Genomic DNA, 72,089 nt, shown 5'->3' on the forward strand with positions numbered 1-72,089 from the left:
CGATTCGATGGTGCCTTATTCAACACAAAGTAAGTACAAAAAAAGGGTATATACAGGAGGAGGTCCCGAAGTCAAAGACTGCAGGGGGACCTCCTTATGCTGACTCATAAAAGAACACGCGAAATATAAAAAATACTACGAGACGGCGCTCTCACCTGCATCAGAAAGCAGACTGCCTCGGAGTTAGACCCGAATGAAATAAAGAAAACAAAGAAATAAGAAATCGGACCGAGTTTGGGCCTTATCTACTCCACGCGCCCCGAGAAACTTACTGTGGCTGCTCCTTCTATGCATGCCATTATCAATCAAGGTGATGCGCTGTCTCATCGGTCATTTGACATGCAAATCAGTTGCTTTCAATCAGCTTATTTGAGGGTGCTGGTTTATGAACCGGGTGGGAGCGCCGTCACGTGATATTTATCATATTTTAGGGGGGTTCTTTATCCGTTAGAATAAATGATTACGCAATTAGTTCGTCGCCGAAAATACTGCAGTCAGATGCCTCTCGTGGGTACCTACAAGCGCCCCATTTGCACTTCAATGAGTAGAAGAGTACTTGTCGAGCTACATAATTAATTAAAATTATTTACATGTTTCTCATTAGCGAAAAAATACTGGCCGCTACTTCACTGCACTGGAAATGTTTTGCACTAGGTTTTCTTCGAGTAACGCCATTGCTCTTTTTTTTTAAATCTTGGTTCATAACATAAGGGACACCTTGAATGAGAAGATGTTGCTGTGAAATAAAATCAGTTGAGGTAGCACCAGTCCAGTCTGTAGGTCTTCAGGTGTACCGTCCTTTCAGCGCTATCTTATTTCATTTCTAGTGACCTGTCGCGTTAGCTCCAGGCAACGCATGACAATTTCCCCAGCGCTGAACGACAAATTTGAAATGAGAAAAAAAACGATGCCCCTGAACCTCTAAAGGCTGCACCCCCGCAAGCATTCATGTAGCGCAGAAAAGCTTCTGTAGAATTTGCAGGGGCATATACTAGCTTTCCCCTCCTCATCATGCAGCCCAGAAGTCGCAAGACGATCCCGAGCCGAACGTGGTCGTTACCATCGACGGCGTAGACATCAAGCCAAAGCAGCAGCTGCGCATCCTCGGTCTCGCGGCCGTCGCTAAGATCAAGACGGCCTCCGAACAGGTCAGCGGAATGATCCGACGCGTTGCGAATCGGAACATGGGACTTAAAGAAGACGACGTCTTCCGCCTGGTCAGGGCGTTCATCGTGTCTCGCATCACCTACTCGGCCACGTATCTCCAGCTAACGCAGGCGAACAGGAATACAGTCGACATGATCGTAAGGAAAGCCACCAAGACGGCTATGGGCCTGCCCCAGTACTCGTCTACGCAGAAGCTGCGGGACATGGGGGTACACAATACGGTAGACGAGCTCATAGAGGCTCATCGGTCTAACCAGAGAGTGCGACTGAGCCAGACTGAGCACGGCCGAACAGTCCTCCGGAAGATTGGTTGGCCCATCGAACCGCAGACACCCAAGCACCCTCTACCGCCGCCGTGGAGGGAAGCGCTCAACACCAAGACCCTGCCGCGCAACATGCAGGCCGGCAGGAACGACGAGAGGCGTGCCGCACGGGCTCAGGCACTCGCCCGACAGCTGGAAGCAGACCCCCGGGTCCTCTACGCCGACGCCTCACTTCCCCAGCACAGCAGCAAAGTAGTAACCGTGGCCGCCGTCACGACCGGTCGACAAGCTGTTGACCTGCTCGTCGGTACGGACGAGAGACCCCAGCCAAGCAGAAGAGGTGGCCATCGTTCTCGCCCTCACGCACGGGGATGTGCAGACGATCGTCACAGACTCCAAGACGGCTTACGGCAACTACCGCAAGGGGATCGTCTTCCACGCGGCCCTAGCAATTCTCGCAAAGCGCAGCCCACCGGGACGAGACGTAGAGCTCGTTTGGGTTCCGGCACACTCGACAGTGGAAGGCAACGCCTCCGCCGACCACTACGCCCGCGAACTAGCACACCGGGCCGAGGACGAGTCGCAGATACCGCACCCAATTACGAGCTACCGGGAGGTTACCCGGCTCTATAGGACAGCCAGGTGCAGGTTGCCCGGACCGCACCGGCAACTCGAACGCAAACAACTGACGATCGTGGGCCGCGCACAAGCCGGGTCACCGGCGAACCCAGCTTTATTGCACAAGATGTTCCCGTCAGAACACGACTCCGTCTGCCCATTCTGCAAAAATGCTGAAGGGACTCTGCCGCGCATACTGGCGGAGTGCACTCAGCTCAAGAATCCCCTACCTTCCCTCCCCCTCCCCCTTCGCCCCATACCCGAGCCATGGGAGATCTTGATGTCCAACCCCGACCTGTCGACGCAGCAAGAGCTCGCGTCCAGGGGCCAGGAGCTATTGGACTCGTATGAACTCGTGAATAGGGTTCCACCCCGTCTGACGCCTGCGAGCGTCACCTGAAATGGGCTCAACAAAAGTTCTCTCTCTCTCTCTCTCTCTCTCTCTCTCTCTCTCTCTCTCTCTCTCTCTCTCTCTCTCTCTCTCTCTCTCTCTCTCTCTCTCTCCAATCCGCTGTGATGCCGGTTGAAAAATCAGGTAAAACGTGAGAATAAGGATTTGCAGAGGCCTCCTTTTGTTCGGTGGCGCACTCACCGGGATCCCAGCTATAAAACGCGAAAAAAAGTAGTTCAGGTTTAACCCATGTAAACTTGGTTACCACGAGCGAAAGGTGTGTTTGGCTTAGTTTTGCAAATACTATGCACCCAGTGTTTCGTAAAAGTTGTCTACAGCAGGGTCGTAGCCAGAAGTATTTTTCGGAGGAGGTTATGGGTTATCAGAAAAGAGGAGGTTTGCCGAAAGGAGCACTAGGTCTGGCTCACGCTTTGCTTGAAAAAATTTCCGGATTTGGTTCGAACTCTCAAACCCACCCTCTGGCTACGTCCCTGGTCTACATGCTGATTGGATTCAGCTGGATGCTTGCGATGAAGCGCACGCACAGACGACCCAGCCGGCGTACCATCCATGGCGAGACTGAGCGACCAAGCTCCAGCGAAGCAGCCATCAAACCCTCGCCTAGTCACGTGGTACCGCAAGCTATGAGGGAGTGCAGCAGCGGCGCCTCTCCGCAGTGGGTCATGTGGCGTGACGTAACACCTCCCACACTGGCGCTCCAGCGGCTCAAGGTCGCTTGGACGCGAAGAATGACCTTGCGAGACTTGGTGCAATAAAGCTTTCGCTCTGAAATGTCAGCCAACTTTTAAAGGACGCACCTCTGAAAGCATGAGTTTACTGTAATAAAGCATCGGTAGAGTTTGCGTGGACTTCGGCGACGTATGCGCCGTGCTACCATTATAAAAACACATTAACGAGAAGCAGCGAATTGTCAGCGTTCAGCACCCGCCGTCGTTGAAGCATATCCCGTAATGCAGGTTATGAAACGAGATAAAAAGTTTGCCTATTTGCCAACGCTGGCCCTTCACATGCATTGTCTTAGTGTGGGAAAGCGTTCGTGGGATTTGCACGGACCACTCAGAACTTGTATTTGGCATAAGCCGAGATACCCGTGATGAACACACGTCAAGTTACGAGTGACGAAACCACAGCGACGAACATGCAAGCTCTTCAATTACCTTCTATAACACATTATCGACAAGTGTCTCGTAAAAATTGCACAATCGTCGGTCATATACCAATATAAGGCCGCCTCTCGGTCCGGGCATCGGCAAGGGATAAACAAAAGATTCCCGGTTCAAGCTGAGAGTGGGAACTTGTTTGTCAGCTCACTCCGTTTCTCGCTTGTAGGTTTTTGCATCAAAAAGTTCATTGTTGCATTTTATGCAGTCGACGACTTTCCTACGAAGGTCAACTGCCATTGTTTAGCATACTTGCATGCCAGCTCGTTCTACAGCTGCTTCACCGGACCCCGTGGGGCCGAAAAACGGCTGCAGAAGCGCCATCATGGTATCGCTCGCTTAAAACAGTGGTTAGTAATTAAATTTGATCATGAAGGCCATTAAACACACCACGGTTTTAGGGGTGACCATGTGATCAAACTTGGCATATACTTTTATGTTTTTTTTTGTTTAAGTGTCGTATAAGAACTCGGCTTTTAGCCTTTTCTGGAATCGTCGTTATTCAGTTACTGCAGTTACTGCAGTATTCACTGGATTTCACTGGACATGTTTTTTGTTGGCATTTCATTTCATTTGCAAAACATTCCCTCCACCGGGCGGGTGCCTTAACAACAGCACTCATTAAAGATTTTTTTCATTCATTCATTGCCAGTTCATGATATCCACGAAACAGCAAGTGTTGCCGTTAGATAGTACCTTTCACATACAAGTGGGCTTCTCAACTTATCCTTTTCTATTCAGGCTAGCACACGAGTGCTAGTGCACTTTCGCCCATCACTGCATGCACCGCCCTTTACAAGTGCATAAAAAAATGCGGTCTCAAAAGGGCGTTCTGTCTGCGACCTATGGAGAAAAAAAAAGTTTGAGGCGTAATAATGTCTCGCCGAAAGTCGATCGTCTGGCTTGACCGAAAGGCCATTCCGAGCCATTGAGTGGTAAGCAGACCAGGATCGCCAACTATGTGAAACTCGTCGCGTCCACAGGATGGGGAAACGGTCGAATCCAAATCCCTTATCCCGATGCCTGCCAGTTTTTACTTTTCCTTCAATCAAGGAAAAAGACGGCCGCAAACAAACACGGGTCGGCGCCAACTCTGGAGGTGACAAGAAAGAGGAGCAAAAGTGGCAAAAAGCAGAGCGGGAAGGAGAGGAGAACGGGGGCATAAATGAAGCTGCGAATGCCTCTGGATTTCGCTGTGCGGCTTGTTTCAACGTGCGGTTCGGCTGCGCTAGCCTAATCGAGTTAGAGAAAGGCCGGAGTTTGAAAACCAAAGCCAACTCTGCACGTCTCGACACACAAGAACCCGGCCCGGACGAGAGTTGGCGGCGAGAACTCGTAGATCAAGTTGGGGAATCGGGGGAAAAGTTGGGCGCCCGAGGGAAGGACGATGCCTTTGCAATTCTTTTGTTTCAATCGACCCGCTGCTGCAAATGAGCCCAAGCACGCGGGCTGCCTTACTCAACGTGTCGAAAGTTTCCGGTGAAACGAAGCCCCAACCATTTCTCGATGGTAAAGTAAACAGCGAAAGCATTAAAAAAAGAAAACCAAAGCTCTGGAAGCGAGAGGCTGATATTCGTGAAAGCCAGAGTGAAGCCTCAATGTACACCCACAAAAAAAAAAACTTGCTACCTACAGGTATAAATTGCACACGAGCGGTCGTTTATTTTTGACAACGTCAACATCATGGCGCAGCTGTTATGTTCTTTGTTTCCATTAATTTTTCCTCGCATATTCTTTGCGTGTACTTCTTTCTTGCTCGATACAGTGTCGAGCTTTCACAGTGCAGGCTTGCCAATGGGGGCACTTACACAGGCTTTATTTGTTGCCGCTGAATATTATTGGACGGGCACAAAGAAAGATATGCGTTGGTTCCAAAAGCAAAAACCAACCCAACCCTGCTGCGGAGCGCAACTTCTAAGAAGGCTGAACAAAGACATGAAAAGGAAAGGCCCGGGGAGGGGTTGCTCCTCTCCCGGCTGTGGGGAAAGTACACGCACGCGTAGAGAAGCTGACACAGTGTTGACAGACGGACGTTGGCAAATTAAACCAAGCGCAGTGCCAAGCCGAATCGATTGACAACGCTGGCTTGATTTCCCGCTTCTAACGCACTTTTGTAAGGAGGCGACCTCGGCAAACCCAGCGAGCGTGTTCCATTAGCGACTTTCCGCCACGATGGGAAAGGCAGAAAAACAAGCCACGTCCTGCAGGGCGCGGCGGCAAGAGAAAGCAGCCAAAGGGAGCGCGAGAAGAGCAGCAAGCGGGCGCAGCAGCGCGCGAAGGCAGGGGAAGAAGCATACTTCTTCGGCCGCCTGATTCGCAATGAAAGTTGACTCGCGAGGGCGGGAGTTGTAGAACGCACGTGGAATTGGGAAGTCGGGGACGCGGAACAGGAGGGCAAATCAGGAAGAGGGCAACATGCACGGCAGATGGAGGAAGGGTTGACCCTTTCGCCTGAGCGAGAACGGCGCAAATACGAACTTTTCGGCACCGGCACGCGTGCGGCGCCCACCTAGGCGGCGGCACCAAGAAGAGTCAAAGGGCCCGGGAACTGCCTGATGGAGTCAGCAACGTGGAAAGAGCCGAGTGGTCTGGGTGGGAAGAGCCGCCGCTTGTCTTTGGCCGACGACGTCAGCAGTTGGAGTTCTCGGCTGGCGACGACCAACTCCCAGGTCGGCTCTCCAAAGTGACAAACGCGCTGCCGGGCTTTGCTTTCACCTCCTCGCACCTGCACGCGGGCGCCAGCAGGCAACGCAATTAGTGCTACCCTCCGCCCCGACGCTCGCTTCCGAGCCGCTGCGCTCCCGAGTTTTGTATTGGCCGCCGCGGGGTCTAAGACGCTCCCAGGCCGTAACATGCTTGCTTGCTGCTCCTCGAGCCCTCGACGCTACTTTGCCGGATGAACTGCTACTTCTTGACGCAGCAACATTTGCCCACCAACTTGGGATGTGCGCTCATTCTAGGGAAATGCGCGTTGTACTTTTGTTGGCTCTTGGCCCTCCCGACGTCTGCTCCTCGGTGCCTTTTATCACGCTGTCAGCCAAAACTTTATTGTCCGAGGTGGCATTAGTCGCCTGCACACACACTGAAGAATTTTTTTTGCGGCCCACAAAGTAAACGTATAAAATAGCGTGTGCGTTCAAATGTTGGCAAACATGAGTTTCAATGCATAGCACGTGGCAGCTGGCATGATCGAAACAGGTTATTAAACCCATTATGGAGGACAAAAGCTACGTATACCCTTTTCTCCACCTCTTTCTTCATTCGTGTTGCCCTACGGCAGCCTGTCTTGGTCATATCGACAATCGACATCGAAAAGTTTACTGAATTGAATAATTCAGTAAACTTTTTATGTCTGTTGGTTTCTCGCAGCGATCTTGACTGGCCCTTTTGCCGGTAATGGGTATTCTGAGTTCTTTGTGTGGTCCTAGCTATTGTTTCGTATTTACTCTGTAATATTTTTGTATGTCTGTGTTGTATCTTTCAGTGACGGGCCAGGCTAGCGTCACTTGATAAGATACAGAGTACCGTCACTGAGGCACGCAAGTGAGCAACGACGGCCATTTTGGTGTTTATAAGTGTTGCGAGACTGCCGCATTTGCAGCCTCACCGCTAACTTTGGTGAGGTCATTTGTAAACAACACTGCCGAATACGCAGGAATGCGGCATCTTCTGACACACTTCTGCAGCTGAAATTCTGTAAAGCGCGTTATCTTTGATGCGCGTTCGGAACGACGCCAGTCCCGCGCAGGCGCAGAGAAGGGAGGACACGCTGAGACTACCACAGTTGACAGACAGGAAACGCATGAGCAACGAAATGGACGCACCCATGAACCGTCGCAGTGTAGACAAATGTCACGTGATGTGAACTGACCAATGATCACGGCGGCGGCACGTAACAATAGGAGAAAAGAGTGCCGATACTCTCTAACTTTATCTAGTGACACTAGGCCAGGCAGCCCTGAGATGCGCAGTGAGGTGGATAACAAGGTGTGGAAAATATGCGCCGAAGCAGGCCTCGGGAAAAAGGACGCACTGTTGCTGTCCCTTGTGACAATGTGTGAATGTTAACTTCTTATGCCATACTTTGGAAATGACTTCTGCACCGTTTGTGGGGATTTACATTCACTGAAGCATACATACAACACTGAGCCCCCCAAATCACCGCCAGTGTGCACGAGAAGGCAAAATCGATGCGCCCAGTTCTAAAAAGATCCCTTCAGATAGGCAGCGTTCACAGTGAACAAATCGCCCCACCACGCCCCTTCCCCTTTCGCAGTGATAACACCAGCCTGCTTGCTTCTCGTTTCTTGGGGGGCGTACGGCAGCCACGGCGACGCACCGAGTTCGGGAAACCCTTCAGTACGACAGGTTTCAGTGTAATATCATGCCCAGTTTCACCAAGACGTTCTTAGCAGATACTACGAAGAAGCAACAAATAATGCCGCACGGCATAGCTCGGGATCAGCCCTTTAGGCTTGGTAACGCAGTGCTGGAAGGGTAGATGAACCTAACTAGCTTGGCCAATTGCACAGTGGAAATCCATGCCACGAGGCAGAAATCACTGTAAAAACAACCCAAACAGCAGTCTTTGAGGAAAGGCGTATGCAGAAATCAAGGTTAGCCTTCAAGCCCACTTCGTATGACCACTGGCCGCTTCAAAAACGGCCAATTCCACAGCGAGGGCGTACCCTAGTAGCCGTACCGCAGTTACACTATGAGTTATGCTTAAGGTGAAAAAATAAAAATAAAAACCTTGGACGACCGATATGGGGGTACCACTGGAGAGCAGATATTGAACAAAAGAAAGAAATACTTGACCTTTTGACTGCCGAGGACAGAACGAAGTAGAAATGCAACTTTTGAGAAGCACGGTGTCAAACGTTCTAGATAAGACATTCTACCATGACGAGTGCGATAATACACGTGGATGTACGGCTGGTGTGTAAAATGCGACCACTTTGCTGTAATTTTGTGTTCTGGACCCTGAAGTTCGTTTATCCGATAATTTTTACTTGATATTTCGGTAGTTTAGGTGGGCGTTCTCAGTCAGAACTTATTGTTCTGAATAGTGCTTGGAAATACCCGTTAAAACAGTTATCCCGTTGAACCGGCTCAGAGCGACTCCATGAAAGCCGGTTATCCGGATATATAGATTTTCAACAAAGGATAATCAGTATATCCGGTTTTAATAGCCAGTTAACTGGATATTCGAATATTCGAACGCAATAACTGGAGGCGCTAACACGCTCTTCGATTGCTCGGTTCGATAGTGTGTATGATGATATGATGCGAGGAAAGCAATAATTCGTACTACCCGCCGCGGTGGCTCAGTGGCTAAGGCGTTTCGCTGCTGAGCACGAGGTCGCGGGTTCGATTCCCGGCCGTGGCGGCCGTTTTTCTGATGGAGGCGAAAAGCAAAAACGCCCGTGTGTACGAGATTTCGGCGCACGATAAAGATCTCCAGGTGGTCAAAATTAATCCGGAGCCCTCCACTACGGCGCGCCTCATCGCCTGCGTTGCGTCGGCGCGTTAAACCCCCCAATCAATCAATCAATAATTCGTACTCCGCAAATTACGTTATTTAGCATACACTCCGAAAGCCCCTGACAACTTCTTAATGTTAAAACAATTTCACCGCTATGCACTTCTTGCAATCTTTGGAATATAAAACAAAAATCCCGATATTGAATATCCGGATACAAAACCGGTTAAACAAGGTACGCTAACCGATTCCTGCGGTTATCCGATTATCAGGCTTTCAAATTAGAATAATCGGTGAATCGAATAACCGGATAACCCGTTGTGCCGCAAAGCCGGTTTGCTATTGCCCCATTAGTTCTGAATATGTGTCGCTTGATGACATCAAAAAGAAAAAAATTGGCTACCTTCACGATTGAAATACGAAGACTGAGGAAACAACGGATCTGGTGGTCTTGACTGGATTTAAATTGGCGTTTCTTAGGTCTGCCCCTCCTTTAAAGGGACCCTGAAACACTTGCCATCGACTACTAGTAATGTGTTTTGGGATAAAATTTATTGTCCCAGAAATCTCCTCCCGCAAGAATTATGAAAATCCGTTCACAATTAACGAACCTACGCGCGATGAGAAATCGCGCATAATCGTTCCCTCTCAACTCGACCGGGGACAAAACGCCACGAAAGCAGCGCGCTCTCTCCCGGAGAGGGGGGCGGCTCGCGGCGTTCTCTTCGGCGGCCTTCGATATATCACATGCCGGGTAGTTTTCTCCTTTTCTCCGCAACGCGGAGGGGCCTATTTCCGGTCTGGTGCCACAAAAAAGCAGGCATGGGTGCCTGCTCGCAAGTGCGCGCTCGGGCTGGTAGGGCGTTTTTGAAGCAATAAACGTAAGTAGTCGAGTGGTCCCGTTGAAAAGGAAGTATTGAGTTCATCACTCAACCTCCGCGCGCACTCAAAACGCAAAAGAAACGGCAAAACTGTGCCTACAGGTTCAGGCATAGAAGAGGTTCGTACACAGCGATGACGACGACGGAAATGGGAGAATCTAGCCGCGAAGTTGACCTAGAGTGAACTAGAATAGGGGAGTGGCCCGAGCGGGCGGAGACGGCGTTGCTTTCGGCGTGCCGCGCGCCGTCGACCACCGCTAGGGTGGCTAGGGGCGCTGGTGCGCGATCTCGCAGCCGGTCAGCTGCGCCCGCGCTGTCGCCGCAGGGCCGCAGCCCTACGGACGAAACGTAGAACTTGGAAGGCGGTTGGTGCACGTGCGTTCGGTGGAATCGGTGCGGAGGTTCTTACGTGTTTTTCAAAACAGTGAGAGAGTGCATTTCGTCAAGGACCAGCATGTGAGGAAGATGGCGAAAAGCAGGACTGATGCGCACTGTTTTGCCCAGGCTGTCACACCGGCTATCAGGTCTCTCCAAAGGCGTCTTTGTTCGCCGCCCCAAGAGACGAAGAGGTTCGAAAAAAGAGGAAGCGCAATTTGCGCCGGCAGGAGAGAGAGAGACAAAACTTTTTTTATCGAGCTTTTACGTGGGGTGGTTCCTCATTTCGGGTAACCATATGCCGTCCCGGCTCGACTGGCCCTCTCGACCAGCAGAAGTTGATCTTGAGGGAGGGAGCTGGACAGCAGTATCTCCCACTGCTCAGGAGCAGGGGAAGGAAAAGGAGGTGGGAGGTCTGGGTTCTTGACGCACTCCCATATTATGTGTCATAGAGTGCCTGGTTGAGTACAGAATTTCATTGTGCGTCGAATTGTGTGGGAAATAACAGATGCATCGTGACTATGGATGGGGAAACGTATTTGTCGCTATTAGGACAAGCCCCTCACAGAATCGTCGGCTGCAGTGTGCGAGCTTCACTTTGTGTACAGACCGTTCTGCACAGGTTTGTGCTAAGCATGGAGAACGCGTTCACTGAATGCTTCAGTCTTCTTGAGCTTCATTTTGATAGCATCCTTGACATTTTGATTGTGGTGAAGCCTAAGCAGCAGCTGTGAACTTGGGTGCAGTGATCATTGTAAGGCTGTTGCGGCAGAAGTGCGTTTAACCTCACGACCCGCATTCACTTCTACATCAAAAGCATCAACAGAAACAATGCAAAAAGACGGCAATCTGCAAAGTGTGCTAAACTAGGTAAATGCCCGTAGTACTGGACCAAATTGCGAAATAAACTGTGACGGCTGACTGAAAGGTAATCTGTTCTATCTCGTTCACTGTATGTATATTATAAAAATTGAAATCGGGTTTGAAAAAGGTGAAGCTGGGCCATTAGCTGTACACAACTTTGCTTAACATGTAGCATTGCATGTAAGAGTTAACATTAGTTACTGCTCTTTTTTATAGTAATGTAACAAGAAATAACTACAAAATTTCTATTTCGCCATGATAGCACCTCTGATCTCTGAAAAATAGTAAAGACTCCATACCATATTAGCAAGCAAGCAGCAGCTAGTTTCATTTTTGTGCTATGCGGCGGGTCTAAACTTCCTTTTAGGAGATTGGGGGTGAGGGGGGGGGGGGGGGGTCAACGCGCTTATTTGCGCACATGCGCTGAATAATACATCAGAGTTGACTGCAACACCCCGGCTAAAAAAATTGTGGCTTTTAAATGCTGCTATACGAGCAATTACGTGTTTTTAGAACCACAATGCTCTGCCCTGTGCAGGGATGCTGAACACCTGTCAGTTCGCGAAAAGTAAGTAATTATCGTTCGTCAGGCAATATTCGGCGTGTTGCGGAGAACACAAGTGACAGTTCATTGACATTCAGAAGCGCCCGCGCCAGATATAAAGCTCGCGGTGAATCAAAATCACGGATAGCGGAACTAAGGTGCCTGCAACCAGAACGGCCCACCACATCGAGGCCACACTTCTTGTGCTCGACCTGGAGCAGCAGTAAGTAAAGCAAAAATCACGTTTGGCTGTTTAGAATCTTGCTTAGCTTCTGAATGCCTTTGAAAGCCGAAAGAGAACGCGAGAACAGGACAGAGCAAGGCCAGACGCGTAGTCTCACTGCGCCAGTCCAGCTGCGAAAGGGCGCAGTCGCGCCACCTCGCGGTGTCGACGCCAACCGGAGTGGCTCAGCGCCGCCGCTTGGGACACTCCCTTATTCTAGTTCACTCTAGTTGACCAGTGACAGCCGATCGGGCAGCCATGGCCTATGTGACGTCCCTTAGGCCATGCATAATGAGGACAACTGAAGAAAGAGCGGTTGGTTTTTCCGCGTCTTTCACATCGATTTGCGCGCTCACCGCTTCACGTGCACGTGTAATATTTGGCTCAGGTATTACTGGCAGTGTAATCTAAACGTCGCGCAGGTTTACTTGCACTGCTCAAAGAGTGTTGCAGGGTCCCTTTAAGAGAAAGATGGTTAAAAAGCGAAGATTTCTTCATGGAAACAGAGTTAGATCAAAGTCCACAACACACCGTCCTATAGTCCAAAACCCAAATTGTCAAAGTTCTAAGTCAAAGTCTCCTTCAACTCAGCCAAAGTTCAAAGACAATGCCCGCGCTACGAACCCAAAGGAAATCCCATGCGCCCCGAATGCGATGATAGCGCAATCCCCCTCACTAGCCGAAATTGTTGTCAATGTTTTGTTCGCCGAATTTCGGATCACCCGTTTCACCCTGTATATTAAGCGCGAAGACCTGTAAATAGTTCTTGTATATATGTTTCGCTGCATTTGCAATTAAAAAGCATGGAAGAAAAAGGAGAAAAAGAGTTTAGACGCCGGTTTCATAACGCGAGGGACCCAGGTTCGTTTCGGACTACGGGAAGTGTTTTTCCCCGGTTTTTCTATTTTGTTTCATGCGTCAGCTGTCTTTTAATTGTTTTTCGTTGTTCTGAATTTGGGGAAGGGAGGGGGGGGGGGGGGGGGTGGGGCGGCTAGGTTATCGCCTTTTTCCTTTCTTTTATTATTTCTTTCCAACCTCCCAAACCCATGTGTGTGCATTTGCATTCCCGTCTCGTAAGGAGGTGGCCTGGCAAGGCAAAATTGAATAGATATTGCACGCTGTGGGCGCCTAAATTCGTTGTTCGGTTTATTTATTTTTCCCTTCAAAATTAACCCACTTGGCTGTAATATTTGTATATATTTCTATCTGGCATTTTTTTTTTCTTGTAGGTGTTGTGCACTGCGTGCCAACACAACTTTTCTTTCCAATTGGCTGCACATGTTATTGTTCTCCGACGCTGCTAACCCCGCACTTCTCGTGCCTTTGGGGTGGCCCGGTGGTTAGGTTGCCGGTTTCACGTCGTAAAGGCCCCGGGTTCGATTCTCGGGACCTTCCTAACCGCATTTTTTTCTTGAGGCGCGTACTCGTCGGCTCCTTGCTCGTGGTCTCATTGCCTCCTCGCCACTTTCCCTCACACTTCTCGGCCTAGCATTTCCCCCTTTCCACTTTGCCGATGATGATAGTTTTCTGTTAACGATTCGCACGAACAGAGCTCAAGCTTAACCGGTATGCTGTTAAAAATCCACTTTCGACAGTAAGGGCAGAAGTATTTAAAACCAGAGTACGCTATTCTTCCCAACAGCGCTTTCTGGTCTGGTCGGGTGACTGTGTGGTTCAGGTATGATGGGTGCTCTAGTGCCCCTACCGAAGCGGATAAATACAACCATAGCTTGCCCTTATCGACGTGAGTACTTGTCCCGGTTGAGCAATGACTAGCTGGATGTTGCGCCATCGCAATTTTTTGAGCAAACAGATAATAACGGAGCTGTAATATCGAGTCAGTAAAGAAGTGCGGGCGTAATTTTACAATTTCTGATCAAATAGGCCTGCGGAATGTTGCTGCTAAAATAACTTGCACACTCGCTATTTTTTTTCTTTTTTCCTTTCAGCGTTCTTCATAGGCCGGTCATTCCTTGTGGTCACGCGTGACGTCAGTCACCCTGCCCGTCGTTGCCCTGCCACTGCTGTTCACCGGTTTCCTTTTAGCTGGGGCAATAAAAGTGTTCGATGCCCGAATGAAGGAACAGCGCGACACAAGAAGGCAGAGTTTTAAAATGTGTTTGCTGCAGTGAGCGAATCACGGAGCTACGTCCTTCGCTGGGGCTGTGCTTCCAGGCACGAAGAAAATAAGTCATCTAATCCCCCCTGCCCGGCGCTTTTTAACCCCCGACTGCATGCCTCTACCATGGTTTGGTAGCAGATTACGGGAAGCAGAAGAAAACCGTAAAAGCAGCACTAACCCGCCGCGGTGCCTCAGTGGCCAAGGCGCTGCGCTGCTGAGCACGAGGTCGCGGGGCCGATTCCCGGCCGCGGCGGCCGCTTTTCTGATGGAGGCGAAAAGCAAAAACGCTCGTGTGTTCGAGATTTCGGCACACGTTAAAGATCCCCAGGTGGTGAAAATTAATCCGGAGCCCTCCACTACGGCGCACCTCATCGCATGCGTTGCGTCGGCGCGTTAAACCCTACAATCAATCAATAAAAGCAGCACTACTTTTTATGGGTTGATGGAACTTTACCCTCAAACCAGGCTAACTTGCGAGGTAGCCAGCGTGATGTACAATTGTTTATATCCTTTCCTCCTTTCTCCTTCATCGGCCATATTGAAAGTAGCCACACCATGCGTCATGAAAGTAGCACCGTAGGGCATATCGTTCCCGTGGTAGCTCTGAATATAGTGGTGAGTTCGCTTAGGGGGAACACGGGAGTGTGTGGCAGTTTTAGCGCAGCACACTGTGGGTTCCGCCAAGCATCGCGCACGCGCACTACATGTTGGGGAAGGTTTTGCTTTCACCGCGCCTACCACGTCATTATTCCGTCTGCTCGCAGTGTGCTAACTGCATCTCTTGTAGCGGAGGAGCTGTATGCCACGGTACGAATTGCTGAATGCCGGAATTGACAAGACAATGTTGTTCGTGATGGCTACTCATTAGTTAACGAAACTATCATAAACAGGGAGCGTAACGCACCGGTCATAAATGCGACCGCCGTACTCAAAAGCTTGAATTATTCTGTTAACAGCGTTTAAACGCGCGCCTGCCAGAGACCCGATGTCGCGTTGGAACGCCCGCTCTCCGCAAGCGATCTATGTCACGCCGTTGCTCTTCCGGCTCACCTTGCCATTCGCCTGTGCGTTCGAGCTTTCGGCGCAAGTTAAACATCCTCAGGTGGCCAAAATCAATCCAGACCCCTCCATGCGGCGTGCCTCATCGCTTGTGTAGCGTCGGCGCGTTAAGCCTGATAATTAATCATTCATGCGATTACAGCTTGGCGCAGTTCTATACCAAGATGGCTTAACTTGATATGTTATACCTCCGGGCGCATAAAAATCTTGGAACCAATAACGTTTCGATAAAATCAACGATCGCAATACCTGTGTGTGTAGGAGGCACTAAGTTGTAGGACGAGTGAAACTGACTCTGTAATCGCCAGTGAAACCGAAGGAAAACATACGCACAATGAAGGTAGCCACGCACTACGACATCGATTATGCTTACGGTGGGTCCGGGTGGGAAAGGATCCTGCTGTTTTGGTATTGTTATTCTGGAGCGTTCATACAAGGATCCGAGTTTAAAACTTCGAAGCGATAGCGATATTTGATTGGCAGATGACGCGTACTTTCAAGATACATTGAAATACGAATAACTCAGTTCCGGGCTTTCAGTACATTCTGGGCACCCTGGCGACGGGCCGTATGTGCACAGCCGGAATAAGGTTGTAAAAGTACTCTGGTAACTTATTCTTTATGCGCATGCGCAGCCCCTCGCTTAGAATGCGGAGCATATACTAAAAACCACACGCACCGTTGTTCGTATTTCAATGTATCTTGATAGTACATGCTCCGATGACCGGGTGAGCGCGGTGAAAGCAATCTCGCTCAAAATTCACTGCGCATGCGCGATGCTTCGCGGAGCCCAGGGTAGGCTACTCTTAAAATACCTTCTGCTCTCAGCGTAAGTGTGTGCTACACCGCTGTACCTTGCAAGGTGCCCCATAGTAGCTGGGCGGTGTAGGCGGTCAAGCCTGACGACGTCGACGAAGCTAGCCTTCTTGTGGTGAGATTGGAACGCTCTGTTGCGCGTCCGTCCCTTTTGTGTACGTGTTTGACTTGCTGTTTTGGGCACAAGGCTGATGCCTCTGCGGTAATGTGCGTCTCACGGGGGCAGTCGAAACGGCGACGTTGGTGCCAGCAAACTATTCCACGGAGTTTTTAATAGAATAATTCATTTTTTTTAACAGGACTAAATCTCGGAAAGGTCTTTCAGCCCATACATAGGGCCGAAAGCAGTTTTGGGTGTAGTTAGTTTTCGGGCAATCGAGTCCTGAGACAGGCACAGGGTGGATACAGAGAACTACGAACAATGGAGCGCACAAGTTTTGATACATGCGGCCTTGTCTGGCGGCCAGGTTCAAAAGCTGAGCTCATCCGCTGGTCTGTCACATATTTTAGAGTATGGCCTGTCATTAGATCGGACGCCTGCTCATTGAAACGACGCTGTATATTTCTTTAGTTGCGTATTTCAATACCACTGCATATCCGAAGAAGAAGCAAGTTGCAGGACCAACCTTTCGCATGTTCATGTGGCTCGCGGGGCTAGATGGGACTGGCTAGTCATTATCAATAAGAACCGCGCATGCTTGCTGCCATGCTGATGCATGTTTATTCAGAAGCAAGATGTTAAGTTGCCCGTAAGGCTTCGGTTGGGTATTTTTTTCCGTGTCCGGCTTTATAGATACCGACCTGCCCATGCTCGCCGAATTCGCGTGCCGGATTTGTTGTTGCTGGTCTAGCTTTTTTTAGTTCTTTCCAACCACCCTGTACCGGCTTGCACTGCTTTTGATCCCCATTTATGAGGCGTCGTCTGGTGTTTGCCTGGCCTACCATCACTGTTATTTCGGGTGTTTCTCAACCCCGCGCGCTTATTATTTATCGATTCATCCCGTTGGAGGTATACCATCCCAAAGTTTTCATATCATGGGAGCGACGACCTATCGGCGTGTCAGCAGCTTATCACGGCGTCCAGCGGCGAAATAGGCGAGTGTACGCGCACGCGCATAAAGCCCTATCATGTGCGAGCATCGTTTGCTACACTGTTTCATGGAGTGCGATATACCCCCTGCTATGGTATCCTCATGACTTTGTTTACGAGAAACCGGAATAATTTCAAGCACATGCGCATCTTCAATGCGCGTTTGATGTTTCTGTCGTATCACTTGCCCGGCACATTCAGCAGGAACGTTTACGCTGCTTAGCTTCTTTAGGCGGCTAGCAAGTTGCTTTCGCCGATAAGAAAAGCAGGGGATGCGTTGCTTTAAGAACAGCGTAGCAGACGACACTCATGCAGCAGGTAGTTATATGCGCGTGCGGGTACTCTCGCCTATTTCCCTGATGGACACCGCTGACACGTTGATCGGTCGTCGCTCCCGTGATATTATTAAAAAATTTTGGAGGGTGTAGGCACCTTCTGTGGACTCGATGGTGTGCCTTCATGAATAGGTTTTTAAATGCGAAAACGTTACTTGCCTAGGCTGGCGAAAGCACTCACCCGGCCGGCGTCCACAGAATGCGCACCCGGATGTCGCCCGCAAATGCGTCCACAACTGTTCACAATTCCCTAGCACGTTGTAAAGCCACTATTTATCTAAATTTACACTATTATAGCGCATAAATATCTTTAATTCGCCGATTATACATTTCTGTGCAATGGTAGGTGTTAGTGGACGATTGGGCGAGTGAATTGGTAAGGCATTATACTTAGAAACCGTTAAAAACTGGACGCAAGCAGAGGAAAGGGTACAAGCAAGGCGCGGTTTTGGGCCCTATGCTCTTCTTGCTTCCCGTTTTTAGTGCGGTTTCTAGATATATGTGAAGGTTTTTTCGTGTTGCACCCGCCGTGATCACTGAGTGGCTAAGGCGTTGTGCTGATGAGCCCAAAGACGTGGGTTGGACCCCGGCCGCGACGACTGTATGTCTCGCTAAACAACAAAACAAAACAAAACAAAAAAAACCCGGAGACACCATGCGTCGAAATTTCGGCACGCGCTAAAGATCTCCAGGCGATCAAAATTATTGCGTAGCCCTCCCGTACGGCGTGCCTCTGCTTCTGCGTGCAAAACAGCTGAAGTGTTTTCTGGTTACGCACAGCGTTTTCTCGCTGGTACTCGCCGAAGAAACGCCTGAAAATGATAGTCAACTTTCTCCTGAGAATGCGTCCTACAGTACCTAACAAAGGCCAAATGACCGTCCAAGCGAGCAAGCAATTCTGTATAGGTGCGTGGTAAGTGTTGTTGTGGAGCAGGGTTTTTGCTTTTTACACATGCAGGGTTACCTGAACTGTTTTACAGCGGAGCTGTACTATTCTCACTGATGGCATCTCTCAAGCGAAAACGCCGGGTGCAGTGAACGAAAAAACGCTTCCCGTGGCCGGTTGAACCTGGGTCCCTTGCGTTACGAAGCCGGCTTCTATCCGATTGCTCCATTTCGACATAGTCGAAACTCAGCCCAAACTCAAACGACAACCAAAAAATCCGTCACGAGAAAGCTTTGCGGTCAACCATCGGCGTCGTTAGACGGAGGAATGCATGATTTTTTGGGACGCTCCGAAAGTCTGGAAACCATTGGACATGGTCTCTTGGCGAATCCCACGTATGTGCAACATGCATGTACCACTGGGCCTATTTTTTAAGTGCGAATGCACTTTATAAGCGACCCCAAACCTTCCACCGCCGGCGGCGACGGCGGCGTCCGCAGTCCTCCTTCCCCTAGCAACGGCGTGGAGCGGAGAGGAGCGTCGGTAGCAACGGCGCGGTGACGTCACTTCACCACGTGACCGCGCTCGCTCCGCCTCCTCTCCGTGGCTGCGCGGGTGCGCGCCGCTCCCCGCACCGCTCCTCGCGCCGTGACGTCATGGTATGACGTCACAGCGCGCCTCCTCTCCCCAGCAGCTGCCGCGCGCCTCTCTCTCCACCGTGACGTCACACTCTCTCCTCTCCCCCTCGCTCGGCTGCAGCTGCCGTGCGCCGCTGTCCCTCTCCCCTTGCGCTCGCCTCCTCTCTCAGCCACCTGGCTCGGCGCGCTCGGCGCGGCGTACCCCCCTATATATGCAGCGATAAACTGCCAGACCTCCGTGGGTCGGCTCGCGCGCGCTCACGGGCGAATGCCAACGGATTTTAACTTTACTCCCCCTCATAGCATCACCCCGTGCATTCGCACTTAACCATGTTCACCCTCGGGGAAATGCTTGGGAGTTTTTTGTAGTGTGGGCTACACTGGCCGAGGTTGAGCAGTTTCGCGTGGCTCGTGGAGGACCGTGCTGCGCATACGCGAGGAGCAATGACTTCACACGGTGAACAGGGCGTTGCTCGCTGCCGGCGTGTCTCGCACACCCCACGCGCCCAGCGGCTTCGCCGACCTACGTTCCGCACGTGGCTGCCCGGTCCACTTGATGATCATGCGAGGGGTGGCCGGTTGTGCAACCGATGGCTCGTGCGTCGCAGCAACACCGGCGTGCGCCTGTGGAAGCAGCTTAGCTCTGGGGGCGATCGGTGACGCTCCGCCGGAGCCGCTTGATAAGCTTACGTGTGTCACATAATGCGTGTACCGTGTGTGTGTCATTGAAACAGCAGTAAGCATGATAATCAAGCTAATCCTAGACAACAGTACATTGTTGCGCGCTGTAAACTATATATACATATACACACACACAATATTATATAATATATATATATATATAATATTGTGTGTGTGTGTATATGTATATAATATATAGTTTACAGCGCGCAACAATGTACTGTACAAACACCTTCCAAGGAGCTCCTCTAAAACCTTCGCTGAGTAGCAGTACTTCAGCCCCTGCCTCCATCGTCGATAGGCCCAAAGAAATCAGCCCCTGCATTGTAACTTTTTTTTTCTTTAGAACTGGCAACAAAGAAGCTAATGGCATAAATATTCTATCCAGCTCCTGCAGTTGATTCTGAAGTTAGCTGCGTTCAGTAATATCGCATTTTAATTATTCGCGGTCAATTTTTTTTTCTGATGTTTCTCCAGATGAGACTCCGCACAGGCGCCCCACGAAAACGAATTGAGTTGCCTGGCCTCGGTCTCCTCGGCCTCTGACGGGGCAAGAAACGGCACGAGAAATTCAGAGTCGCTAATTACGTACGCCTTAACATTTCATGCGCACGGGCTGCATAATTAAAACGAGCTCTCCAAGTACTCCTGGATTTCCGCCCTTTTCTCCTCGGAGACGGCTTCGCTCATCAAAGCGCTCGGCCGGGGCGCGGAGTGTTTTCCATAGACACGTTTCGACGATCACGTCTAAACACACACAAAACATTCATCGGGGACAAAACGAATTAAAATTAAAATCCGAGCCATCCATTTGCCGACGAACTCAATTAAACTCATTAATTCTCTGCGCTTCCCTCACCGGCGGGCTCTTGCCCCGGCCTCCCTAACGACGCTTCCTCATCGGGCCTGCATCCGCCTTTGCAGCCGAGCGCCCTACCTTCGGCGCACTTTCGGCTTTTCCACATAACGCACATGCACACACGCACTCTGCTTTGAGTTTGCGCGTTGCAGTGTGCTGAGGCGTCTATCGCGCGCCGCTGCTGCAATTTGGCTTTCCTGCATAACGCCGCTATCTCAGCCTCCCCCCCTCTGTTGGTCGGCAAATCGCAGACAAGCGGGGCGGAGTACTGCCGGCGGAGTTGATGATTAGCGAAGGAAAGGAAACGCGCTTTTAACAGTGCCGCGGCCGGTCGCAGCGGCGCAACGAGTTTCCGCTCCCAACGAGTTCCGTCGAATGTTTCAACAGTATTTGGCCGCGTCGATGCTCTCGCGTGGAGTGCGAGCGCATTAGGAGGTCTCGTTCGCTTATAAGCTGGCCCCTAATGAGGGCACTTTGCGAAATTAGCGGGAGTGCACCTCTCCGGAGCCCTCCTCCTTCTCATCTTCGCTTCGACGCGACCATCTACATCGGAAGCGATGCGCCGTTGAAACACTCACAACAAGGGCACAGCCAGAACATAAATTTTATGCCGACCTAATGACACACTTGGCCGCTGCTTTGAAACGAAAGCGAGAGAAAAGGTCTGGATGAATAATTAGTTGTGATCGTGTTATCTTCCCGAGTACACGGCGACCAGAAACGAACAGCAGTGTCGCCTACAATATCGATCGCGGCCGAGACTAATGAAATGAATTTTTTACGGCAGTCGTAGTTTGACCGCGCTAAGTCGGGGATAAATGCGTCATCACCGCTTTTTTTTTTTTTTTTTTTTTTAGAGACGAATTTCAGGCTTGCAGAAATGGCTGCAAAAATTCAACAGTAGCAGAGCTTGAGGTATTGCAATACATCGATGTTCTCTTTTGATACAGTTTGTGCATACGTGTATCGCGGGTCACTTGTCAAAAGAAAACAAAAAATTATACCCTCTTTTTAAAAAGAAAGATGGTTAAAACGCGAAGCTTTCTTTTAGGCATCCGGAGTCCAAAATCCGAACTGCTTCGACCGTGCCGGAGTGTCGCAATCGGATAGACGTCGGCTTCATAGCGCGAGGGACCCAGGCCCGATTCCGACCACGGGAAGCGTTTTTCTTGAGGCGTTCATCGCGTAAGTTGGCTTTTCTGCGGCGAGTTTTGGCGTAACGATGGACTGCACCAGTGTGGCATAGAAAGCTTCGCTTTAAAACCATAAAGGTATCGATGCGGGAAATAAATATTTAGTGTATGGTGTATTTGAAGACAACGGGTATCTCGTGAAGCACAACTTGTCTTGAAGTCGTGAATCAACGTTTAATAGCCGGGGTCTCCTCGAACGCAATATCGCAATAGTGTTCACTTTGCGGTGTAGGAGGCACGGAAGCGAAGTGCCCCACTGACCTTCTTTGTATCTGGATCCTAAAGAAGTTTTGAACGTGGTCAATAAACTCCCCTAATCGTGAGGTTGCGGCCATAAAGGCACCCGAGCCGACTTCCTTTTCCGCACTGCAGGAAGCTTGCAATTACGTTGAAATATTCGTCCCTGCGCTTATTTCCAACCACTCTTATTTCTCGTGCCGCTTGTACACGTTATATGCAGGAATTTCTGCAGGAATTATATGCACGTACCATGTTACGTGCGCATCCGCTAATGTCAAACGTCTTTGTTGCCTTGCCCGATGCCCATAGGCACTTTTCGTTAATTCGCCTTGTCTGCAGCAGGCTTACGCGTTATCCTGCTCGTCTGTGTTTATCATTTTTTCCTTGGTCGGAGGAGGGGCTTCGTCGTATAACATGCACGCACCTTGTGGAATGGAATTTTGCAAGTTTATAGGAGGAGGTGGAGAAGGAATGAAACTTTATTATCCGCCGCTCCTTTGTGAGCTGCAGCAGCACACGCACGACGAAGTCATCCAGCTGTGTGTGCTCGTACCGAAACGTTCGATGAAAACAAGTTTTCATGCTTTAGGCTCGTCTGCGCCTCCTCGCAGTTCATCTGGAATCTTAGTGTCCTCAACCGGCCAAGCGTTGTCATACCGTCTTGAGCGCGGGCTACATCATCTATGTCTGCCCAGCTTCATGCCTTTGAACAAGCGTTCCGATACATTCACCAGCCGCCAGCACAGGGGGCTATCTTTACAGATTTTAAGACATCGCTGAAGTTTTACGACGAGCGCGCTGCATGAGTTCACAAGCATGGATCCCGCGACGTCTCCTACTTGCACCGCCGGGCGCCATGTGGCTAATCGGCGGATCCCTGCGCACTGCGGCATTTAAGGCAACGAGAAAGCGGCTGGCGAAGGAGCTTTTACGAGAGATCGAAACCACCTCTCGCCTCTTCCCCATAACTAGCCCCCTTTCTTGTACCACCTGGCTCCTGGTCTGAGAATAAAGATGCCGGAACAAATTCCACGTCGGCTGGAAACTCTGTACCGTTGGCTGCATCTCAACGCAGCATTCACGAATTCGTACAGCTATCGTCTCGGTCAGACTGCGAACTCCTATGACAACTGTGGATCGCCTGAAACCGATAAGTACAGAGGGAATAAAAAATTAGTGCCCTTCCACTCTGTGAAGAAGGTTGACCTGCGAAGCTGGACGCAGTACACCAAATTCACGAAAGAAAACACGTTTGTTTGTAATTTGCGATCGAGCAATTAGCACTTAGCTTAATGAAACTTTCAAGGACTCGATGTTTATTCTGTGGACAAACATGGAGCTGCCCGTTTCCCTCCCGCGCCGTAGGCATCTTACTGCCTGCGTAACACATAAACCCAATCAGCTAGACCACTGAGGAGACCGGAAACTTCGCGATGGGGTGGTGGACGTACACGTTTAAACCTTCCGCCAGCACAACGAACATGTCATCAGTATAGGCCTTAAACCTACATCTGCGCGTGCATGCCCCCTTCCTTCCATTCCCAACTTGTGCCTGATAAACCGGCCACCAGTTGCGTGCGCGTGCTTAGAAGTGAAAGGCACCGCCAAAATTGTCTCCCTGAAAGCCCTTCAAGCTGAACAGAAAATATTGGCTTACGTCGACGTTTCTGTTGATCCGGGAGAGATTCCCAGCTACTCGGCGTGCTGCAACTTGCGGTGGAAATGGCGGCGGTAGCGGCTTTGTTGTTTTGGCACCCATTCGCGCTTCCTTCGGTTCCCGCTGTTGTTCGCCCTAGCGAACGCCACGCGTCTGTTCATAGGGAGTTAAAACCTGGAAGGACTCGATCTTTATTCTAATGGGCAAACATGTGGCTATGCGTTTCCGTCCCGCGTCCTAGGCATCTCACTGTCTAAGACACCAACCCTAACCCAAACCGCTCCACCATTGAGGACAGCGGACACGTTGCATTGAGCCACGAGACCTCCACGTTTAAATTTTCTGCCAGCACAACGGTCATGTTATCGGTAGCGGCATTAAGACTAACTCTGCATGCACGGCCCCCTGCTTCCACCCCAACTAGTCCACGCATAAACCGGCAACCGGTGATGGGCGCGTGCTCATGCGTGAAATACACCCGCAAAAATGTCAGGCGGAAAGCCTTTCATGCTGAAAAAGAATTGTGGGCTCACGCCGGCGTTCAGAGCGGGCAAGTTGATCTGGTAACGCGTGATAAGGGTGCTATCGCCGTTATCAACCGACTGCGCAGCCTGTGAAAGGGGCATCGGTGGTGGCGAAGGGAATAACAGCTGTGAAAGCGGTGTTGGAAGTGGCGAGGACGAGCGCCGCAGCGGTGACGAGTCAGTCGGCTTCACCGGAATGAAAACCGGGGGTATTCGACATACACTGCTTCGCAGTAAAAATAGGAACAACGGAGCGCACAGCCTCCGACGAATGCTGCACCATCGGCTGCGAAGTCGGTAAACTGCGCGCAAGCGATATTCCTCTTGAGCGTTTGATAATACCGCCCACTTTCATGGGAAATGCTTGAGCAGGAAGCGACGCCGCTCATTTATTTTGAGACGCCTTCTCACGATGCTTGGCCACTGAGCAGGATCATGATTGAAGGGTATCATGCTAGCTGCAACCGATCTGCTGCACGCTTGGTTCATCAAAGGGACACTGCCACGGGGCTCGCTTGGTGACGCACGCGCTTTTAAAATTGAAGCGCTTGGCCGATAACGGTAGAAAAGGAAGGAAAACTTCAATACAGAAGGCGCTCTACTCATTTGTGTGGCTTTAGCTATAAAGCTTTTCTTTCATGTGCTGTGGAGGCTAGGCCGACACGTGCTCTGAGTGTTTACTCAGGCACTGCCTTCACTAAACAGAATGGTGACGAGTTGTCTAATTTGACCTTAAGATTATGTTTCAGCTAATGTGCTTTGGAATATTCGATAAATTTTTTTTGACCGTACCCGATCAGAGGCGTATCGGGACTGTGCTCTTTGTGGTTATATAAGATGCAAAGGGGTATTACCCGACCTCTGGGTTTCTCAGTGTTAGTTTTCGGGCGCGTGGAGGAGCCATTAAGCTTTAAATGGGCAAACAATTATGAGCCATTACACCCTGTATAAGTGAATGAGCATTGAAGATCTGGTGACACAGAATTTTGATCAAATGTACGGTCTCTTAATGGAGGTCGTGCCCCGGCTAGTCGTTTTCGCCAAGGCGAAATTGCCAAGAACTAAGGTGTATCGGATTGGTTGTTTAAACAGCTTTTCATTTGTTCAGACCAGTTGCACTGTTGATACGCGTTGTGGTTCTATACTTTTTGCCCTGTGTTATGAAAAGAATAAATGCAGAACGGTCACCCTATTCTTAGTTTTAACAGCGACTCTGTTTAAGCGGGTGGTTGGGCCGGCGAACGTGCGCAGGAAAAGCTCTCCGAGCGATGATGTCATTTTATTTTTACTAGTCCTGGGCAAGGTTGAGGCGTCACGGGGAGGCGCGGTACAACTGGTACAGGCCCGGCTTCGGAAACGCATCGCAGTGTGGCTCGATATATCGGCTGTTGCAACGAGAGAGAGGAGAGAGCGAGAGAGCGAGAGAGAGAGATAACTTTATTTGCCCAGAAGTAGAGCTTGGACTCTCTTTGCCGCGTAAGTCAGCCAGGAGATCTTGGTCCCTGGCGGCTTCTTCGGCCATCTGGACAAGGCGTAGCTGCGTTAGAGGATCAGAGCTGCGCAGCAGGGTTTCCCCGCGCTCTAGGTGTTTGATACCTATGGGGGGTAGAGGGGTCTTGCTCCGTGGTTTTCTTTGGCATTTCCACATAATGTGCGTGAGGTCTGCGCGGTGGCCGCAGTGTTTGCACTTATCCGAGAAGATCTCTGGATGTAAGTGACTATAGGCCAGCAGGTTCGGGTAGGTATTGGTTTGAAGTTGCCTCCATGCTTAACGATGGGTGCAGTTTTGACGGTGCAAAGAGAATTAATGCCAAGATGAAAGCCAACAATACAAGAAGCGATAACATTAATCCACTTATTAGCGTCTCACACGTCAGACCCCACAAGCCGGACGGTGGCTACCGAACGAGCCAAAAAAACTTGAGCGAGCTTCACCGCGAAGCCGGTGGGCACGCGTAAATTGTACACACTTTAATGACCGAGTATTCATTCCTCTTCGGAGGGCTAAAGACGACACCACGCAGAAAACTTGGCCGAGTCTCGAAGCATAACCACGCATAAACTTAGCCGAACCGTTGAGTAAGCTAGGTGGGGCTGCCAGATTCGGTGTTTGTCCAGTCTTCGCGCTATTAGTGCGGAGCTGCCCAATTTTTTTTACTCGCGAATGCACATGCGTCAGCCCGCCAGCTCCTTCCCAGTGTGAGTGTTATCAGAGTCCTTCAATGCCTACTCTGGTGTTATCTACCATATTCGGGAGCCAAGCGCGCAGCACGCTGCTTGCTGCTTGCAGGATGCCATTCAACCCCCATCCTGCTCTGTAGCGACAGAACGTAAACCTGCGTCTCAAAATAAATGACAGGCGTCGCTTCTTGATCAAGCACTTCCATGAAACTATGCAGCACTCTCAAATGCTCTCAAAGAATGCCCATGCGCGCAGTTTGCTTACTTTGCAGCCAGATGGTGCAGCGTCCGTCGTAGGCTGTGCGCTCCCGTTCGTATTTCTTTTAACCTCCCCTGTACCTCTTCAGTGTCCTATGAGGATGCCAGACACCGCCTCGTACTGAAGATCCAGTGTAGCAACCACTCTTACGTTACATCAAAAGCTATTCGTGAACTATGGCTGCATCCATATGGCTGCATGCATCCTATGGCTGCATCCATCCAGCCGCCGTATTTAAATACCTGGAAAATATCGACGTCGCTCAGACATCAGTATCCTGGAAGGTCATCCGGAATTCACACGTGGCATACACAAAGCACATGTCAGTACACTTTTGATTTCTCTTCGCTCTTTTCGTCCCTCCTCTAAGGCCTATTTCCCATCCCCGCAGAGTAGCATGTAGGGAACACGCCGACACACTTCTGCTATTTTCTCGTAAAGATCTTCCCCCTCCACCCCCCCCTCTCTCCATGGTGCTTTCCCATGCGGGCAAAAGAAATTGAATTACAACTTTAATGGACAAAAACGCGAACTGCTACTGCCAGACGCATTTGTTTTACCTCTGCGAGCCGCCGTCCCCACATTTCGGAAACTTGAAATGTTTGTTCGTCTGATGAATGCAGCGATAGCCCCAGCCATATCATAACACGGCCCTTGAGAACCACAGGACTCCAAAATCAGCCGCTGCGGCCAATTAAAGTTTCAGACGGGTGCTCGCTTCTGACCGCCGCATTTGTCTTTTCTGGTTGGAAATGATGTGGCCTTTCTGTGGACGCTTGATTAGCACGGCTGCTGCCCACGGCTGACGACCACGCCTGAAGACCAGGGCAGCTGCGAGCGCCTAGTGCCCAAAAAACATCGCCCAACGAGCCTACTAACGCGACGGCATTAACTATTCCTCCGCATTAACAAAATATTGTGGGAGGAAGCTTTCTCGAACTGTGCTGTGTGTTTCATAACGTCGGGGACACGCGCTTTGGCCCCTGTTTAAATGTAGCTCTTTGGATTTGCGAAAATTCTGCCCTATCATCCTCTTTCTCGTTATACCTGGCACAGGTGATAAATTCTTTTCTGTGAGGCTGACTATCTTGAATATAGAGGGTAGCTGTGCAGTAATGGGTCACCGGCTAGGCGTCCCGATGGGTGAACGGCGGTTCTGTATTACCAGCGGAGCTGTTATAGGTCGAGCTTTTTCATAAGCGCTGTACGTCGCGCGTTACGCAGGGATAGGAGGAGGTTCCCTCATCCACCTATAGAGAGCGCAGTGGCCCCGCAGCCAGCGGCCTTGCAGAAACCGGTCCCTAGACCCACCGCTAAAGGGCGCAGTGGTCTCGCAGGGGCCTGTTTTTATTCTAGCCAATTCTTTGTTCGACTTGGTGTCCCTCCAGCCAGGGGAGGGTGACGTTTAGCAGCCGATTGATTGATTGGATTGATTGTGGGGTGTAACGCGCCGACGCTTCACAGGCGATGACGTGAGCCGTAGTGGAGGGCTCCGGATTAATTTTGCCCACCTGGGGATTTTTAACGTGCGCCGAAATCTTGAACACACGGGCGTTTTCGCTTTTCCCTTCCATCAGAAAAGCGACCGCCACGTACGGGAACCGAATTAGCAGCCGATTTCTTTGCACGAACCGTAGAATTTGCGTTCGAGACGACACAACAGAACCACAGCTGTGCCGCTTCAGCAGCTTTAACACTGGGTGGAACTGGGTTTAATTTTTTTCCGCACTGTTGTATCGTAGGCTGCTTGTTGATGTCCGAGGTTTCACCGTTCGACTTTTCAGAAGTCACTTTGGCCGGACAATTCAAGGTACGCAATCACATGTTGCACCATCTGGGCATCTCTACGGGCACTCTGATGTAGATACGAGAATATCCATGGCAATGGTGAAAGGTTTCATTGAGGGCATCGGGGCACTCCAATTTAATGTTGCCAGTCGACTGTTCGTTTCGAACTTCGAAATAAGCGGGACAAACGACACCTCCATTCTACTGTGCACACGATACGAAAGCACTATGCGCGCTGTCTTCGCAAAGGCTTCGAAAGTGTGCGTACGGGAGTACATGAGGCCCACAAGCACGGACCATTCACTTGTTTTGTGGCGTGGGAGGAGGAACACCAAATGAAATAGATAAAGTGTACAAAAGGACGACGTTTTACGTCACAGCCCCACCCTGGGCTATAAGGGGCACCATAACGGGTTAATTCAAACGACCTGGACATCCTTAATGGCTGTTGAAATCGCGGCAAACATGCGCTTTTATTTCCTTGCCTACGCCAGATAAACGGCCGCGGCGGCCAAGTTTAAACCCGAATCGCCGGGAGCAGCAGCACTAGCCTCTGAGGCTCCGTGGCAGGTAGGTCATATTTTTCCGAAATTTACAGGCTGGGACTTAATATTCCGAACCACGCGAGCGCGGGCCAAAAGCCACAGATGCGCAATCTGGAGGCTTCGCGCCTGTTCCCGACATAGTTTCTTAGTAAGTATACTACAGAGGAAACTGCGCCTGGTAAGCCATGTCGTCGTGAGGGTTTATGGGAAGACTCCCGCTTTTGGCTTGGGCTTGGCATGACATACTTCAGTAAAATATGCTGTTGGGCTAGTTGGTTCATTGCTTAAGGCAAATCGAGCGCTACAAACGAGGATATAAAAAACGAAGATCGACGAGACAGATGCGCATCTGTCTCGTCGTTCTTCGTTTTTTCTGTCCTCGTTTGTAGCGCTCAATTTTCCTTGGTATGACAATTGGATTTTTAAGCGGTTTTGGGGATTTTCTTTCTTCACTATGCCTTAACACGTCTACTAGCTACGAGGAAGCCGAAATTATCCCTGTTCTGTGGTATGCGTGTTCGGTGCAACGGCAGGCAGTGCGTGATCGTACCTGACGTTGGGCATGCCGCAGTGGAAGGGCGTATGACTGAGCGGGCAATATGCCGCCGCAAAATATGTAGCTGACGACAAAAAAAAAAGAAACAAAACGTTCTTCGACGATGACAAGATCGACAGATACGGGCGCCTGTATTCGTCCTATCTTGTCTTCGTCGACGACTGTTTAACGTCACGTTTTCTGTTTTCTTCAAGTGTAAACCAACTCGCTCAGCAGAAAGTTTTGCTAATTTGTAGCTGACAGTTGGGGCACTGGTTCACCACAAAGGCGACGTCTTCATAAGCACGCTGAAAAAAAAATTTCACAAATCATTCTTTTAATTCAACCATTCATGATGCATCCTCACAGCAGCTCTTTTTTTTAAACGGTCCATCTATTTCCATGCCGTTCCATCTCAAAGTGAGAGCAGAAGCTTCTGAGCTAGCAGCGTCATTTTCACACATCCACAAGACGCCCATCACTGATTTTATTGCACCATTGCAACTCCAGGCTGTTTGTTGTGACTTGTCCTTTCTGCAGTTTGATAAAAACAGGGCACCAAGGGTAGCCATTATGCAGCATTAACTCTTCCTGAAGGAGAAGCATCAGTGCGCAGAGTATTACTGCGATGCATCAAAGACAGCTACGGCTGTGTCTTCTGCTGCCTATGGACCGAACTTCAATGTGTGTAAAAGAATGAACTCTCACAACAGCATTTTTACGGCTGAAGCACATGGAATTTTACTTGTTTTACATCACATCGTACAACATCAAATTTCAAAGTCCGTAGTGTTTAAATTCTCTTAGCGTTGTACATGCACTTGTGTCTAGAAAACGTTAAAAAAAACTAAGTAATCAATCTTACCTTTAAGGCCCTTATGTCGGCATACGCCTCAAGTTTCGAGATAGCAATATGTTGGGTTCCTGGCCACTGTGGAATAGCCGGGAACGAAACCGCAGATCTAATGGCTGCTGCTGCTACACTCTTGAATACTGTAGACATAACAACATTACCCTACACCGACATGAAGCCACACATCAGACAACAGCTTTGCAAAACATGGCAAACGCACTGGAGTGAAAATACAGACAACAATTTACACGTAATAAAGCCATTCTTTGGACCATACATCATTGAAACACGCAGCAGATACACAGAAGTTGCACTTGCTAGGCTACAGATAGGGCACACACGTGTCACCTACTCATATCTGCTTATAGGGCCTTCAAGACCTGTGTGTGGCAGGTGCGGAGAGGCCCTATCCGTAGTTCACATACTCGCTCAATGCAAGGCACTCGACACAACACGACACACACACTTCAGAGAACTCTACAGACAACATATCCCGCTACACCATCGTTTTTTCTGGGTGACGATGCCATGGTTTCTGTGAAACGTGTGTTTATGTATTTGTCAGACGTTAAGTTTTTAAACCTCATTTCCTATCATGCCTAATCAAATCTGGCCATATACACCAGCCATCCCCATTATCTTTAATTGATTTTACTATGTCCGGTTTACACGTTTTTATACCTAACTTTTTGTTGTAATCACTTCTCTTCATTAAATAACTTCTTGTCTGGCGCTCTTTGCCCTCGGTGGCCTTGCGCCATTAAACACCAACCATCATGATCTAAAAAAAACTTTCCAAACTCTTCAAACAACTTATTATTTGAAATAACGGTAAAATTAAGAAAATAAGTCTCTAATAAATTTCTCCTCCAAATTTTAATATTGTTCGTAACTACCACCTTGGCCGCAGGATAGCAGGCACAACCATTACGGCAAAAATACGCTTACGTCCTTTTTCCTTAGCTTTAAAACATCCTGTTTTATTTACCACTTACATAATTGCACACTGTTCGTGTTTTGTGGCATTTTGTTTAAATTTGCGGTCAATAAACCGTTTCAATCCAAGCCAATGATGAAGCTAAGGTGAGCGTATGATGTAATGGCGGTCCATGACGACACAGACGGCTTTGATGTGAGCCGCATAACCGGTAGCGCCAGATTCCTCTCTAGTGTATATTGTGAGAAACTCTATGGTTGTCGAAACCGGCGCGGCGCGAATGCGCCTCCTTTCTTACTCGCACGCAAACTTTCTCGCTTCCTGCAGCGGGGCTGCGATGGTTACTGAAGCCATGCACAGAGACGCCTTTGTAGCATGCCCTTCATCCCGGGGTCACATTTGCGGCCCAATGTGACAATTGCGCCGGCTTTGGCGGAAGTGCTCCTCGCGTCTTGATAAATACTTACGCGGAATGTTTTGTTTGGTATTTTTCCGTTTTGAGCTTTATCGTTTATGCACGATGAGACTAGTGGCTTGCGAACGGCGTGGCCGAATGAAGCGTGTATGAAGCATAATCAGAGGTGCTGCGCTATCGACAACGAAATGCCTGCGAGGTGAATCGCGAACCTTTATTAATCTTGTTTACTTTGTAAACAACTGACGACTGAATTTATCTTTCAAGATCTTTTCGCTGGCGATAGACTAGGCGATTTGAAAGTTTCATAAACGTTTTTTGCTGTCTTCTTCCTTCAACAAAAATGATAGGAACACATACTCATATAAATTGTCTGCTCAGTCTGCACGTCGGCGTTCGTCGAAATGGCACCTCGGGTTCCCATCGACTCCCATGGAGTCCTGAACCACTGCTGCTGTCGTTCAGGTCTCCATGGCCAGCATTCGAGATGGTCGAGAGATGGTTGGTGGCACCACCCACGTGATATAGTGCGAAAGCAGCACACGTAGATCCCTGCTTCTTCGCAGCCTGCCGTCTAGTTATATCTACTGGATGAATGAATTCTCCCTATCAGTCGCGCTAAAGCGCACTCACTAACGATCCAGCCGGCGCGTCATCCATGGCGAGACTGAGCGACCAAGCGTCGGCGAAGCATTCGTTAAAGCCTCTCCTAGTCGCGCCGTACCCCAGCGGTGAGGCTCCGAGCAAACGCAGCTGCGGCGCTTCTCCGCAGCGTATTACGTGGCGGGACGTCACACTTGCCCCACTTCCGCTCCGACGGCTCAAGGTCATGGCGACGCGATGAATGACCTTGCAGGACATGGCGTAGTATAGCTCTAATATTTTCTCAACGCACAACGAGAACTATGGAAGGAGCAAAATGCTCTGGCCATTTGTAAAGGTTGCGCCTGTGCAATTATGGACTTCAGAAAAGCTTCAGTAAGATGTGCTGTTGGACCAGTACTCGGTTTCGGTTGTAAATGCGCCATGATACCGGCGGCGGGCACAAGCCTGCAGCGCTGCGCCTCGAGAAAACACCCACTGTACTCTACTATTGACGTTTCTCGCTAGGAATGTACCCATGATAATGTTAGGCTAAATGACGCTTTCCTATGACCTGGACAGAGCTTGCCACTATGCGTTTATGGCTGCCCCCACAAGAGACTGAGATGAAGAAAGGGAGAGGCACACTGGAAAGATATCACATCTAAAGTCGCTTCAAGGTCCTCCCCCCCCCCCCTCCCCCACGATAAAGAGCTGTGTACCGGAAAGTGTTTCCCAACTCATATCGCACTAGCCCTAATTTCCCTTTTGTACACAAGTTCTTTCTCCTTGGTGTCCCGTTTCTGCTTACTCGCCTTTTTTTAAGCCAGCGATTGTCATCGTTATAGCGGAGGATGTGAAACAACGGGGAACCTTTATTTGGTGGCTTGTGCGTCTCCTTAGTGGCTGTAAAAGAGATTTCGTTACCACTTTTATAGAAGAAACGGATCCTCTTACACGAATTTTAGCGCTAGCTGTTATCTTCGTGGCTTCCTTTCTGCCGTCCTTTTTTTGCCTATTCGTATGCCTCTGCAAGCGCAGCATTCATCCCGATTCAGCCCTTGCTGTTAATCTGTCTTTCAGCATTGCTTTCTAGCGGTTTACTTGTTTCGCTCGTCGCCTTTTAATTCTGCTTAAAGGTAACAATTTTCGTCCGTGCAATACCCCGCCGAGGGAGGGCAGTAACCTTTATCTTTTTCTTGTTGTTCTTTCCTCCTTCTTAATCTCGTTCTCCGTCCCCGCTTTCTTAAATCTCTGGACCTTGCAGGAAACGCGACGAAGTGTGCAATGACGTTTCCCAGTCCGTTCTTCATGTCGTTCCTTCTTGCTATCTTTTTGCGCGTCTCTGTCCTCGTTCTCGGCTCTCCAGCTCTGCTCCCCTCATTTCGCGCGCAGCCAGAAACAGCACAGGCAAAAGCAGTAAAAAAGTCCAGAGAACGAACGAGCCATTCACGGTCCCCCACCTCCGGCCCGGGTGTTTAAGCGGCGGCACTGTGTGCGTACGGGTGTGCGTGCGTGTTAATATGGGCCTGATGTTGTTTCCTCTTTAAAGATCAGAGGGAGACCGGCGGAGGGGACGCGGTGCGCTTACAAATTGTGATTTCATTTTAATGACCGATGAAATTGGAGCGACTGATTAATTGCAAGACACAGAGATTGAGAGAAACGGCTTGGCCGGGGTTCCCGTCCTTAATTAGAATCCACGCATGGTGCACCCGAGCCCGGGTGCTGCTGCTGCCTCGGCCAGTTGTTCTCTCATTGAATTCTGCGGCAGTTTGCCGAATGTCCTCCTCCTTACGCCCGGGTCTTGTGCGCGTGCGCCATACCTTGCTGCAATTTTCGTAAGAGCTCTTCTCAGCTGACGACGCACAGAGATATTCGCTTGGAGAGGGAGGTTGGGCAGCTTGAAATCCAATCGTGTAAAAAAAAAAAAAATCTTTTGTAAGTCTACATGTGGCCACAGGCTGTCGCACGTCTTCGTGGTAAGATTGTTTGTCAACTCTTGTAGCTTGTTTATATCATCACTGGTGGATAGGAAGTAGCACTGCTCTTGCCCGTCGAATGCCTCGATCATCGTAACTTCATGTGCAATGAAGAGCACGCTTATATTATAAAACGTTTTACGAAAAATCCTCTTGCCTGTCTGTCTCTGTCTGTCTCTGCCCGTACGTACGTCTGTCTGTCTGCCCATCCGTCCGTCTCGTGGGTCACACATTTGTCGTCACAAACCCGTTGTTTCATTTGTCATTTGGGTTGTATGAGTCAAGAATGCGCGGTTTGACCTTAATCTGCTCAACATAACCGACGTGAATAGGCATTCCGTCCACCACTGTATTCTGCCCCCTTGGCTCAAACGCCGCTATTCCTGCGATAACATTACACAGCTGATCCTGGATTTGTTGGGACTCGAACGTGCATCGGTAAAGAGTTCGTTGTAATCGAAAATTTACTTTTTTAAAGCGGAATTTTCAGCAAGAATTTGTGTGGATGTTCAGAGTGTTCTTGTTTTGTATACTATATATAGCTAGCATCAGTATCTAACAAGGCCAGCCGGAACAGGCGTACCAGGCCTGCCTTTCTGGGGGTATAATGCGTAGCGCATTCTTTTCTGGTGGGCGCTTGAATAAACTGAATGGTGTCAAGAATGACATTAGGTTCTGCAGCCATTCTTTAAAAATTAAACAAAGAAATTGAACCAAGCCGCTTCATTGTTTGCCTAGTTGCCGAACAGGGACGTTGTTTCTTCCTGTACTTCGTGGCTTCAATACAACAGGTGCGCTATCTCTCAAGCGCCTTAGCAGCTCATGCGACCCCCCCTCCCCACCCTATTGTCGAGGGTCGAATCTCTCTAGGTATGGCAGGCGTACCAAGCGCTTCGAGACAAACGTCAAGAGAATCCCGATAAGTGGCACCGACACTGAGCACGTACAAAGTTACACCTTCTTCCCCTGATGCGATACCCTGGAAACGCATTCAGCTACGCAGATATGGACATGCAGAATTACAATAATAAAAAAAAACTGTCAGTTTATCTTTCATTGAGAAAGCTGTCGAGTGTATAGATTGAAAAAACGCCTGACTCGGCAAGTCAGGAAACAAAGGCGTGAGTAAGAAAGAATTACGGACGGTTACCACACCTGTAATCCGAATTCAGCGTCAGCTGTGTCTGTGATTCGGTAAGAACGCACAAAGTACACACTAAACTTATTACACCCTTTTGGCCGAAAAGAGTGTGAAAATCTTGTTCCCTGGCGCACATCTTTTAAAGGTGTTTAGGTGTTCGGGCTAAAAAAAGGGTGTAAGGGTGAAAAAAATTGCCCCCCACCTCCCCGAAGGGAATCGTGAGGAAGTGCGAATGCATTTCTTGCGCCGAGAGTACACGGCGTAGTAATTCTGCCATCGCCTTGAGAGGCGCAGTACCGGCGAGGGGGAGCTGTCAGGCGAGGGGAGAGGCGCGCGCCGAGGGTGAGTGCAAACCTAACGGGGGGAGAGGCGCGCCAGCTGCAGAGCATGTGACGTCACGGCGCGAGGAGAGGGGGAGCAGACGCAAAGGCGCCAGCGCGCGGTCACGTGGGAGTGTGACGTCACGGCGCGGGCGCGCGCAGCCACGGCGCGGGAGGCGGAGCGCGCGCGGGTCACGTGGGGTGTGACGTCGCTGCGCCGTTGCTACAGACGCTCCTCTCCGCTCCTCGCGCCGTTGCTAGCGGAGAGGAGGAGGAGCAATGCGGACGGCGGATTCAGGGTCGCTTATAAAGTGCATCGCACTTAAAAAGGATGTTGTTGTTAAAACCTTAAAAAAACGGGTGTGAGGTTGCTCAACACCCTAAAATAAGGGTGTGGGCAGTGCATCTACGCGTGACATTGTAGATCGGCTGAGTGCGCAGCATCAAATAGAGACACATTCAACACGCACAAGTCCTACTTGGACCACAAATGAATTGAGCAAGAAAACCAACGGGATGCATGGGGAGAGCGAGTACACACTTACTAAAAAATGTATCTGCTCTTGTTGCTTTTACAGCCAGAAGAGGAAAGTCCTCCGATATAGTCGGTGAGGCTGTCGCCAAAAATCTGACACTTCAGCGCTAATTTTGGAATTTTGCATTTTAATGTGAGCATATAAAAGTCAGCGTGCGGACTTGCAAAAACAATTTAATCGTGAGGTGGTTATGTTCAATAAGTCATGAAATTGTATTAAATACCAAACACATATTCCACACCTTTTCAACACCCTTCAAAAGGGTGTTCATTATGTCAACACCTTTTTTCACATAACGTTGTAAATCTACAAATTAGGGTGTTTGAAGCGGGTGGAATTGGGTGTAGGAAAAAGGGTGTGAAAGACCTCCAACTTTGGAGGTATTTTATACCCGTTTACTTGGGTGGACTGAACATTTTATACAAACGGGGGGGACGTTTTGTACTTCATGATGTTTCCCATTCGTTCCCAGCGGCCGCCACGGCTGGGAACGAATCCGCGTCCTTGGGCTCAGCAGCCCAACGCCTTAACCACTTTTAGCAAGAAAGTTCATTTTCTCCAGCCTTTTTTTAATGAGAGGGGGGGGGGGCTACGTAAGAGCTTTTATTCGTATGTTTCCTGTTCTGCCTTACACAGCTTCATGGTAATTAAAACAAGTAAGCTCCAAATTCCCCCGCCTTTTATCAGATCTCGGCGTGCATACGTCTCCCAACTCGCGTAGTCGAGAGAGGCACCTGTTTATGAGGGGCTAGTAACTTAAGGGAGCCACGCAGACAAAATACAAGTTTGTTTTATTCGAAATATTTCGTGTTTTGTAGTGCCCCCAGCGCTTGTCCGGCGGCAAACAAATTGATTAACTTTTCAGTGAATAAAGTATTGAGTTAAAATTTTGATTCTCCCACCAAATCGGGTTTGCATGACGTCTGCAATGATATAAGAACAGGCCCCACACGGGGCACCTTGAGCAATCTTGGTGACGGTGTTGGCGACACCGCGGACCCCGAGCCCCCATACATAAGCTGGATCCAACTGTGGCGATGTGTTTTAAGGTGAAGGGTAGAAACCTCAAACGGTGGCCGTCGGAGCCCAGGTCAATCTCCGGCGTATGGGCTCCCTGTTTGTTTACCAAGCAGGGAGCTCCGGGACCTCTCTCGGTATCAGGGTAACCCGAGCGAAGGAAGTACCCCCGTCCCCTGCTTCTATACTATGCTATATGATATTTTCAAAACTCCAACCGAAACGTGATCGGCCCCCGAAAAGGGACCGAACCGAAGTTTCTTTTCCACCACTTCCTGACTTGAGTCCTCCGAAACCGAACAACTATCCCCGCTTCATCGTGATGGAATTTGTAGACCAATCAAAACCTCTTGCTTCACAGTCAGTATTTCTCATTTCAAAGTTTCTTGACGGTATTGTTGGAGGGTCGTATAAGGCCAAAAAACATCGAACCGGTGAAATTCTTGTCGAGGTCAGTAGTCAGGATCAGGCCAATAAACTTCTTGCTCAAACCAGCATCGCCGATCTGCCAATCCGAGTCCCGCCCCACCGCAGCCTAAACAGCTCCCAAGGCGTGATTTTCGAGTATGACCTACTAAATGAATCTGAAGCTGCCCTGCTGGAGGGCCTTCGTAGTCAGGGCGTAACAGCAGTCAGGCGCATAACCATCCGCAGAGACGATAAACAAATACCGACAAAGCACCTCATCCTAACCTTTCACATGTCCACCCTTCCAGAATTCATCAACGCAGGTTACATCTGATGTTCAGTCCGGCCGTACATCCCGAACCCGCTGCGCTGTTTCAAGTGCCAACGGTTCGGGCACGGCACAAACTCCTGTCGCGGCCGACTTACCTGCGCAAAATGCGCCCAGCACGACCACCCGCCCGACAACTGTAACGTTCAACAATTTCTTTGCGTAAACTGCCAGGGTGCACATGCGGCCTACTCCAGAAAATGTGAAAAGTTTCAATTAGAAAAGAAAATAATCAACATCAAAGTCACTGAAAACATCACCTTCCCAGAGGCGCGAAAGAGGTTCGCCTCTTTCCCCCTGGTGAGGTACGCCGTCGCAGCTCGCCGGGGGGCGGAGCGGCGTCTTGTTTCGGCGGGAACCCCGCACGGGGCACCTTGAGCAATCTTGGTGGCGGTACTGGCGATACCGCGGACCCCGAGCCCCCAAACATACGCTGGATCCAACCCTGGCAATGTGTTTATAGGTGGAGGGTTAGAAACCACGAACGGTGGCCGTCGGAGCCCAGGTCAAGCTCCGGCGGATGGGCTCCCTGTCTGTTCACCAGGCAGGGAGCTCCGGGACCTCTTTGGCTACCAGGGTAAGGTCAAAGAAGAAAGTACCCCAGTCTCCCTGCTTTTATACTATGCTATATGGCATTTTCAAACCCCCCCCCCCCCCCCAAACGTGATCGGTCCCTGAAAAGGGGCCGCACCGAAGTATCTTTTCCCCAATTGCCATCTTTAACATTTCCTGAACCGGATAATTTTTCTCGATTTCTTGTGATGGAATCGCTCAATCCAACCTACCCTCTAGCATCTCAGTCAGTCTTCTTGATCGCCAAGTATCTTGAAGCCATAGTAGGAAAATCATATAAGTGCAAAAAACAAAGGTCTGGTGAACTCCTCATCGAAATAAATGACAAGCAGCAGTCCATGAAGCTTCTAGCTCAGACTAGACTGGCTGATCTAGACATCAGGGTCACACCCCATCGGAGCCTCAACAGCTCCCAGGGTGTGATATCCGAGACAGATCTTTTGAACGAAACGGATGCGGATCTCCTTGCCGGCTTGAAGGATCAGGGCGTCACTGCCGTGAGACGCATCACTATCCGCAGAGACGACAAGGAGATTCCCACCAAGCACATTATCTTGACTTTCGACCGCGCAGTTCTTCCACAACACATCAATGCAGGTTTTATCCGTTGCTCCATCCGTCCGTACATCCCGAATCCGCGGCGCTGTTTTAAGTGCCAGCGGTTCGGGCACGGTACAACCTCTTGCCGTGGCCGAACGACGTGTGCGAAATGCGCGGCGCACGATCATCCGACTGACAACTGTCCATCCGAAACCCTCACTTGTGTGAACTGCGGCGGTCCGCATGCAGCGTACTCCCGCAAGTGCGAAAAATTTCAAATGGAAAAAAAGATAATTAACATCAAGGTCACGGAGAACATCACCTTCCCAGAGGCGCGAAAGAGGTTCGCCTCTTTCCCTCTGGGGAGGTACGCCGACGCGGCTCGCCGGGGGGCGGAGCGGCGTCTGGTTTCCACAGGGACCCAGTTCAGCGAGTCTGACCTGGTCCCTCCCCCGCCCCCCCGTGGGTTGCCTCAGGCAGCCCAACCCGCCACCACGCCGCTTGCTGAGGCAGCAGCGGTTGTGGTGCAAACGTCTTCCGTCGGGACCGGTGCCGCTCCCGCCTCTGTCTCCCCGTCCTCCAGTGCGTTGCAGGGTACCGAGGTGATGGACACCACGGGCCCTGCACCGGTTCCCACCGCCTCCGCACCGCCCGTGCCACCTCTGGCGCCCCGGACACCCTCGGCGGTGGCGGATCAAACGAAGGGCTCCCGAGGGGGGGCCAAGTCCGGGGGCCCGGTCCGTCGGGCACCCCTCGGACATCCGACGACGATATGGATGTCGGGCCGTTCCTGCCTGCAACGCAGCGCAAGGAACGCGTCCCGACGCCAAAGCCTCCCGACAAGCCTAAAAAGGCGAGAGTCACAGCTCCGAAAGACGACACATAAACAAACACACACACTCCAGTAGCTCTCACACTAAATAATGGGAAGAGAAAACATAATTCAATGGAACTGTAGAGGCCTTCTTAAAAATCTTGACGATGTATACGAAATACTGCATGCTAATCAGCCAAGTGTAATGTGTGTTCAGGAAACACATTTGAATTCCAAGCACACAAATTTCTTGAATAGTTACATGGTCTTCAGAAAGGACAGGGATGGCTGCACACACTCCTCTGGCGGTGTGGCCATAATCGTCCGGAAATCCTTAGCATGCCACCCTGTCACTTTAAACACTATCCTTGAGGCTGTAGCAATACGCTTAATAATATTTAATAGGTTGATAACGGTATGCTCCATATACATTCCTCCTGATGTTACAGTTTCGAGCTCTGACGTTGAGGCGCTGGTTGACCGGCTGCCCGAACCGTACATTCTAACAGGCGACCTTAATGCTCACAATTCTCTTTGGGGCTCTTCTCGTACGGATGCCCGGGGTCGCTTGATAGAGAGGTTTCTTACATCCTCTGGAGCATGCCTTTTCAACAATAAACAGCCTACATATCATAACATAGGACACAACACATACTCATGTCTTGACTTGGCTATTGGCTCCGCAGTTCTCTTTCCTCTTCTCGAGTGGGGTGTGGGAACTGACCCATATGGCAGTGACCACTTCCCCACCTCACTTACATACATAGGTAAAGGCCCATGCAGTCCATCTTCCCATAATCGGTTCAATGAAACACGAGCTAACTGGAATACATTTACAGAGACATCCAAACTACACCACACATCCATAGGACACCTACACGTTGAAGAATCTACCCAACTCCTCACGGCGCACATCCTCGACGCCGCCGAAAAGTCCATTCCCCACGCCTCTGGTGCCCCGCGCAACCAGCGGAGGCCGTGGTGGAATGAGGACTGTAGGCGGGCGCGAGAGGCCCAGAACAAGGCGTGGGGTATCCTTCGTCGGTACCCCACGTCGGGAAACCTCCTCTTGTACAAACGGGCCAAGGCGTTAGGAAAACGTGTGCGCCGTGGGGCAAAACGAGAGAGTTGGCGTACATTCATAACATCAATAAACTCCTACACAGACACAAGGAAAGTATGGACACGAATACGTAAACTCAAGGGACAACAAACACACAGCCTGCCTCTGGTCAGCACTACAGGGGACACACTCGAAGACCAGGCTGACACACTCACACAACACTTCCAACACGTGTCCAGTTCAGCACACTACACAAACACTTTCCTGAAACATAAAGCCTGTTGTGAAGAGAAGTCCCTACGCGACAGCAACAAATCAGACTTCTTACAACTCCCTGTTTTCACTACATGAGCTGAGGGCTGCTCTAAGCACATGTAAACCCTCAGCTCCAGGCTCAGACAACATCACATACACAATGATACAACACCTGCACGCAGACACTCTTCTAACACTCTTACACCTATATAACAAGATTTGGCTTTCGGGGCACATTCCAAACTCTTGGAAGGAGGCTATAGTTGTAGCTTTCCTGAAGGAGGGAAAGGACCCGTCGTCCCCCTCAAGCTACCGTCCTATAGCCCTGACGAGCCTGTGCAAGCTCTTCGAGAAGATGGTAAATCGCAGGCTCGTGTACTTCCTCGAGTACAACGGTCTTCTCGAGAGCTGCCAGGCAGGCTTTAGGGTGGGGCGATCGACGAACGATCAGCTGGTAGCTCTTGACTCGTACATCAAGGATGCCTTCGCGCATAAGCAGTATTGTTTAACTGTCTTCTTCGACCTTGAAAAGGCATACGACACCGCTTGGCGTTATGGGATCCTTAGGGACCTCAAGTCATTCGGTGTATCGGGTAACATGTTAAACACTCTTGTTAGTTACTTGTCAGACAGAACGTTTCGAGTAAGAGTTGGTTGTGCACTCTCAAACGTTTACGTGCAAGAAAATGGCGTGCCACAGGGTGGCGTGTTGAGCTGCACTCTCTTCATAGTAAAAATGAACTCTCTTGGTAAGGCACTGCCACCTACAATCTCTTATTCCATGTATGTAGATGACGTGCAGATATCCTATAAATCATGCAATATGTCAATCTGCGAAACATCAAGTCCAGCTTGGTGTAAAGAAACTTGCCGGCTGGGCAGACAAGAATGGTTTTAAATTAAATCCTGTAAAAAGCTCCTGCGTTGTGTTCTCCAGGAAGCGAGGGGTCCATATGGACCCAGACATTACTCTTAATGGCGTGTCGCTTCCTGTGAACAAGGAGCACAAGTTCTTGGGTGTTGTGTTTGACCAGAAACTCACATTCATTCCACACATCAAGGAACTTAAACATAAATGTCTGAAAACAATGAATATACTTAAGGCTCTCTCCCATCAATCTTATGGTTCCGACAAAGAACTCCTACTACGGCTCTATACTGCTTTGGTTGGGTCTCGTTTAGACTATGTCAGTGTGGTATATGGGTCGGCGACTAAAACAGCGTTGCGAATGCTTGACCCAGTGCTACACTTGGGGCTTCGTCTCGCCTCGGGTGCTTTTCGCACTAGCCCTGTCGAGAGTCTGTATGTCGAGTGTGATAAGTGGAGCCTTGAGAACCAACGAACGTACATGGACTTGCTATATGCTTTTAAAATTTCATCACTGAATAATCATCCTTTTTATCCTGTCTTTAACGATACATCAACATCTCTGCTCTTTGCAAATCGCCCATCCGTTCCTCTGCCCTTTTCACTTAGAGGGAGAGAGCGAGCCTCGGATCTCAGTTCTTCGTTTTTAGATGTGTACAGGTCATCCTTTTCTAACAGTTTACCGCCTTGGCAAGTTCGCCCTGTGTCGTGTGACCTCTCTTTTATGAGACTTGACAAAAATCGTGTACCACGAGCTGCAATACTGCAGCACTTTCTGTCTTTGCTGTTTAAATACACATGTGCAGAATTTTATAGTGACGCTTCTAAAACCTCCAGTATGGTGTCGTGCGCTGCTCATGGTCCTAATTTCAATGCAGCCAGAACCATGATCGTGCACACATCAATTTTTTCAGCAGAAGCGTATGGAATTTTACTGATTGTATGACACATCCTTGAAAATCACATTCCCAATTCCATCATATATACAGATTCTTTGAGTGTTGTTCGCGCACTGTCATCGCACAAGCCCCCCAGAAACCACATAGTTAATCTTGTATTCTGCACTATCATGTCCGTGTATGCACAAAAGCATGAGCTGGTCCTCTGCTGGGTCCCAGGACACGCAGGGATCTCTGGGAACGAGTTGGCAGACGAGAGGGCCGGTGCGGCTGCACTCAGGAACTCTGTGGACATTACAACGGTACCCTACACAGACCTCAAGCCACACATAAGACAACACCTGCGCAGAACATGGCAAACACACTGGGACGAACAGACAGACAACAAACTACATGTAATAAAGCCACACTTGGGACGGTACACAACTGACTCACACAACAGACACACGGAAGTCGCCTTGGGTAGGCTGCGGATAGGGCACACCCATGCGACGCACTCGTATCTGCTGACGGGATCTTCTAGACCCCAGTGCAGCAGGTGCGGAGAGGCCCTATCCGTAGTGCACATACTAATCACATGCAAGGCACTTCACACAACACGACACAAACACTTCAGAGAACTGTACAGACAACATATTCCCCTACATCCAGCGTTTTTTCTAGGTGATGATGCCATTGTTTCCGTGAAACGTGTGTTTGAGTATTTGTCCGACGTCAAGTTTTTAAACCTCATCTCCTATCACGCATAATCATATCTGGCCCTATACACCAGCCATCACCATTGCCGTTAATTGATTTTATTGTTATTTTGGCTTTAGTAGCCTATATTTTATTTTAGATACTTTTGTTTGGCGCTCTTTGCCCCAGCTGGCCTTGCGCCAAAAAACTCTAACGATCATCATCATCATCATCATCATCGTTTCGGCGGGCATCCAGTACCGAGAGTCGGACTTGGTCCCGCCCCCCCCTCCCCCCTTTCCCTGGGTTGCCTCTTGCAGCCCAACCCGCCTCCGCACCGCTCGCTGAGAGAGCAGCGGCTGTGGTGGCATGCTGCTGCACCCACCGTTTCCTCCTCTCCGCCGGCCCGAAGCACACGCGAGGGCCCGGAGGAGATGGAGACGGAGGAAACCGCAGTAATTCCCACCTCTGCCGCACCGCCTATGCCCCCCGGGGCGCTCCTGACGCCCTCGGCGGTCGCGGCCAAAACGAAGGGCCCCGCAAAGGGTGCCAAGTTCGGGGGGACCGGTACGCCGGGTACCCCTTCCAAATCTGATGATGAGGTGGATGTGGGACTTATCCTGTCTGCTTTGCAGCGGAAGGAGCGGGTCCCTCCATCTAAACCTCCAGAGAAAATAAAAAAGCCCCTCCCAAGAGTGCAAGCCCCGAAAGACCTTGCGTAAATAGTCACACTCCAGTAGGTCTAACACATCATAATGGGAAGAGAAAATATAGTTCAATGGAACTGCAGAGGCCTACTGAATAATCTTGACGACGTGCATGAGATTCTGCATGCCAATAAGCCAAGTTTAATGCGTGTCCAGGAAACACATCTGAATTCCAAGCACACAAATTTCTTGAATAGTTACCTGGTATACAGAAAGGACAGGGTTAGCTGTACACACTCTTCTGGTGGTGTGGCCATAATCACCCGCAAATCCTTAGCATGCCACCCTGTCACCTTGAACACCGTCCTTGAGGCTGTAGCCGTCCGCACAATAATATTTAATAGGTTGATAACGGTATGCTCCATCTACATCTCTCCTGATCTTGCACTTCTCAGCTCTGACTTTGAGGCGCTGGTCGACCAGCTGCCTGAGCCATACATCCTAACAGGCGACTTCAATGCACACAATTCTCTTTGGGGCTCTTTTCGCACGGATGCCCGAGGTCGCCTGATAGAGAAGTTTTTAAAATCCTCTGGAGCATGCCTTTTCAACAAGAAACAGCCTACATACTATAACATACGACACAATACATACTAAAATCTTGACTTGGCTATTGGTTCGGCAATTCTTTCCATGTCTTGCGTGGGGTGTGGGCACGGACCCATATGGCAGTGACCACTTCCCCACTTCACTAACATATATAGGTAAAGGCCCAAGCAGTTCATCTTCCCATAATAGGTTCAATGAAGCACGAGCTAACTGGAACACATTTACAGAGACATCGAAACTACACCACACATCCATAGGACACCTACACGTTGAAGAAGCTACCCAACTCCTCACGGCGCACATCCTCGACGCCGCCGAAAAGTCCATTCCCCACGCCTCTGGTGCCCCGTGCAACCAGAGGAGGCCGTGGTGGAATGAGGACTGTAGGCGGGCGCGGGAGGCCCAGAACAAGGCATGGGGTATCCTTCGTCGGTACCCCACGTCGGGTAACCTTATTTTGTGCAAACGGGCCAAGGCGTTCGGAAAACGTGTGCGCCGTGAGGCAAAACGAGAGAGTTGGCACACCTTCTTGACATTAATTCATACACGGATACACACAAAGTCTGGACACGTATCCGCAAGCTCAAAGGACAACAGACACACAGCCTTCCCCTGGTTAGCACAACAGAGGACACACTTGAAAACCAGGCTAACACACTTGCACAACACTTCGAACGCGTGTCCAGTTCAGCACACTACACGAACACTTTCATGAAACACAAAACATCTGCAGAAAAAAAGCCCTTACAAGACAAAGACAGATCAAAAACTTCTTACAACTCTGAATTCACTCTCTATGAGTTGAGGGCTGCCCTGAGCACGTGCAAACCTTCAGCTCCAGGCGCAGATAAGATTACATACTTCAAGATACAACACCTACACCCAGACACTCTTGAAACACTCTTACACCTATACAATAAAATATGGCTTTCGGGGCACATTCCACGCTCTTGGAGGGAGGCCTTAGTAGTGGCTGTCCTAAAGGAAGGGAAGGACCCTTCCTCTCCCGCCAGTTATCGTCCCATTGCCCTGACAAGCTGCCTGTGTGGGCTCTTCGAGAAGATGATAAACAGGAGACTCGTGTACTTCTTAGAGTACAACGGTCTTCTCGAGAGCTGCCAGGCAGGCTTTAGGGCGGGGCGACCTGCCAACGATCAACTCGTTGCGTTAGTCATATATCAAAGATGCTTTCCTGCACAAGCAGTACTGTATGACAGTATTCTTTAATCTTGAAAAGGCGTACGATACTGCCTGGCGGTACGGCATCCTCAGCGATTTTAAGTCCTTTGGCATGTCGGGTAACATGATGAACAAGATTGCCAGTTACCTGTCTGAAAGAACATTTCGCGTGCGAGTTGGAACTGCACTTTCTAGGGTTCATGTGCAGGAAAATGGCGTGCCACAAGGTGGAGTTTTGAGTTGCGCTTTGTTTATTGTAAAAATGAATTCTCTTCGGAAGGTGCTGCCACCATCGATTTCCTGTTCAATCTATTTAGACGACGTTCAACTCTCCTCCTAATCGTGTAACTTGTCTATCTGCGAGCGGGAAGTCCAGCTTGGTGTGAACAAGCTAGCCGGCTGGGCAGATAGCAACGGTTTTAAATTTAGTCCAGGAAAGTGCACTTGTGTTTTGTTTTCCGAGAGGCGTGGCATTCGGCCGGATCCAGACATTCAACTCCACGATGCCTCTATTCCTGTAAAAAAGGAACACAAGTTCTTAGGTATTATCTTTGACGAAAAGCTCACATTTATCCCACACATAAAACAACTAAAACATAAATGCTTAAAAACACTGACTATCCTGAAGGTTCTCTCGCACGTTTCTTTTGGTGCTGACAAACAACTTTTACGTGTTTTTAGCAGCCTAATAGGTTCACGATTGGACTACGGTAGCGTTGTCTATGGGTCAGCCACTAAAACATCCCTCAGAATGCTGGACCCTGTGCTTCATCTAGGGCTCCACTTGGCGTGTGGTGCCTTCCGGACTAGTCCAGTTGAAAGCTTGTATGTAGAGTGCAACAAATGGAACCTACAACGTCAGCGAGCATACACAGATCTCCTTTATGCTTTTAAAATTTCATCCATGCCTCGCCATCCTTTTAAATCAGTTTTTCATGATACATCGATGACTGAACTCCTTTTAAATAGACCATCGTTCTCTGCGCTCTTCTCTTAGAGTTAGAAAGGAAGCGTCAGAGCTTGCTGTCTCCTTTTTAGATACAATCCAAAGTTCTCTAACATATTTTATACCACCATGGAATCTCCGCCCTGTATCATGCGACACATCTTTCACACATGTAAATAAAAACCGAGCTCTCACATGTGCAATTCTGCAGCACTTCTTGTATTTGAGCAGAAGTATCAGTGTTCTGAATTTTATACGGATGCCTCTAAAACCTACACCTCGGTGTCCTGCGCGGCGCATGGGCCCGGCCTTAGTGTCACTAGAACTCTTAACAGTAATACAAGTATCTTTACGGCAGAGGCTTATGGTGTACTTCTTGTTGTCAATCTTATACTTCAAAGCCACATCCCACAATCCATTATCTATACAGATTCCCTCAGTGTTGTGCGGGCATTGTCGTCAACAAAGTCTTCAAAAAATCACGTTGTAAATCTTGTCATCAAAGGTATTATGTCTGTGTATGTCCACAAATTTGAACTTGTCCTTTGCTGGGTCCCTGGCCACTGTGGTATAGCCGGGAATGAAGCAGCGGATCGAATGGCTGCTGCTGCTACACTCTTGAATACAGTAGACATAACCACATTACCCTACACCGACGTGAACCACACATCAGACAACAACCTCGCAAAACATGGCAAACACACTGGAGCGAACAAACAGACAACAAGTTACACGTAATAAAACCACACTTAGGACCATACACCACCTACACACGTAATAGATACACTGAAGTCGCCTTGGCTAGATTACGGATAGGGCACACACATGCAACGCACTCGCACCTTCTCACTGGATCTCCAAGACCTCTGTGCAGCAGGTGCGGAGAGGCCCTATCCGTGATCCACATCCTCATACAATGCAAGGCACTCGACATTACACGACGCAAACACTTCCCACAACTACACACACGATATATTCCACCACACCCGTCATACTTCTTAGAAGACGATGCCATGTTTTCTTTTTAGCGCACCTTTAAGTTTCTATCAGAAGTTCATTTCTTGCAACTCATCTCATACCACCCATAGTTTTACCCCTGGTCCTATACACCAGCCACCTTATTTATCTTTTAACCACTCATGTTCTTCACCCTGGCCCTTTACACCAGCCGTGCTCATAGTCATTAACTGATTTTATTCGATTTCCCTCCTCATCAAATAACTGTGTTTGGCGCTCTTTGCCCATGTCGGCCTTGCGTCATTAAACCTAAACCATCATCGATATAAGAACAGGTCATCAAACCAATTTTCGTGTGCTACGGCCCTCCTTTACCTTTAGTCAACCTAGATGGCGCCAGCATACCGCGGCGGGCCGTTTTCTGCCTTCGCTTTGTTTTTGACCGTATTTGTTCGTGGCTTGTTTTTGTTTAGGTAGAAAATAATTGTTTCGTGAAAGATTGTGTTCGCTCGACAAATATGGTCACGTGAGATACCGTCGCAAGCCAATCGGCCAGTGTCGTCTAAGGCAACCCCAAAGCGCCGCACTGCTGCGCATTTAAAACAAGCAGTGAGCGCAGTACTAACAGCAGTACGCATCGGTAATTCTATGTTAACGTGTAGTTTCGTAACTTCCACTGTTTATCACACCATTCTTACAGCTATAAAAAGAATGTGCCCTAAATTTAAGCGCAAATAGCTCGTTCGGCAAGCATTAAGCCCTGCATAATTTACTTTTGCTTTTGCCGGCCTCGGCCAATTGCAGAGTTGGCACATATGACATCACATGCTCTGTTGCGGGAAATGAGCTAGTGGGTCGCATGACCATTCCCTTTTCCCTAATTGTATATATCTTATCTGGGCGAAGTTGACGCTAAAAGGGATGTCAGTATGATTCTAAGGAAGTAATCTTTCGAATGAACAAAACTGTAAGGCCCCTTTGTAAGGCCCTTTTTCTGTAAGGCCCCTTTGAAGAGAGAAGCGCATTGCAGTGTCAGTGCTTGTCTTGCTTCTGAGACCACCTTGCAGACAACGCTCGCTAGACTGCGGCTTTTGGTGTATACGTGTACGTTGACGTTGCTTTTGCATGATCATGCCGGCTACTGGCGCTGGCCTACAAATTGCTGGATGCTGTCGTGATATTATTTAATCAGTTAGGTGGGGTCACACGGGAATAGACATAAACAAAAAAGCAGCCCGTAGAGTTTCCACCGGTGGTTTCGGCGTGAAAATTGTTATTATACGTGCCCCATAGAGCCGAACAATCATTTCGCCTTAACAAAGCTATAAGGTTGCCTCAGTTCACGCCGCAGCCTTGCAGGAGCGGCGTTCATCAGACCAAGCTGAATGTATCAGTAGTTTTGAAATCGTAAGCTGATGTCGCCTTCCAACTTGTTCCGTACGCCACCATTCATGTTAAGCGCTGTATAACTTGCCTATTACAAATATGCTGCCGAAGTGCCTTTCAATGAGGTTGTCATGCGATGCCAGCGTCAGTTGTTGAGAGGCGAGACTGAAAGCAGCAGCGAATTAAGCCACGATAGCGCAGAGACGACGTTCACTGAGGAGGAGGTAGGTCCATGTCCGTTCCTGGGCTTTTCGTCGTTTTTTTTTTTAGTTGACAATCCTCCTTTCGCTACCTAAACGCAGAAATTTTTGTTTGCCTGTCTCTCTTTTATTAGATCCAACAACCTGGCTAAAAATCAGGTAGAAGAATGCTTGTACACGATGTACAACCGGCGGCAAAATAAGCCGGGGCACAAGAGCGCGTGCCAAAATGCATCGCGGTGACATCCGGCATTGCACTTAAGGTGTCGAGATATTCATGTGCGCGTGCGCGTCCAACCATGCTTGTTGCATAGTTTCATACTAATATATACTAGAGTTAAATCTGTCGCTGCAGTAGCGGGCCGCCGTGGGCCACAACATTGCCGCTAGCGACGTTCCTCGCCTACTCTGCTTAGCTAGCCACATGGCTTCTTTTTGTCTCGAAGCCAAAATCAACAAAAAAGGGTAACATTTTTTTCTTGTTCATCGTGCATAAAGCTCCTAATAATAATCACTGACAAATAAATTTTTTGGAGGCTCAATTTTGTATTAATAAAAGAAATTTGATGAACCTTCTACAGTAATATTGTTGCTTTTTGCAGCCAGAGCCAACTTTTCAGCCTGCTCATGACCCATGTAAAGGACAAGTCGAACGTGCCGGCCCGGTACATAACGGAATGCTCGCCGAAGCGCGGCTCCCCTAGACAGTGGCGCCAGATTTCCCTCTAGTATATATTAGTATGGAACTCTATGGATCGTTGCCCTGTTTTTGCTTTCATTCCAACAAGCAAAGCTGATCATGTTCAGCGCTTGGCCATACGGGTCACTTTCTTGCCAACATGCATCGCTCGTACACGCTTCCGCGGCGAACGGTGAGGGCGAACTGTGCGTTGCTCGCTCTGCCCCGATCCCACAGATAACATGTCTTGCCCGTCTCGGTGACGATCTTCTGCCACATATATCCCATCGCGTAATTGTATTTTTTGCCTAAAACCTGCAGTTGGTTGGTACATAAAAATGAGCCCACCAAAACGGAAATGAATTGAGGCGAGAAATAGATTATTTGAATAAAGTGTGATGCGAAATCACCTTGCACAAGTACTAAAGCAGGTATTGACGGGAAAACAACGCGAGCAGAGATCGGCATGGTCATAGGTTTGACAAAAAAGGAGACAAGTAGTAATAGGCTGCAATACACGTCGAATTGATTGGCACTGACACAGACCAGTTTCGCGTTTAGACAGCGAAACAAACGCTATCGGCCTTAAAACTAAGATATCGAAACCTCGTTGCAATGCTAGCTTTATCAGAGCCAGGCAAATACTGCAAATCCCGCTTCACCCTCGCCGTTCGCCGCAGAAGCGTGTGCCATCGAGACGTGTTCAGCCTAACAAGTTACCCCTAGTGCCAAGCGCTCAATGCTATAGCTTTGCCGCTTGAAGCAAAAAAAAAAAAAAAAAAAAAGACGGGGCAGAGTATAGGGGTTGAACGCGCCCGCGCACATCGGCGTCTCGACACCAGAAGTGCAACGGTAGGTGGCGCCGCGATGCATTTTGCCACGCGCTCGCGTGCCCCGGCTTATTTTGCCGCCGCGTGTATTCATAAGAACCATTGCCGATTGCAACAACCTCTCAAAGAATGCGGAAACCGAAAAATCGCTATCCGCTTTCGAGTCGCACCTGCTCACAAGATGCATCTTTTTGCTTTCTGCATATTTTGTGTATGTTTGTGAGTTTTGCCGCGAAGGTGAGTCATGTAAATTATGTTTCTCCCACCCTGCTAAGATCTCGAACAAATATCGCAGCATTAATAAACAAATAAATAAATAAATAAATAAATAAATAGGCAAGACCGTTCCAAACTACTAAAATTGGTGGCATGGCTCATACATGTTTACATTATTTAGTGAACGGGAATCCTCAGGCATAGTTGAGGCAAAATGACTAGCATTTTTTATTTAAGAATGGCGTTGGGTTGGTTGTTACGATTAGAAATTACAAAAAAAGAAGCGGGTTATGAACGGTGTCTAAGAGAGGCGAGACAACAGCAAACCCCGAGACAAAGTATGTCAGCTTGAGCTGATCCAACCACAACTATGCCCCTACAGATGGAGCGCCAGTACTCTGAACGGGCGAAAATCAAATTTAATCTAGTGAACTTCCAAATCATTCCTCATAGGAGGAGCGAGAGGGGAGAAAAAAAGCCGCCCTGAGGGGTGGAAGGGGCGAGAACTTGGGGTGTTACGTGGCAGGGGCGACAGAAGACTATCGCCTTCCGACGACATCTGCATTAAAGCAAGCACATACACGGACCCTTTCCTTCTGAAGTGCGTCCGCTCCGAACTTTAGCAGCGTGTGTAGTGGTTGGGCCGCGTTCATTTTCTTCGCCGCACCACCGCGGCGGCTCAGTGGTTAAGGCGTTGCGCTGCTGAGCACGACGTCGTGGGTTGGATTCCCGGCCGCGCCGGCTGCTTTTCTGATGGAGGCGAAAAGCAAAAACGCCCGTGTGTGCGAGATTTCGGCGCACGTTAAAGATCCCCAGGTGGTCAAAATTAATCCGGAGCGCTCCACTACGGCGCGCCTCATCGCCTGCGTTGCGTCGGCGCGTTAAACCCTACAATCAATCATTTTCTTCATCGCTTAGTTTTTTTCAAATTCTTTCACTAGCTTTCTAGGTATAAGCTGCCTTCCACCTTAGCTGCTTCGATTTTTATGGTAATTCTTCCGTAAGGCCTTCGCTGCTGCTCTCCATCGTGTCTCGCTACACCTGCCGCTGTGCCGCGAACAGAAATCACATGTTCCAGGGTGGCTCAGTGACACAGGTATAATGTATTTGTTGGGGTAGGTGCTTGCTTTTTAGAAAGGTGCTGCCCTGGGGAAGTGACTGACAAATTGACCGGAGCACCCCATTTATCTAAACGTGGTCTCTACTATTACCGCAGGCTGTTTGGGAAGATTCCAGTAGCAAACACGGAGTGACAACGCCATCTCCGCCCGCACCATGGACGCACCCCCGGGAAGTGACGTCACCTTGACGAACTTGCCAAAGAAGACTACTTACGAGGGTATCCTTAAAGTGGCCGGACGTGTCAACCCTTTTCCCGTCACCGTACAAGATGACCAGCCAGAGCATGTCATTGGGTACGGAGCCACCGGCATCGTCTGGTCAGTCACGGACCCTCGAAATGGCAGGCGAGTGGCCCTTAAGGTGATGCGCAATCGGTTCCAAAGCCTGGGGTCTACCAAGAGGGCATTTCGAGAAATTAGGATGCTGTGCTTCTTCAAGCATGAGAATGTTCTATCAGCGCTGGACCTCGTGCAACCGCCTGCACTTGGCTGCTTCCAAGAGATATATGTTGTTTCTGAACTAATGGCCACTGATCTTTGTAAAATCTTAGCCTCTCCACAGCCAATTAGCGAAGTGCACGTAAAACTGTACGTGTACCAAATCCTCAGAGGCTTGAAGTATTTAGTATCGGCCAGGATAATTCACAGGGACATCAAACCTGGGAACCTCCTTGTTGACCACAACTGCGTTTTGAAGATCTGTGATTTCGGGCTGGCCCGTACGGAGGATCCGAATGAGCAGCGCCGTATGACGCAAGATGTGGTGACTCCATACTACCGTGCCCCAGAGCTACTACTGGGGGCAGACCATTATGGTCCAGCCATCGACATGTGGTCCGTTGGATGCGTCTTTGCCGAGCTCCTTGGACGCCGCGTTCTTTTCCAGGCCATGGCCCCCACCCAGTTGCTGGACCGCATAACGGAGCTGCTCGGGACCCCGGAGCTGAAGGACATGAGCCACGGTTGCGATGGAGCCCGCGCCTACATGCTCAGCCGCCCTCACAAGCCACCCTCGCTGGCAAAGCTAAACTCCCTGTCCGCTTTGGCCACTCCGGAGGCTGTAGACCTGCTGATCAAAATGCTTGTGTTTAACCCCGACAAGCGCATCACCTGTGTGGATGCCCTGTCGCACAAGTACTTGACATGTGGGCGGTGGCTCTACCACCAATCCTTGTGCAGCTGCTGCGAGACCAGTGCTCTCGGGCGTACCAACGCGACAGACTTGGAGCCCGTCGCTCGACACGCTTTCGACGACTCGTTCGAGTTGGATCTGACATCTGCGCGAAGAGCTAAGGAAGAAGTGCACAAATTTATCTTGGAAAGGTGTGCAGCGTCTCATGGCGTCCCACTTTGCATCAACACTGCATCAACCGTTTTCCCCTTCTTCGCAAGTGTGACAGTCTCTTACACGCAGCCTCCGACGCCGCACCGGTGGAAGTGACAGATACCATCTCATAGGCGCCGTATTTTGCCGTGAGATTGTTCATTTAGCAAACTCAAAAAGTTACCTTTCCTTTCTGTTGTCACCACATCTACACCTTCTTATGAGGACTCAACTATATAAGCACGTGACTACTCAGTTTGGGAAAGAAGTGGTGTAACCAACAACTGTGACGCAACCGTCTTGGTTGGAACGTAGACTCGCCTTGTTATCTTCATTTTTATTCAATTCTCCAGCTATTGTACACGTTCGTTTATTGTGTTGTGTAGTTCCTAGCTTCTTATCATGATTTTATTGTTTTACCAGGGCTAGTTAGTTGATTTTGAGTGTTGAATAAGATGGTCTGGGATGTTCAGGTGCATGTGACTATTGATTTTAATATGGTCTGTGATCGATATTCTGGAATTTAATAAATCACCCCTTACAAAGGCAGCTCTTTACTCATCACGTGCCGGTATGTTATGTTACTGAATTTCTAGTGACTCACCAATAATTGAACAGGGTTGCATAAGTAATTAAACAATGTCAATGCCTCGTGTCTTCTTTAGCAAGCCAAAACCAGTGTAACCCTTATGACATGCCTTCTCCACCATTTCATCCTCTTAGGGGCTGGTTTGGACAAAAATAGCGCGCTGATAATCGGTTGCCATTCTTTTTGTGTCCTTTTTATGCGCGAACCATGGCTTGGCGAACTTTCAAATGCTTTCGGGAGTTGCTTTCTTGGGGCGAAAGTCTAAAATATGTATCAGCAGGCGGGAAAAAATGACCGTGGTCGGCGTCGGCGTCAATGCCAACGATGCCAAAAGTAACGTGACCTAAGCGGCAGGAACTGCGCAATGGGGGAGCGTGGTAGAGCTTTTGCGCCATTATTCAGCTAGCACACGAGATGATTGCTGCTTACCAAAAAGATGAATTAGGATGGATTAATTATTTAGTGATGGTAGTAATGATTATTAAGGCGGGATTAAGAGAGATTGCAGTGGATTAACGTGAATTACGAACTGTAAAATAGTGTAGCCGCTGTGTCAACTAGCTGACGTATACTCCCTGCCCCTTCTTGTGGATTGGTTTCGAAATTTTGTACGTGGTTTCTGTACGCGACACACTTATGATGGGAGGAGGAGCTACACAGCAGGGTCGCAAAAGTCACCAAAATCATGAAATCAGACCCCAGCCTTCCACTGCTTGACTCACGTCAGTCTAACCTAATACAGGCTAGGGAAAACCTGAAAAACACTGCCCCACCACAAACACAGCCTCGGCCTAAGCAGAAAAAATAGCGCACATTTATAGGGAGATTGAAGACACGCATCCAGACTGGTAACTGGAATTCGGTATGTGATTCCCTAAATCGAAATTTCAACACGAGAAGGACTTGGAATGTCTTGATCCGACATCGACCTAATCGGCCCGCAATCAAACTTTGGCCCTTTATATATACAACTAGCCGGGGAAACAACAGGCACTCCTGACATATTTACACAAGTAAATACTGGCAGAAGGATCTCTCGAAAGAAAGAACACCCGCCATACACCAGGAAGGCCATCGCTGTTTTAGTTACCTTTTGCAGAAGCCGAGGTCAAGGCTGCCATTTATAAACTGAACACCAGATCAGCCCCTGGCCCTGACCCCAAGATTTTTCGGCAGTTTGACGACGCATCCATCTCTGGCATCACGGCCCTTTTTAATGAATGTTGGACCCCAGGTAAAAACCCGAAGAAATGGGGAATGGCCAAAACCATACTTCATATCCGAAAGGGGTAAACTGCGTTAAGGAAGACGCCAAACAGAGAGAGGTTCACAAGTACAGGCGCAGTCATATTCGAGCCTGGCAAATCTCCACACATCGATCCTCTCAGACCCACCTCCCTAACGTCGTACCTACGGGAAAACACTGAACACGTCAAAAAGACTCAGCTGTTTCTCCCCGCCATGCTACGATTTGGCCCTCGCCTATCCACTCGGAACAATAGGTTGCAATTACAGCATCACATCTAGGACCAGGAGTACGTGCCAAAGCATAAAACTAAGGTTATCCTTGGTTTCGATATCTCCAAAGCTTTCGACACTGTGCGACACTCCGTAATTCTAGAGATGGTGAACAAGAACGGCTTTCGAGAGCGCACGTACTACAATATTTGTGCATTCATCTCACCTCGTATTCTCAGATTCTCTCGGACCCCATTAAGCTGGGTAGTCTAGGAACCCCCCACCCAAGGGTCGGTATTGTCGCCTTTCCTGTTTAACCTCGCCATGAGGGACCTCCCGGCTCTCCTTTCTGACATAGCCTACCTACATCATTCCATCTATGCAAACATCACCCTGTGTACGGCTAGAGGCTCCGACGTCTAAATCCAGGTAGCCCTGCAGCGGGCAACCCACACCCTTGAGAAGTACGCAGCCATGCGCGGCTTATAGTGTTCCCATGAAAAGACTGCGCTTTTCGTCTACAAGCCACATTATGAAAACCCACCGATGTTGAAGGTAACCATCTCATCAGGTACCAGCATTCTCGTAGTTCACTCCATCAAGGCCTTGGGCTTCCACCTAAGCTTATGCCCGGCATACTGATGCACTCAGGGAGATCGAGAAGGGGGTCTATCAAACAACCCGGCTCATCTCCAGGGTTGCGACATGGCACAAGGGCATCAACGAGTCCAAACTCATTAGGATGGTGCAGTCTTTCGTCATCTCTCGCGTCGCATATGCATTGCCTTTCCTCACCTTGCGAAAGACTGAGCAGGAAGAGGGTTGATAGGCTCATCTGTACGGTGCACAAGCGAGCGCTCGGTCTCCCTCCCCCGCACGGGGAACCTTGAGTATTCATAGTGACGGTACTGGCGATACCGCGCACCCCGAGCCCCCCAACATAAGCTGTGACCTACCGTGGTGATGTGTTTTTAAGGTGAAGGGTAGAAACCTCTAACGGTGGCCGTCGGAGCCTTGGTCAAGCTCCGGCCGATGGGCTCCCTGCCTGTCTACCAGGCAGGGAGCTCCGGGACCTCTTTGACTACCAGGGTAACGTCAAAGGAGAAAGTACCCCCGTCTCCCTGCTTTTATACATACTGTATGATATTTTCTCAAACCCCCCCTCCAATGATCGGCCTCCCAAAAGAGGCCGCACCGAAGTACTTGCTAAAGAGAAGGCAGAACATCTCTATAAACATCTTGTACATCATTCCACAGGGGACACCCCTGTTGGCAAGAAGTCAGTCATTCTTTCGGCCAAATGCTTTGAGTCTGTTGTAGGCTGAGACAATGATGCTAAGAAGCTTTCATCCGGTGACCTACTTGTTCAAGTAAAAAGAAAAAATCAAAGCGAAAACCTCCTGAAACAGACCACGTTGGCTGACCTGGCTGTTACTGTGACTCCACATAGAACTCTCAGTCTGAGACAGAGGTGGAACTTCTTCAGGCGCTTCAACCTCAAGGAGTAACCTCAGTCTAACGAATTGTAATCCGTAGAGCAAATGAAGAAATCCCAACAAAGCATCTTGTCCTAACATTTGATTTCACAACCCAACCCGAAAAGGTCAAAGTGGGCTTCCTAAGCTGCAATGTACGACCATATGTCCCTAATCCCAGGCGATGCTTTAAATGCCAACGATACGGCCATGGAACTCTATCATGTCGAGGAAAGCTGACTTGTCCTAAATGTTCAGTCTGACCATTCGTCGGATGACTGTCCAAACAACACAGTGAAGTGCCCGAATTGCAGCGGCCCACACGCTGCTTATTCGCGAACCTGCCCAAAATTCAAAGCAGAAAAACAAATTCTACAAATGAAAGTAACAGAAAACATCACCTTTGCTGAGGCACGCCAAAAGCACAAGCTGCTTTTGGCCACATCTTATGCAGACGCTGCCCGCCGGGGGCTGGGGTGGCGTTTGGTCAGCACAGCGACACAGTGCCGCCTTGCTGCTGATGTGTTGCTGTCCCAGCCCCCAACTGAGCAGCCATCTGCTGCCTCTACAACACCTGTACAGGCAGCGGGGGCCCCGTCTCTTGCCGGACTGCCTTCGGTAGTCCAGCGGTGTCAGGACTCGCCCAGTGTGGCGATTCCAGCAAATGTGGCGATTGGGATCGCCGCTGGGAGCTCTGCCGCTCTCACTTTTTCCTCTTCACCTCCCCTAGGACACCTGAGGGCAGGGAGATGGAGACGGGAGGGCCCACAGCAGCGCCCATCCTAGCTCCACCGCCTGCCCCGCCCGCGGCGCAGGCAAAGAACACCCGAAAGGATACCAAGTTAAGGGGGCCCAGTCCGCTGGGCACCCCCTTGCCTTCAGATGACGACATGGACGTCGAGCCCTTCCGGCTTTCATCCCAGCGGAAGGAACGGGCTGCGACGTCCAGGTCAGTAGAGAAGGCCAGAAAACCCCTTCCAAGAGTCCAAGCCCCGAAAGACCCTACATAAATAGTCACACTCCAGTAGCTCCGAACACATCATAATGGGAAAAGAAAATATTGTTCAATGGAACTGCAGAAGCCTTCTGAATAATCTTGACGACGTGTATGAGATTCTGCATGCAAATCAGCCAAGTGTAATGTGTGTTCAGGAAACACACCTGAATTCTAAGAACACAAATTTCTTGAACAGTTACTTGATATACAGAAAGGACAGGGATGGCTGCCCGCACTCTTCTGGGGGTGTGGCCATAATTGCCCGGAAATCTTTAGCATGCCACCCTGTCACTCTGAACACTGTCGTTGAGGCTGTGGCAATTCGAACAATAATATTTAATAGGTTGATAACGGTATGCTCCATATACATTCCTCCTGATGTTTCACTTTTAAGCTCTGACTTCGAGGCGCTGGTTGACCAGCTGCCCGAACCATACATCTTGACAGGCGACCTTAATGCTCACAACCCTCTTTGGGGCTCCTCTCGCACGGATGCCCGAGGTCGCCTTATAGAGAAATTCTTACATCTTCAGGAGCATGCCTTTTCAACAATAAACAGCCTACATACCATAACATAGGACACAACACATACTCATGTCTTGACTTGGCGATTGGCTCCGCAGTTCTCTTTCCTCTCCTCGAGTGGGGTGTGGGCACTGACCCATACGGTAGTGACCACTTCCCCACCTCACTCACATACATAGGTAAAGGCCCATGCAGTCCATCTTCCCATAATAGGTTCAACGAAGCACGAGCTAACTGGAATACATTTACAGAGACATCCAAACTACACCACACATCCATAGGACACCTACACGTCGAAGAAGCTACCCAACTCCTCACGGCGCACATCCTCAACGCCGCCGAAAAGTCCATTCCCCACGCCTCTGGTGCCCCGCGCAACCAGCGGAGGCCGTGGGGGAATGAGGACTGTAGGCGGGTGCGAGAGGCCCAGAACAAGGCGTGGGGTATCCTTCGTCGGTACCCCACATCGGGAAACCTCCTCTTGTTCAAACGGGCCAAGGCATTAGGAAAACGTGTGCGCTGTGAGGCAAAACGAGAGAGTTGGCGTACATTCATAACATCAATAAACTCCTACACAGACACACGGAAAGTATGGACACGTATACACAAACTCAAAGGACAACAGACACACAGCCTGCCCCTGGTCAGTACAACAGGGGACACTCTGGAAGACCAGGCTGACACAATCGCACAACACTTCCAACACGTGTCCAGTTCAGCACACTACACGAACACTTCCTTGAAACATAAAGTCTCTTGTGAAAAGAAGTCCCTACACGACAACAACAAATCACAGACTTCTTAAAACTCCCTGTTTTCACTACATGAGCTGAGGGCTGCTCTGAGCACGTGTAAACCCTCAGCTCCAGGCCCAGACAACATTACATACACAATGATACAACACCTACACGCAGACACACTTAAAGCACTTCTACATCTATATAATAAAATATGGCTTTCGGGGCACATTCCACACTCTTGGAGAGAGGCCATTGTAGTGGCTTTCTTGAAGGAGGGAAAGGACCCGTCGTCCCCCTCAAGCTACCGTCCTATAGCCCTGACGAGCTGCTTGTGCAAGCTCTTCGAGAAGATGGTAAATCGCAGGCTCGTGTACTTCCTGGAGTACAACGGTCTTCTAGAGAGCTGCCAGGCAGGCTTTAGGGTGGGGCGATCGACGAACGATCAACTGGTAGCTCTTGACTCGTACATCAAGGATGCCTTCGCGCATAAGCAGTATTGTTTAACTGTGTTTTTCGACCTTGAGAAGGCATACGACACCGCTTGGCGTTATGGGATCCTTAGTGACCTCAAGTCATTCGGTGTTTCGAGTAACATGTTGAACACTCTTGTTAGTTACTTGTCAGACAGAACGTTTCGAGTAATTGTTGTGCACTCTCAAAGGTTCACGTGCAAGAAAATGGCGTGCCACAGGGTGGCGTGTTGAGCTGCACTCTCTTCATAGTAAAAATGAACTCTCTTGGTAAGGCACTGCCACCTACAATCTCTTATTCCATGTATGTAGATGACGTGCAGATATCCTATAAATCATGCAATATGTCAATCTGCGAACGTCAAGTCCAGCTTGGTGTAAAGAAACTTGCCGGCTGGGTAGACAAGAATGGTTTTAAATTAAATCCTGTAAAAAGCTCCTGCGTTGTGTTCTCCAGGAAGCGCGGTGTCCATATTGACCCAGACATTACTCTTAATGGCGTGTCGCTTCCTGTGAACAAGGAGCACACGTTCTTAGGTGTTGTGTTTGACCAGAAACTCACATTCATTCCACACATCAAGGAACTTAAACATAAATGCCTGAAAACAATGAATATACTTAAGGTTCTCTCCCATCAATCGTATGGTTCCGACAAAGAACTCCTACTACGGCGCTATACTGCTTTGGTTGGGTCTCGTTTAGACTATGGCAGTGTGGTATATGGGTCGGCGACTAAAACAGCGTTGCGAATGCTTGACCCAGTGCTGCACTTGGGGCTTCGTCTCGCCTCGGGTGCTTTTCGCACTAGCCCTGTCGAGAGTCTGTATGTCGAGAGTGATAAGTGGAGCCTTGAGAACCAACGAACGTACATGGACTTGCTATATGCTTTTAAAATTTCATCACTGAATAGTCATCCTTTTATCCTGTCTTTAACTATACATCAACATCTCTGCTCTTTGTAAATCGCCCATCCGTTCCTCTGCCCTTTTCACTTAGAGTGAGAGAGCGAGCCTCGGATCACAGTGCTTCGTTTTTAGATGTGTACAGGTCATCCTTTTCAAACAGTTTACCCCCTTGGCAAGTTCGCCCTGTGCCGTGCGACCTTTCTTTTATGAGGCTTGACAAAAATCGGGTACCACGAGCTGCAATACTGCAGCACTTTCTGTCTTTGCAGTTTAAATATACATGTGTACAATTTTATAGTGACGCTTCTACAAACTCCAGTATGGTGTCGTGCGCTGCTCATGGTCCTAATTTCAATGCCGCCAGAACCATGAGCGTGCACACAACAATTTTTTCAGCAGAAGCGTATGGAATTTTACTGATTGTACGACACATTCTTGAAAATCAAATTCCCAATTCCATCATTTATACAGATTTTTTGAGTGTTGTTCGCGCACTGTCATCGCACAAGCCCCCCAAAAACCACATAGTTAATCTTGTATTCAGCACTATCATGTCCGTGTATGCACAAAAGCATGAGCTGGTCCTCTGCTGGGTCCCAGGACACGCAGGGATCACTGGGAACGAGTTGGCAGACGAAAGGGCCGCTGCTGCTGCACTCAGGAACACTGTGGACATTACAACGGTACCCTACACAGATCTCAAGCCACACATAAGACAACACCTGCGCAGAACATGGGAAACACACTGGGACGAACAGACAGACAACAAACTACATGTAATAAAGCCACACTTGGGACGGTACACAGCTGACTCACGCAACAGACACACGGAAGTCGCCTTGGGTAGGCTGCGGATAGGGCACACCCATGCAACGCACTCGTATCTGCTGACGGGATCTTCTAGACCCCAGTGCAGCAGGTGCGGAGAGGCCTTATCCGTAGTGCACATACTAATAACATGCAAGGCACTTCACACAACACGACACAAACACTTCAGAGAACTCTACAGACAACATATCCCCCTACATCCATCGCTGTTTCTTGGTGACGATGCCATGGTTTCTGTGAAACGTGTCTTTGAGTATTTGTCAGACATTAAGTTTTTAAACCTCATTTCTTATCACGCATAATCAAAGCTGGCCCTATACACCAGCCATGCTCATTCTCGTTTTGTGATTTTACTTTGGTTTTTCTGACTTTACTTAGTGTTTAAGGTTTCACCCCTCACATATGACTATTGTTTTGGCGCTCTTTGCCCCAGTTGGCTTTGCGCCATAAACATCCAACCATCATCATCATCATCGGTCTCCCTCACCACACACCAACTGCGAATCCACTGCACCTCGGGATACCCAATACCATCCCCTAACTCATAGGGGCACAGCTAATAGAACAGCCAGAAAGGCTCTATCGCAGCGCTGCCGGTAGATGCATCGTGAGGTATTTGGGACTCGTACCACAAACACTACACTATACATGGCTTGTTCCGTCCCGCCTCTTCTGAGGGCCGCCATGAAGGTCCTCGACGCTTAGGGGAATGCACCCCACCCACAATAGGGAATGTCGTGAGGCAACACCGAAGGCCCTTGCCAAACAACACCCGCCGGGGGTGGCGTTTTTGCAGATTTTAGAATTTATTTTACGAGAATGACCTTTCTTGAATACTGTAAACATATTCAGCCAATGTACATTAAACGGTCTCACTTCAAAAAACAATTTCGGTTTGCTACACGTTGCGGAAGATATTTTTATAAATTGTTAAAAAAGCACGAATGTGTCTTCGTTCTACCACGAAAACAGGCTGAAATACCGTTTAATGGCATTCAATTTAAGTTAACTGAAGGGACCAGAAAACACACGTGCCACAACTGGAATTTTACCTTCCCATCTTGTCTAGAATATGTTAAATAAATTAATAAAGTTTGCGCAGTTTTCACAAGCACCCCATCTTTGAAGAGTTGTTGCATGGAAGAAAACTTACAGCCAAATTACAACCAGGGCTTTTCGGGGACGCGGTAATGAGCGACAAATTTTCTTCAAAAACATTTGAGAGGGTGTAGCGCCACACGTGGGACGTTTTGCGCCGAATAACTCTCATACAATCTTGGGGTGCGCACAGAACCCAGCCGTATCACCTTTACCCACTTTCCTTCCCCTCCGGAAGCTGTGGGAGAACCTGACGACCAGCGCCAGCTTCGATGCCCAGCAACTCCTGATATCCAGGGCTGAGACAGCATGGCCGTCCCACTGCCTCCTGGAATGAGGGACCACTTCCACATCACTAGGCCCAAAATAAAGTTTCACAACAGCAACAACAACAACAACGAAGCCACGCAGCAAGAACGAAAACCCATTACGACGTCCCTCACCGCTCCGTCCATTTACGTCCCGGTGAAGAAGTGCTATTGTGCACACCGACACGATCATCCTGCCTGTGCGAGAATTTTTTGAATCACTATATTGGCCCATACGTCATCATTGAGCAAACATCACCGGTAAACTATATTGTCTCCTGTAGCTGCCTTCACCGACCGTTGCAAACGTCAAACTGAAATAGTACATGTTTACGGCATGGCGGGTTTCACCCAGCAAACACCTCAACGACAAGTGGCCAGGCATCACAGGACTCTTACTGTACAACATCTCATCCGCTATAGTGGGACCAATCTTTCACCTCTACATACCCATTATAATCGTCATTGTACATCATGATAATCACCGCCGGTTCGTTCTGTGGGGTCCCCGGCCGAGTTCCCGACGAGCTTCGAAAGGAGGCGTCCCTTGGAACTACCATTCTCTTGTGCCGGTCCACTTTCGATATCTTATCCACTCACGTCCTTCACTGGCAACAAGAACGCCCTCCTCTTCTAGATGTGGAGTTTTTATTTGCAGGCAGCGGTCCTGAACCCGGAATACGGGTTCCAGAGCAAGGCAATTGCAGTCCTCTGGCACCGATGCCCCTCGTACAGGATCTTCTAAGACTCATCGTTCTGGGTCAGCCTCCCGGCAATACACAGGACCGATGTCCACCAGTCTCCCGGCCCATTTTGCCTATGTGCAGATGCTATGTACGCTTCATGCTGTCTAGAAGACGATATTAATCCTGCATCGAAACAAAAGACTTGAATGGGGGTGACACCATGCCTCCGAGAATACTTTGAGTCTGAGGAGAAGCTGGTCGAGCCGGAGATAAAACCAATGCTTTGAGCGGACGCCTGTGAGTACCGTAGAGTCTCTTCCCCATGAAAAATCCTCATGTTGGGGATCACACCCCGAAACGGAAGAAATTCGCAATGAGAAGCCTAACACTGAGAGTCCGACTAGTCGGGGGGCTGAGGTGCCTTCACATAACCGAGAGGTAGGTCACGCCAGAAATTTCGAAAACATAAGCGATGTAGGTAAAGATAGCAGAGGATAGAATCCAGTCAGATCTCCAGTCCAGTCTGATAGAGTATCATCGGCTGGCGCTCTAAGACGATTTTGTGGTTCAGCTTCAGCGATGCCTCCGCCCAAGTAGTCCGGCAAATGACTGATCTGTAAATGCGATTTGACTCAAAAACAGGATTTTCGTTCTTTCGCTCATCAACGCAGAAGGCCTTGGTTGCGCTGCGTGATGTCACAGCTCAGATTGAAATTCTGATAGGCTCGACTTCGTCATTCGCCGAAATTTCATCGTTTGCTGCATAGGTTGGTCAATTTGGTGGATTTTGGGGAAGCTTCAAGCGCAGAGAGATGGGAGTGGAAGCATGACAGGAGGAGGAAAGATGCCGTTGGCAAAGAGGAGCTGTAAGCAAGACAGCTTTAGCGGCGAGAAAGTGGGGGCGGACAGAATGAAGTGTAGGGGAACTAAGGTGTTCAGGCATGTTGTCCATTTTCCGATTTTCTCCTATTGAGTGAGAATGTCCAGCATATAACATAAACGCTTTTTAAGCATTTTTACGGGCAGTTTCGTCCCTCCAAATAGATCGAAAACACTGTATTTTCACAAAGAATTTGTTCTTTCGATACCTCAGAACAAAGGGACTGCGCATCTTCGTAGACGGTTTCTGTTCTTTTATGGAACCATGAAGACAAAATAGAAGTTTGGTTTAATAAGAACAACGACCTTTTCCATATAACAATGACGCCAATTCTATCGCAAACTCTTAACAAAGAAGGGAAAAAATTCCACAAAACATATGAAGCAGTATCGACTCAGTAGCCACCTTCCGGCGTTTTCTCTCTAACGTCACAGAATCTTGTTTGTGCGATTGGCGGCGGCCGACGTAAGCTACCGCCAAGAAACGTGACTCTGACACTGTGGTGGGGCGTCTAGTTACGTTCGATGGTATCATTTCAATGCTAACGGGCAGTGAACAGACTGTTAACTATGTTTCGGTGATTACACCCATAATACGTCCCTCCTGCCGATATTACGTCGCTGTAGGACGAAATTTGAATGTTTTTGAACATTTCCTGCATTTTTTCGGTCAATAAAACTTCTTTCGTGGCTGGAATGGAGCTGGGTGAGTTACCCAAGACTGGTTCTTTCAAACTGATTAAAGTTGTATTTGGTCTTCATTGCCCGTTTATTAAGTACCCTAAAAACATGGGTTTGAGTTTTTAACGTGGGTTGCTGTCTTTTATATACCTTAAAAACGCAGGAATTCTACTTTTATAGAGTTCTGTAATTTGAATCCCTCTACCGTTAAGTACAGGCTAAGTACAAGCTTAACTTTTCATAGATAATTTTCCTTGCGGTCGGAGTGCACGCGCAGTTGCCTGGGACAAAGTCAAGTCGATGCAGCGGCGCAGCGTTGCCCAGGCGGACATGTTGCTCGGACATGTTTCTCGGACATGTTTACATGCGTCACGTAGGAGCTTGTACTCATTGACGCGGAGTCTACAATGGAGTGTGAGGTTAGTGCAGGGCCGAGTAGGCATCAAAGGAGGATGGAATGTGATTGATGGGGACGGAATGCCGCGAGTGCTGAACAACGGAAGGAGCAACAGGCAGCCGTTGCCGCCGCTAAGCGCTCAAAGGTGACCACCGAGTCTGGCGAACAACGCAAAGCACGATTGGCACGGTGCGGCTCGTAAACGAATTGCGAGAAACGCCGAGTGCCGCGCTTTGGAAGCGGGAGCAAGGTCAGCAACGTGTGCGCGTCATTAATTATTTTTAACCGGTTTCTACAGCAGCTGCCTCAATTTCGGCACCCATGTGGCCAACAGGGGCAACGCTTCACTTAAGTGACAAAAACACTGGATATGCCATTACTGTCGAGTACGTGAATTTAACGCCGCGAAAGCAGCGGGGATACGTGTTTACTATAGAGAGCCAATCGGCCGCCCTTGGGACTCGCGTCTATACGCCAACGTGACGTGATCAACACAAGAGAGTTTTCAATACATTTTTTTTTGTCAGCGCATTGCGAAGAAAACATTTAAAACCATCTTCTTGTTGGAGGAGTTTCCAGTGTTTCAAGGCTTGTTTACGTGCATGTTAAATAGAGGGGACACCTTATTTTTCTGAATGGACCCCTCTGGTACGAAGTGTAATTTTTTGCTGCTGCCTGTCGGTAAGCGTGCGCGTAGTGCACATGAGGGTTCTTTGCATAAAACCAGCTTCCAGTCCAGCGTGTTAAACGTAGGGACACTTTGCGTACCGCATATCTTAGTCGGCTAAAAATTGTCCAAGCTTGCATTTCTTGCTACCATTCTCTCCTTCACCCCTACCTTTATATTTTCGCCTGATGTCACAAGCGAAATTTAATTGCCATTTTTATCAACAGTATTCATTATTGACCAGATCAAGACTAGGGTTTACGAGTGGTACAGGAGTTGTTTTTACAACTCCAGCCTTAATGAATGGAAAAACTGCAATAGTCCTTCATAATTTAAATCTCACTGCCCCGAGTTTAATCTTACCCGCGAAGCGACTTGCAAAAGGCACTAACGCAGACCGATGCTTTGGGCCTTGAAACCCATTCGCTCAAAGCCCAATCATTCTCGCAGCATTTCGTGAACAAGCTCCCGTTTTGATCTTGGTCATGCGTCGAGTGTGCACCCGCAATGTACGTAGCTGAAAGCGGCGCACGCGGAGGGCGTCACCGCGTGGTCTGCGCCGGTCCCAGCAGTCTAGTCGTGGTTGGCTGGCGACAGTGCCATGGCCAGCTAATCAAGGACCGTCCCGCACGAGGCTCTCGTATGCAAATGAGCACCCCAATAATCCGGATTAGATTTCAGTCGCTCCAGCAGCACAGTCTTCTAAGAGGATTAAAATCCGCACAGGTCCACGCCTCTGTCGCGCGGCGTAAAGCGTGGGCTTCTTGCGCCTGCAAGCGAAACTGGGCTGTATTAATCACGTAAAAGCAGGTCGATACACGCGCAGTTCTGTGCCTGGACTCGCGAGGCAACGCAAGCGCGGAGGAATTAAGCTGCCCCGCATGGTGCGGACATGTCGAGGTCTCCGGCCCCTGGGAGTTTGGCGCTGCCGATTCTTTTTCCCGGCAAATCTCGGCTAGCCTGTGTCGAATGCGGCTAAATTTGTCTCACTGCTGCTGACATGACAAAAATATATATACATGGGCGTCCTTTGCTGTGCCGGGGATGTGGTCGGTGCAGGCTTGCTCAAGGATTGCTTATGTTTGCATAATAAGCTGGGAAGTCGTTGTCGACAAACTGTCATTGCACCGTGAACATGCATCGTGAATGTACCGTTAGCGATGCCTGAATGAACTGGGCGTTAATGCAGCTTTGATTATGATGCGGTAAGAACAGCAGTGTCATGGAAACTGTTGAACTCGCGTCTTGCCCTTCGTCTATACTTGTTTCTTCGTACACGAGCACAAACACAAACACGCGCACACACAAAAACACGAATAGAGAGAGAGACAGAAAAGGGACCAGTAAATTATAGACTAATTTCGAATGGAACGTGGTGTCCTCACAGGGTTGGTTTTACTTAACATCACAAATAATAATTTACCTGTTGGTTGTTGGGGTAGCACACGGAAGTGAACTGAAAACTCGGAAGTATTATGAATGGTGACGGGCGTAGCATGTAGAGGGCGACCCTCCATGTTGTTGGTAGAAGCTGTTTTCTGTGTCTTCGACAATGACCGAACATTTTCGCATACAAACAGCGCAGGGGAATTTCAAGAATACAGCGTGGATAGTGGCCAAGATGAAGAAACACGTCCGTCTCGCGCTGCTGGCTCAAGCAGCACAAAAAAAATTCCTCTGGTCACTTATATCTTCTTACTTGCTTTGAATGTGAAAACAATATGGCTTTCCACGGCGCAGTATGGGCATGGGAGGCGTGGCCCGTTTTATATATTATTATTTCTCCTCTTGGCGCCTTCTTTTTCATAAATCAGTGCTTCGTGGTGTCGGCGTAGAATAATAGATCACTGCATTACTTTGTGTCGGAATGCCGTTTTTTTATGTTCTGCAGCGGACTCTTAAAAAGGGCATAGACATCCCCCCTTATAGTATACGATTCTTGCCAGCGATGGAAAACTGTTTCGGGCCCTACGGCCTATTTGTGCGCATCGGAGTGTTTGGCTTGTGGACGTGTCGCATGATTGACAGCAATGCGGAGGAACCTCGGAAAGCTAAGTCAATTTTTCGCGAACAATGTCCACTTAGTGTCTATGCAGCCCAATCACAGCCGCCGGACTAGTTGCATCGTCTTGAGGTGTGCGAGTGCTTGCCTGACCCTTAAAATAAGGGTCAGTGGAAGTACTGGTTTTAAAGCTTTTAGGGCTAGTCTAACATGCATTGAAAAAAAAAAAGGATAGCATAGTGGTTGGATCACTTGCTTGTCGCCTCCCTTCCCTAGGTTTGATTCCCGTCTCGCCACGTTTTTTTCTTTAGTTAGAGGACAGCGCGAGGCATGTAGATATTTCAGGTGATTCGAAGTGGGCAATGCAGATTTTTTCCCCTCATGAAAAATTTAATAATTTGGCAATAAAACACTCAACTTCAATATCAAAAGTGCATCGGCCTGCGCAGAAAAAAATTGTCAATGGCGGGGAGAGACTGGGTGCGGTCACAACCTTTAAAGAAAACTAAAGCCAAGCCAGTTCATCTCAGCTAACTTAAAGCGAAAGCCAGGAAATAAGTCTGTTCTCGTTAACCCTCTCGCACATATGTCATTGGGTTAGAACTTCGGTAGCCCACGTCAATGTTTTTCTAAGTAGTGAAGTCACAGGCGCGAATCTGCGTTGAAACTTGGTTCCCTGACATATATTGTATGCGCTTTTGCTAAAAAGTAACTAAATAGCGTAGTTCTTTCCTGTGTCTAACGCTATGTTCAGACACACCGACGTAACAGCCATATCGCGCGCAATATAAGTAAAAAAAAAAACGGCGTTTCACGCAGTTCGGTTGGCTGAGACGTCAAATGACGTCATTATTTAAGGATTTTACGACAGTTGCGACAACAGTCTGAACCCGGCCAAAAGAGCAATGAAAATATTTTAAGTGTTCCTATCATATAAAAAAACACAGTAATTACTTTGTTATTAAAAAGTAACCTTATTCGTTATTAATCTTGTTATTAAAATTTGTAGTGAAATATTGGTAATAAAAATTTTGAATTAGAACATATATTGTAAATACTCATTTTCGTTCTAATTAGAACGAGGACATGTGTGCGTGCAACAGAAATTCTTTTAGTACTCCATTTGTAAACACTCATAATCTTACTGTGGCTTCGAAACATCATCATATTACATTATCACGCCCCATGACCAGGAGTTTTCTCATAAAAAATTGCTTACATCTCTGGTCGGTCAAGTGTTCAAGTGAGCTTTGATCCCACGGCGTACCTCCGTGGACTATAAACCAGCAAGACACCGATTGTTCCGGCTTCATTGCAAAGCTAGCTGTATCAAAATTTGTAGCTTTTTTTTTTGCAAGCTAAAACCCGAGGAAGAAATTCGAGAGCCGTCTGCGGCGTGCCCACGGAACGTACTCCGCTAACGTCGATGGCCTTCTGGCTTTGAGCGAACATTTAGTATATGCACCGTAAAAACCTCCCGTGACCCACTGTGGTTTCCCAGTGGCTAAGGCGTTGTGCTGTTAAGTACCAGGACGCGGGTTAGATCCCGGTAATGGTGGCTGCTTTTCTGATGGAGGCTAAAAACGAAAACATCCTTGCGTCGAGGTTTCGGCGCACGCTTAAGATCCCCAGGTAGTCAAAATTAATCCAGAGCCTTCCACTATAGCGCGACTCAGCCCCGGTGTAGCTTCGGAGCGTTAAACCCAAAATTAATCAAAAACCTCCCGTGTATGTGCTTTACAACGACAAAGCGAAATTAACGACACTCGCAATGAAGAGGTCCAGGTAGGCCCAATGGCGGTGCGATAAATGTTTGTCCGCCCTGTGACATTACACGACGCACGCCTCACGCTCTGTAGTGTCATTTTACATACACGAAACGGGTGAGCGAAATCGTATGTGGGGCCCCGGTATTCAAGAAGTGCGTTCACTTTTGCTCATCGACTGGTCATTAGGGTGAATAGTGGGGAACCAGACCAACGGAAATGTTTTAGTGTAAACCTACCGCACCAACCAACCGACCTGCTGCGGTGGCTCAGTGGCTAAGGCGTTGTATTGCTGAACATAGTTCGGTGGCTCGACTCCTGGAATTCTTCCCGATGGAAGCAATAGACAAAATGCCGGTATATCGAGATTTCGACGCAGGTTAAATAACCCCTAGGTGAGCTTCAAATAACACTTCTGTTGAGCTTCAAAGCCACGGTGTAGCCTTGGCGAGCAAAACTCAAATCTAAAATGACATGCCAAGCGGTTCAGCCCGAAGCCAAGAGTTTAGCGGGTTTTTTTTTTTTTTTAGACAGGCTTTACGTATGCGCACAAAGGAAAGAAAGCCGTCATTACACAGCTCGCATTAGGTGTTTGCCAACTGCGCGTCCCCAACACCACTTGCACCGGCTGCAGCTGCCTCTAGATCAGCTGTGCTTGGAATAAATGGCTCACATCTGTACCGCTTTCGTAGACCCAGAAGGCTAGGTAGCGCCTTTATTCAGTCAAGTTCTCGGCGTGTGAAAAAGTTTGCCGTGAAGATGTGTTGTGACTTTCTGAACTCGTAGTTTTCCTAAATGTACATTGGTCAAATGAACCACTTGTCTGCTTCACCTTTGATCTTTTTCGTGAGTGAACGAGAAAAACAAAAACTAATATGGAGTAACTATAGTACTGACCTTCAACTTTGATCTCAGGCAGTGCGATAAAAAGCAAGAAAGGCAGAAAGCTCTATCGGGCAAAGAGAGACAGGAGAGGTTGATTTCGGCAGTAGTGCTTGGGGTGTTGGCCCAGAGCTGTGAAAGGCTTTTTCAGCGTACAGTCCGTAAAACGCTTCTCTATAACAGCGATTTCCACTTCAACTAGCTATATCTGGGAGGTGCGGACGGATACTCTTAAAACTAGTGTTAGGAACTGAAGTGGTCGGTGTCGACTTCAGAATAGTGCACTAATTTTCTCTAAATTATGTCAAGCTAACACCGCAGAAGGCCGGAAGTACAAAAAGCCGTGTTATAGAGAAGCGTTTTACCGACTGTACTGGGACTCTCCTTGTATAAACCGCCAAGAATACCATATGCTAACATAAAGTAATAAACTAGAACAGGTAAGGATGCTTCCGATTTCGAAATGTATGTTGTTCTTGTACGAAAAACTGTTAAAACAACTTTGGTAACCTATTCTTATTTTGTATTGTTTACGATTTTCATTATCTAAACCTCTTCCGGCATATATACGTTTTACGTCTAGCATTTCTTTATTTCTAATCGCAATGGTTTCTCCTGTATTCACCATGTTTCATTTTCATTCGCGTGCTTTTTCCTTCTAATGTCTACACTAATGTTCCCTTCTCGTCAATATCCCTGACCGCTGCTATAAGCCTCTCATAGAACCCGGAACAATCAAACAAGCATCTTTTTAAACGGTTATGAAACAGCACAAGTAATTCTTTTGAAACTATTTTATATATTCGCAGGCCAAGCCCGGACAAGCCAGCAAGCAACGCTGTCATTCACCGACAAAATATTCAAGTGTGGATCCCGACACATCTTGCAAGCTGGAGTGAATGCTAGAGAACAAGTGAACAGCGGAGAAGCTGAAGTTTTTCCCCTCAGCGGCGCACTCACCCCATTTACGCCCTCACTATGCTTAACAACAAGAACAGATCACTTATTCACGCCACGCTTAACTCCTTCGATACTG

The 72,089-nt window shown here is 49.0% G+C and overlaps 1 pseudogene across 2 annotated transcripts; it reads left to right on the forward strand.

Annotated features, from left to right (window-relative positions):
* Positions 1 to 15,897: 15,897 nt before the first annotated feature.
* On the forward strand, positions 15,898 to 54,306 carry LOC144146976 (serine/threonine-protein kinase NLK pseudogene; annotated as a pseudogene). Of its 2 annotated transcripts, none has more exons than XR_013317791.1 (2): positions 15,898 to 16,141; positions 52,472 to 54,306. The product of XR_013317791.1 is annotated as a serine/threonine-protein kinase NLK pseudogene, transcript variant X2 (transcript). The 2 variants fall into 2 exon arrangements; XR_013317785.1 differs by having other exon boundaries at positions 15,899 to 16,101; positions 52,472 to 54,303.
* The last annotated feature ends 17,783 nt before the right edge of the window (positions 54,307 to 72,089 follow it).

The sequence above is a fragment of the Haemaphysalis longicornis genome, unplaced genomic scaffold (genome assembly GCF_048455015.1).
Source record: "Haemaphysalis longicornis isolate Haplotype H1 unplaced genomic scaffold, Haemaphysalis longicornis Haplotype H1 scaffold_1, whole genome shotgun sequence".
Classification (NCBI taxonomy): domain Eukaryota; kingdom Metazoa; phylum Arthropoda; class Arachnida; order Ixodida; family Ixodidae; genus Haemaphysalis; species Haemaphysalis longicornis.